This window comes from Salvelinus namaycush, chromosome 33 (assembly GCF_016432855.1).
Source record: "Salvelinus namaycush isolate Seneca chromosome 33, SaNama_1.0, whole genome shotgun sequence".
NCBI classification, from domain to species: Eukaryota; Metazoa; Chordata; class Actinopteri; order Salmoniformes; family Salmonidae; genus Salvelinus; species Salvelinus namaycush.
The window spans coordinates 3,415,182-3,487,056 of NC_052339.1; the positions used below are offsets into that span (position 1 = coordinate 3,415,182).

General features: G+C 45.6%; 3 protein-coding genes across 3 annotated transcripts; 2 read left to right on the top strand and 1 right to left on the bottom strand.

Annotated features, from left to right (window-relative positions):
* Window positions 1-242: 242 nt before the first annotated feature.
* Window positions 243-17,800, bottom strand: LOC120028088 (very-long-chain (3R)-3-hydroxyacyl-CoA dehydratase 1-like). Its single transcript, XM_038973250.1, has 7 exons — window positions 17,682-17,800; window positions 11,808-11,925; window positions 11,583-11,601; window positions 10,928-11,016; window positions 10,500-10,621; window positions 1,495-1,673; window positions 243-1,142 (listed from the first exon to the last, which is right to left on the bottom strand). Exons 1-7 carry the CDS (start codon window positions 17,798-17,800, stop codon window positions 1,060-1,062), a joined length of 729 nt encoding a protein of 242 aa, XP_038829178.1. The 3' UTR covers window positions 243-1,059.
* Window positions 17,801-23,436: 5,636 nt separating this feature from the next.
* Window positions 23,437-28,048, top strand: LOC120027641 (transmembrane protein 236-like). The gene is made up of 4 exons (XM_038972638.1): window positions 23,437-23,708; window positions 24,204-24,276; window positions 26,616-26,739; window positions 27,276-28,048. The coding sequence occupies exons 1-4, from the start codon at window positions 23,437-23,439 to the stop codon at window positions 28,046-28,048; spliced, it is 1,242 nt and encodes a 413-aa protein (XP_038828566.1).
* A 21,285-nt stretch (window positions 28,049-49,333) lies between these two features.
* On the top strand, window positions 49,334-50,166 carry LOC120028016 (zinc transporter ZIP12-like). Its single transcript, XM_038973131.1, has 3 exons — window positions 49,334-49,466; window positions 49,670-49,845; window positions 50,038-50,166. The coding sequence occupies exons 1-3, from the start codon at window positions 49,334-49,336 to the stop codon at window positions 50,164-50,166; spliced, it is 438 nt and encodes a 145-aa protein (XP_038829059.1).
* Window positions 50,167-71,875: the final 21,709 nt, after the last annotated feature.

A 71,875-nucleotide genomic window follows, 5' to 3' on the forward strand; every position in this document is an offset into this window, starting at 1 on the left:
TGGAGAGAACATTAGAGCTGAGCAAAGCAACACATATTTTTTTTGTTTAGTCTAAGCTACACCTAAAGTACTAATAACATTCAATGCAAGTGTTTTACTGTTCAAAACCATAGAATTGCCAACCATGTGATATGTGAATAAATGAAGTCATTCTTCAAATGATCCGATCTGTGCATAAAATAACCTACTAACGGTGGCGTTTCACATTTCATTGTTTACAAAATAAAGTACAACACACATACTCCGAGGAAGCAGCATATTTATTGTCGAGGTATAATACGTCTAATGCAGAACTTTTTCTCTTTTTTGAGCTTCCGTCTAGTCATTGTTGCAACATGCTTACTTATGTATAAAATCACTGTGGTGGAAAACACTTAAAAAATGTATTTCCAATTTAAAAGAAGAGACAAAAACCAGCTCAGGGGCCTCAACCCTCCTTTCATACATATCACCCGTCCCTGGTTCCCTCGAACTCCCTGTATGTTGCACTGATGGGGGGTTCAGTATGTATCTGCTGTGTGGTTGACCCAATGCACAGCAAGCGCCTTCCAATATTGTACTGTTGCAGCTGAGAGCAGGTAATCAGTGCAGTATGCTATCAGGTTGCAGAGGTTTAGGACAACATGATGTGGCCATGCTGGCTAGTGGATTCAGTGCTCTCTCTCTCTCTCTCTGGGGATCTAGCTATCTGCACTGGCACAGTGTTCCAGTTTTGAGATGATGATGATGATTATTCAAGCTATAGATTGTACTTATTCCTTTTTCCACATGAATGACTATTCCGCTGACTACTCCTGTTCTGTGATGATTCTTCTGGTTGACTGATGTCTGTTCGTGATGATTCCGATGAAGGTTATTCCTGTTGGGTAATGATTCGTCTTGTATTTAATCCAGTTGGGTTATTGTGGTGAATGTCATAATCCTGTTTCCCTGATTATTACTTGGTTAATCCCGTGATGTCGGTAGTGGTCTGACTCGCCCGGTCGCTTGCGTTGCAGTGTGGAGAACTTGGGCTCGCTGTTCCAAAACGAACGCCAGGTGCTGGACGGTGAGGCGGCTCTACTCGTCCTTCTCCACTATGATCTCCCCAAGAAGAACCTTTCTCCTCTGACGGAGCATGTGGAAAAAGAGCTGTGGGAACACTAGGAGAGAGACAGAGATTTTACCCACCAATCTAAACAATTATCCAGTCCAGATCAATATTTGAACAAAAAGCCTTCAAAGAGTGAAAGGCACTTAACCATCAAACACTGGGTCCTACTAATTATCCAAAACAACCCAAACCAACCCAAACCATCCCCAAAATACTCCAAACAACCCAAATTAACAACAGCTATCACAAACTACCCCCAAAACCCCAAATTAACAACAGCCATCACAAACTACTGAACTCCTGAACAATTCTACTTGTCAAAACAAGACAACCAACACCCATGAGTAACTAACATCCACCTATAGGCTGAACATCCAAATGCGCTGTGCGTAGCTGCTTACATGGGATGTAGGAGAGCATAACGATGATGAGGAAGTAATAGTAGTCGAAGGAGACGTTATACTTGTTGGGGAGCCTCATGGACAACATTCCGGTTTTGCGAACGAACGGCAGAGCAGCGTAAATAGTCAGGAGTTCTCCGGCCACTCCGAGAGGGTACATGATGATAAACATATTGTATCTGACAGGGAGAGGATAGTCATCAATAACACAAACACACAGAGGCATGCACACGCGCACACACACTTCAGCTTAAGGGCCGTGCAGCAAAGAACGACAAAAAAACTCAACTTCACACTACGTTGGAATGCATACCCTGCAAAATGAAGGGGGGAAATGTATGCCATCTTGAAAAAGTGTCTTGTAGCATTTGCCAATGAATTAGGCCACTAAATGGCTGATTACCATAGTGACGGCTGACATGTTTTTAGTATCTATTCTTGTTCTGAGAAATGAAGGCTATTCCATGCGAGAAATTGTCAAGAAACTGAAGATTTCGTACAACACTGTGTACTACTTCCTTCACAGAACAGCGCAAACTGGCTCTAACCAGAATAGAAAGAAGAGTGGGAGGCCCCGGGTGCACATCTGTTCAAGAGGACAAGTACATTAGAGTGTCTAGCTTGAGAAACGGACGCCTCACAAGTCCTCAACTGGCAGCTTCATTAAATAGTACCCGTAAAACACCAGTCTCAACGTCAACAGTGAAGAGGCAAATCCGGGATGCTGGCCTTCTAGGCAGAGTTGCAAAGACAAAGCCATATCTCAGACTGGCCAATAAAAAGAAAATATTAAGAGGGGCAAAAGAACACAGACACTGGACAGAGGAACTCTGCCTAGAAGGCCAGCATCCCAGTCGCCTCTTCACTGTTTACGTTGAGACTGGTGTTTTGCGGGTACTATTTAATGAAGCTGCCAGTTGAGGACTTGTGAGGCATCTGTTTCTCAAACTATACACTCTAATGTACTTGTCCACTTACTCAGTTGTGCACCAGGGCCTCTCACTCCTCTTTCTATTCTGGTTAGAGACAGTTTGCGCTGTTCTGTGAAGGGAGTAGTACACAGCGTTGTACGAGATCATCAGTTTCTTGGCAATTTCTCGCATGGAATAGCCTTAATTTCTCAGAACAAGAATAGACTAACGAGTTTCAGAAGAAAGTTCTTTGTTTCTGGCCATTTTGAGCGTGTCATCGAACCCACAAATGCTGATGCTCCAGATATTCAACTAGTTTGAAGAAGGCCAGTTTTATTGCTTCTTTAAACAGGACAACAGTTTTCAGCTGTGCTAACATAATTGCAAAAGGGTTTTCTAATGATCAATTAGCCTTTTAAAATGATAAACTTGGATTAGCTAACACAACGTGCCATTGGAACACAGGAGTGATGGTTGCTGATTATAGTCCTCTGTACACCTATGTAGATATTCCATAAAAAATCTGCCGTTTCCAGCTACAATAGTCATTTACAACATTAGCAATGTCTACTTTGTATTTCTGATCAATTTTATGTTATTTTAATGGACAGAAAATTGCTTTTCTTTCAAAAACAAGGACATTTCTAAGTGACCCCAAACGTTTGAACAGTAGTGTATAACAAATCAAATCAAGCTTTATTTATACAGCACATTTCAGACATGGAATGCAACGCAATGTGCTTTACAGGAAAAAAACAAATAAAATAATGAAAATAAAAGCTGAAAATGTACTACACAACAAACATAAGATAAAAAAAACTAAAGAATGAAACAAACTTAACAACTAAAAAGCACCCTGAGGAAAAGCAAAGCTAAAAAGATGTTTTAACATCTCTTTTAAACATGTCCACCGTTTCGGCCCCCCTCAGGTTCTCTGGCAGGCTATTCCAGAGGACGAGGGCATTATAACTAAAGGCTGCCTCTCCATGCCTCTTGGTCCTAGGCTTTGGGGTAGTTAAAAGGCCAGTAACCAGAGGACCTGAGGGACCTACTGTGTACATAACTTAAAAGCATCTGACATGTATTGGGGTGCACAATCGTGGATTGATTTAAAAACAAATAGAATAATCTTTCAATTAATTCAAAAACTCACAGGCAGCTAGTGAAGAGACCTTAAACCCGGTGTAATGTGTGCTCTCTGTCTGGTCTTGGTCAGTACCCGTGCTGCAGCATTCTGTATGTTTGGCAGTTGACATATGGCTTTCTTGGGTAGACCAGATAGGAGAGCATTACAGAAGTCAAACCTTGTAATAAAAGCATGGATAAGTCTCTCTGTATCAGCCTGAGAGAGAAACGCCCCACCATGGCAATGTTCCTCAGGTGGTAAAAAGCTATTTTGGTCACATTCCTAATGTGTGATTCGAAGTGGAGTTAAGAATCTAAAATAACACTTAGGGTTTTTACCTGGTGTTTTATCTTTATTGCCTGTGAATTAAAATGTGTGGCTAGATTCACTCTCTGTGCTTTGGCTCCAACAATAAGTACCTCGGTGTCACGTTCCTGACCTGTTTTCTGTTGTTTTGTATGTGTTTAGTTGGTCAGGGCGTGAGTTGGGGTGGGTATTCTATGTTGTGTGTCTAGTTCGTCTGTTTCTGTGTTCAGCCTAATATGGTTCTCAATCAGAGACAGCTGTCAATCGTTGTCCCTGATTGAGAATCATATAAAGGTGGCTTGTTTTGTGTTGGGGATTGTGGGTGGTTGTTTCCTGTATCTGTGTTTGTGTTCTGCACCAGATAGGACTGTCTCGGCTTTCACGTTTGTTATTTTTGTTATTTGTTAATGTTCATTGTTTATTGGTTAATTAAACATGTTGAACACTAACGGCGCTGCATTTTGGTCCTCTCCTTCATCCCAGGAAGAAAGCCGTTACAGAACCACCCACCAAACAAGGATCAAGCAGCGTGGCAACGGGCAGCAGCGACAGCAGCAGCGGTACCAGGAGGAATGGTCATGGGAGCAAATATTTAACGGAGAAGGACCCTGGGCTAAGGTTGGAGAAGATCGCCGCTCTCGGGAAGAGATGGAGGCAGCTAAAGCCCAGGAGCGGTGGTCTGAGGAGGCAGCACGGAAGCGGGGCTGGAAGCCCGTGAAGAAACCCAAAAAATGTATTTGTTGGGGGGGGCTAAAGGGTAGTGTGGCGAGGGCAGGTAGGAAACCTGCGCTCACTTCCCATGCTTACCGTGGAGAGCAGGAGTACGGGCAGACACCGTGTTATGCGGAAGAGCGCACGGTGTCTCCTGTACGGGTGCATAGCCCGGTGCGGGTTATTCCACCTCCCCGCACTGGGCGGGCTAGAGTGAGCATTGAGCCAAGTGCCATGAAGCCGGCTCTACATATCTGGCCTCCAGTACGTCTCCTCGGGCCGGTGTACATGGCACCAGCCTTACGCATGGTGTCCCCGGTTCGCCAACACAGCCCAGTGCGGGTTATTCCACCTCCCCGCACTGGACGGGCTACGGGGAGCATGCAACCAGGTAAGGTTGGGCAGGCTCAGTGCTCAAGGGAGCCAGTACGCCTGCACGGTCCGGTATATCCGGCGCTACCTTCCCGCCTCAGCCCAGTACCACCAGTGCCTACACCACGCACCAGGCTTCCAGTGCGTCTCCAGAGCCCTGTTCCTCCTCCACGCACTCTCCCTGTGGTGCGTGTCTCCAGCCCAGTACCACCAGTTCCGGCACCACGCACCAAGCCTCCTGTGCGTCTCCAGAGCCCTGTACGCACTGTGCCTTCTCCCCGCACTCGCCCTGAGGTGCGTGCCCTCAGCCCGGTACCACCAGTGCCGGTACCACGCACCAGGCCTATAGTGCGCATCGAGAGTCCAGTGTGCCCTGTTCCTGCTCCCCGCACTAGCCTTGAGGTGCGTGTCTCCAGTCCGGTACCACCAGTTCCGGCACCACGCACCAGGCCTACTGTGCGCCTCAGCGGGTCAGAGTCGGCCGTCTGCCCAACGCCGCCTGCACTGCTCGTCTGTCCAGCGCCGTCTGAACTGCCTGCACTGCTCGTCTGCTCAACGCCGCCTGCACTGCTCGTCTGTCCAGCGCCGTCTGAGCTGCCTGCCTGCCCAGCGCCGTCTGAACTGCCTGCACTGCTCGTCTGCTCAACGCCGCCTGCACTGCCTGCCTGCCCAGCGCCGTCTGAGCTGCCTGCCTGCCCAGCGCCGTCTGAGTCATCCGTCTGCCCAGCGCCGTCTGAGTCATCCGTCTGCCCAGCGCCGTCTGAGCCATCCGTCTGCCCAGCGCCGTCTGAGCCATCCGTCTGCCCAGCGCCGTCTGAGCCATCCGTCTGCCCAGCGCCATCTGAGCCATCCGTCTGCCCAGCGCCATCTGAGCCATCCGTCTGCCCAGCGCCATCTGAGCCATCCGTCTGCCCAGCGCCGTCTGAGCCATCCGTCTGCCCAGCGCCGTCTGAGCCATCTGTCTGCCTAGCGCCGTCTGAGCCATCTGTCTGCCTAGCGCCATCTGAGTCATCCGTCTGCCACGAGCCATTAGAGCCGCCCGTCTGTCCCGAGCCATTAGAGCCGTCCGTCAGTCAGGAGCCGCTAGAGCCGTCCGTCAGTCAGGAGCCGCCAGAGCCGCCAGCCAGTCAGGAGCTGCCAGAGCCGCCAGCCAGTCAGGAGCTGCCAGAGCCGCCAGCCAGTCAGGAGCTGCCAGAGCCGCCAGCCAGTCAGGAGCTGCCAGAGCCGCCAGCCAGTCAGGAGCTGCCAGAGCCGCCAGCCAGTCAGGAGCTGCCAGAGCCGCCAGCCAGTCAGGAGCTGCCAGAGCCGCCAGCCAGTCAGGAGCTGCCAGAGCCGCCAGCCAGTCAGGAGCTGCCAGAGACGCCAGCCAGTCATGAGCTGCCCTCCAGTCATGAGCTGCCCTCCAGTCATGAGCTGCCCTCCAGTCATGAGCTGCCCTCCAGTCATGAGCTGCCCTCCAGTCCGGAGCTGCCACTCAGTCCGGAGCTGCCACTCAGTCCGGAGCTGCCACTCAGTCCGGAGCTGCCACTCAGTCCGGAGCTGCCATTCAGTCCGGAGCTGCCACTCAGTCCGGAGCTACCTCTCTGTCCGGAGCTACCTCTCTGTCCGGAGCTACCTCTCTGTCCGGAGCTACCTCTCTGTCCGGAGCTACCTCTCTGTCCTGAGCTACCTCTCTGTCCTGAGCTACCTCTTTGTCCTGAGCTACTTCTCTGTCCTGAGTTGTCTCCTCTATTTAGGAGGGGTCTTAGTGAAGGTTCCTGGACCATGGTCGGGGGCGAGGGTCGCCACCCAAAGGACGCTAAGGAGGGGGACAAAGACAGTGGTGGAGTGGTGTCCTCGTCCACCGCCGGAGCCGCCACCGCGGACAGATGCCCACCCAGACCCTCCCCTTGAGTTTTAGGGGTGCGCCCGGAGTTCGCACCTTGAGGGGGGGGTTCTGTCACGTTCCTGACCTGTTTTCTGTTTTGTATGTGTTTAGTTGGTCAGGGCGTGAGTTGGGGTGGGTATTCTATGTTGTGTGTCTAGTTTGTCTGTTTCTGTGTTCAGCCTAATATGGTTCTCAATCAGAGACAGCTGTCAATCGTTGTCCCTGATTGAGAATCATATAAAGGTGGCTTGTTTTGTGTTGGGGATTGTGGGTGGTTGTTTCCTGTATCTGTGTTTGTGTTCTGCACCTAATAGGACTGTCTCGGCTTTCACGTTTGTTATTTTTGTTATTTGTTAATGTTCATTGTTTATTGGTTAATTAAACATGTTGAACACTAACGGCGCTGCATTTTGGTCCTCTCCTTCATCCCAGGAAGAAAGCCGTTACACTCGGTCTTGTCTTGATTTAGCCAGAGGAAGTTGTGAGCATTCCAAGTATTTAAATACTAATACAGTGTCACGTTCCTGACCTGTTTTCTGTTAGTTTTGTATGTGTTAGTTGGTCAGGACGTGAGTTTGGGTGGGCAGTCTATGTTTTCTGTTTCTATGTTGGTTTAAAGGGTGACCTGATATGGCTCTCAATTAGAGGCAGGTGGTTTTCATTTCCTCTGATTGAGAGTCATATTAAGGTAGGTGTTTTCACACTGTTTGTTGTGGGTGGTTGTCTCCTGTGTCAGTGTCTGTGTTATGTTATGCCACATGGGACTGTTTCGGTTTTGTTTGTTCGTTCGTTTTATGTAGGCAGTTTTCCTGTTCATGCGTTCTTCGTGTTTCATGTGAGTTCGTCGTTCAGGTCTGTCTACATCGTTTATTTGTTTTGTTAATTATTCAAGTGTAGTTCGTTTTTTCGTCTTGTTTAAATAAATCATGTCATTTCACAACGCTGCGTTTTGGTCGAATCCCTGCTCCTCCTCTTCGGATGAAGAGGAGGAGGAAAGCCGTTACATACAGTCTACTAATTTATCCAAGGAGCTAAAATCCTCTGATGACATAGAGATGTAAAGTTGTGTATCGTCTGCATAGCAGCTACTGTGCTTTCTGATAACGCTGCCGAGGGGTAACACATATAAGTTGATCAGTACCAGACCCAAAATTGAAACTTGTGGAACGCCACATGTGATATGTATTATCTCTGAGTTATGTTCACCAAGGGTGACAAAAAAAACTCTCGACCGGTTAAATAGATCCTAAACCAATTTAGAACTGTACCGGAGAGGCCAACCCAACTCTCCAGTCTGTCCAGAAGGAAATCATGGTCAACAGTGTTGACTGCAGCACTTAAATCTAAGAGTACAAGGACAGAGAGCTGTTTGGCATCTGTGTTGGCTCTAAGATAATTTATCACTCCAACTAAGGCTGTCTCTGTGCTGTGGTGGGCACTAAAACCAGATTGGAAGTTTTCAAAAATACAGTTGGCACTTAAAAAACGATTTAGCTGTTTGAACACCAACAGGTCTGAATGCCAACCAAATGATCAGCTTAATTAACAATTTTCTAAGTGTTTTAACATTACTGGATTTCTGCACATCATTATTCAAAATGTACAGGGGGCTGTTTCCCGGACAAAGGTTATGCCTAGCCCTGGACTAAAAAGCACTTTCAATGGAGATTCTCCACTGAGCTTGGTTTTCAGTCCAGAACTAGGCTTAATACGTGTCCAGGAAACCGTGCCACAGTGTTAAATATTGGTTAATAAACAACCCAGAAAGGAAGGATTAATATACGGGTAATTACACTACTGTATTCCATTTCAAAAGTGAACAAAAATGTATGGGGGATTAAAACGAGTCGGTTATCAAAGGAGAGGGATCTATATATGTGGTGATGTTGGTGCGTAAGAATCCCTGATTTACTCAAGAACGTGGTGGCGGCTCGGGGGAGCATCTTGGCGGATGTGAGTGAAATGTTGGGCGAGCATTCCATTCCCAAAACAGATGGTCTTAGAAACAGGAGCAGCTGAACATGAGCCCCTCTTCCCGCCCACGGGGGGACCTGGCTGCTCCCCTCCCCTCCCCTCCCCTCCCCTCCCCTCCCTGCTTAAAGGAACCCTTGAGATCACTCAGAGGGGGACGGGGAATGGGGGTGGACGAGAGCGGAGGAGAACAGGGGTTACACTGACCGATCAAGACCGGTGAAGCAAACCCGCAAACCCAAGAGATTTATCCTACATGTAAACAAACATATGGAATGTGCAGTACTGTGGTGACAGGAACAAGATCGGACTTGCTGAAGTCATTGGAAAAACTGGAGTCTCATTGTCACTCACTGTCACCCAAACTCATAGCCAAAAAATGGGGTCGGTCGCTAATCTGATTTCTAGACATTCTGATTTTGAACGGAAAGCAGCAAGCTCTTAGCCATAGGACCCCAGGACTCTAGGTCGGTCAGATTGCTCCCCATGTGTGTAGTAGGCATTCTTCACCAGTGCTCACATTTAATCTGAGGGCCTTCATATTCTCATAGTCTCACCAGTGTTCCTGATAGTCCCACGTTATGTCACCGGTGTGCTGACAGCGGTGGTAAATAGAGTGTTGTGTATAATGATGAGCGTTGTGTATAATGACATACACATAAGAAATAGGTCTTTTTACTACAGTACTGCTTAGCTGTTGGACTGGGAGGTAACACCGACACCTAACCCCCTGTCACCGTCAGCTAATGCCATGTGTTACAGTAGTTGTGCATGTCTGAGATTGTGAATTGCAGACCTGGGTTCAAATAGTATTTGAAACCGTTAAAATACTTGTGGCGTTTGCTTAAGCTTGCTTCGCGTGCCAGATAGGTGGGGTTTGCACCTTTGGGACTATTCCATTGGAAGTCAGGGAAGCTTAATCAAGCACAGATAAAGTCTTTGAAATTATTTAAAATAGTATTTGAACCCAGGTCTGGTGCAGTGTGTGAAAGACTCAAAATCAGTGGCGCTATGGTCCACACAAGCATCAAAGAGGCGTGAAGGAATGTTGAAAGTAGGAGAGAAAAGATGACACCATCCTTACGTCATCCACATCTGGAAAGACAATAACAGCTTGACTCAGAGCTGAATATGAGGGGAAACCTTATTATCTCAGAGTATGAATGTTGATCTAGGATCACGTCCCCTGTCCATGTATTCTTATTCATTGTTGTTCTTATTCATCACTCCTACTCTGAGATGCTTCATCCATATGGCCCGAGAATAAATCCCAATCCCTGCACTGATGGTGTCGCCACCTTTTCTCCAATCTCTGATCTGTATGCTTATCGATGCCTGATCGCCTAGCATGTAATCCATTGGTTACCCACAACTGTCTTAGCCCATAAATCAAAGTGATAATGCCAGAGTACTAAGTGTTAGCAGTTAGGTCAGCCAACATCCATATTGAACGGGCTAATCAATAAACACAACACACTCATGCTGATCACATGCTGCCTGGCTATGAGCCAAGAGATACCTTATGCATGGCTATAGGCGAATACTGGGAAGCATACCAGGGGAAACGCCAATCAAACCAAACCGGCATGCACAGAACTATAAGAGCACCGCAAACCCTAGCTCTTGTCCAGGGCGTTTACGTGCAGCTTTCTGATGCTGAGAAGGCTCTGCATCAGCAAGCCGCATGTAAACACACTGAACCAGAGCTACCCAAACCCGGCCCTCCCATCCCCATCTCCACCTGGCCCATTTGATGAAGTACGGCAGGTGGTTGAGCAGATTGAATGTATAGTATGAATATCTGGTAATCTCTGTCAACGTCCAAACGACCAGGAAGAGGATTACACTTTCTTCGTTCTGGATCTTCCAGAAAGTCAACAGGGATAGGGACAAAACAAGGGAGGAGAAGCTAGTTAACAGTTAATGGGGTCCATGTTGTATAGTAGGATATTACTACAGTTGCGCTCCGGGGTGAAGTTTCCCCTACGTACAGATTTAGGATCAGCTTCCCGTCCCCCAATCCTAAATTTAACAATTGGTGGGGAAAATGCTAAACTGATCCAAGATCAGTGTCTAGGGGCAACTTAACCTCACCCACTCCAAGGCATCTTAATGTAGATGGTAACCTGAGCTACAAAACACCTATTTGGTGATAAATGTGATAGTCACCTGTTTGATGCTGTTGGTGATGAACCACACCATGAAGATTCGTGAACACACTTGAACCCCGGTCACAATTACAGAGGTCCTCACAATTCCTAGAGGGTCAGAACCGGGGAAATAAACATTGCTGTCAGAGCTAAGAGATACTCACATTATATGTTTGTTTGTTTTTGGTACTTTTACCCATTTTTCTCCCCAATTTCGTGATATCCAATTGGTGGTTACAGTCTTGTCCCATCGCTGCAACTCCCCTATGGACTCGGGAGAGGCGAAGGTCGAGAGCCGTGTGTCCTCCGAAACACGACCCTGCCAAGCCGCACTGCTTCTTGACACACTGCTCGCTTAACCCGGAAGCCAGCCGCACCAACGTGTCAGAGGAAACACCGTCCATCTGGCGACTGAGGTCAGCTTGTGGGCGCCCGGTCCGCCACAAGGAGTAGCTAGAGCGTGATGGGACAAGAAAATACCAGCCGGCCAAACCCTCCCCTAACCCGGACGACGCTGGGCCAATTGTGCGCCGCCTCATGGGTCTCCCAGTCACGGCCGGCTGTGACACAGCCTGGGATCGAACCCGAGTCTGTAGTGACGCCTCAAGCCTTAGACCGCTGCGCCACTTGGGAGGCCCTCACATTACATGGTTGTTATTCAAGACAATACGTACCGATTGCACAGTGCCCCACCTGAAAGAAGATAACAAATCAGAATGAGTGAATCGCCTCTCCTCACTTCTTCTCTGCATCAAAGCTCTCAGCGTCAAAGTATTTAAAGCACACAGAGGGATCTTACCAGTAATTTCAACATTTGCCTATTTTCCCAACTGTCTTCGTTGAATACTTTGTTTGAATACGGCTGTATAGAGAACTATGCCAATATTCCAGAAACTCACCTCAACTAACGCAACTGTCTGGAAAAACTTGAGTGTCCTTGCTATACTTTTGTACAGACCCTTGTGTGTGCCTTTCTGGATGTAAAAGCGCATCATTGCCATAGCCAAAACCAGCCACCTGGAAAAGAAGATCAAATATTTATAACATCTGAATAACTGTATTTTACATTAGAGTGTGCACGAGAAGGACATAGATTACCGAATAGATACCACTTTGGAGTTACTGTATAAAAGTACACAGTTCAATCACTGTTTCCATAGTTATGCTTTTAGCTTCTTCAGTCTCGTCTTTTTGACTTAGCCTACTTCCTTTACAGGAAAATGTGAAACCATGTGAAATCATTTGCTTTCGGGAACACTTCACACGTGATCATATTTCACATGAAGTGCCACATGGATTTTCACATGTGATCACATAACCTTTTACGTGGATCACATTTTTCCACATGTGAATATTATTCACATGCGATTTCACACGTGATGCCCTGCAAACAAAAATGATTAGTTAGGATACACAAACAACCAGGGCTTTTAACATACAGTGTTTTCAATTGACATATTTGACACACTTTGAAATACATGATTAAAATGTGTGTGTTTATTTATACAGTAATTATTATTTCACATTTGAACTAACAACCTCTTGGTTCACAGCATTCCGATCTTCCTGCTACGCCACCATGTCTGTGTCAATGACTGATTTCACCTGTATTCCTACTCTTTGGACTTAAGTAAAGTAAATCTCAGCTTTGTTAAAAATACACTCAAGATAAACTATTATATTTATCATATTGAGGAGTAATGGTAATGAACGTGCAGAGGAATACTACAGACTGCGGCGCAACAGAAAGATCAGCCTACCCCAAATTCTGAGGTTATGAGTTCAAATCCCAAGTGGTCATGTCAAATGTGATCATACCGTCATTGATTAAAGATTTTTTTACACTGTTTTAGCTGAACATCTTACCATTTACATTAAAACCCCCATATCATTTCATTCCCTTACAAAAAAACGTGACATTTTCATTAAATATGTTGACATGTATTAAATGTAGAGTTCACATGTTAACACCACCTTTTCACAGAGAACTCAGTGAAGAATAACATGTTTTCACCTCACATGTGAATTACAGATTCACATGTAGGTCTGGGCGATATGGACAAAATATCCTATCATAGTACTTTAATTAGACGGTATGACGGTATTTTGAATAATATAAGTAAAACATTTGCTTTATGAGTAGTGCGTGACCCTAGGGCGGCAACATATACATTTTATGTGATTTCAATGGGTCTTTCTCCATTCCGATTGTTTTATACTGTTCAATTCAACTTGAAACTCTAAATCTAAACATATGGAATTGCGTTAATATGTGAAAAACGGTTGACATTTATTTCACGAGATCGTGTTTTCACATGCTCAAATTTGTCGTTTATTTTTCCTGTAAGGCTTTTACAGTACTATCGTAAGCAAAAGCAGAATGGACGCCAACTAAACTTGTATGCCTTCTCATCACCCACTATAAGTCCCAAATGGCTCCCTATTCCACACATAGTGCACTACTTTTGACCAGGGCTCTAGTTAAAAGTAGTGTACTATGTAGGGAAAAGGGTGCTATTTGGAACACATCACCGCGTCAGTTGGTGAAACAGGGAGCACCAAGTTCTTTCTACAGAGGAGATAATTGTCTCTAGCCTGGTACTGCACACACTAATCTGGCTATACATCAGTCACTACAGCAGAGCTATATGCCAGACAGAATGTAAACACAGAATTGTGGGAAAAGCTGTTCAGCTTGTCATCTCGCTGAACTAGCAGCAACCCCGCTACTGCCAAAACTACATTCAGGAGGAACTGAAGATGTTTTTATTTTTTATCAAGCAAATCCCTGAACCATCACGTGCAGACACCATTTGTAGAGCACTATACTAATACAATACAATCTTTATTGGTCCATTACACACAGGATACAACAAAAATATGTACGTTTTTGCTATCACAGTAATATGCCTAATTGGGCCTTGTGACCTTTATATGTTTGAATTAAAATCAATACTACATGTTTTACTATTTAATTGAAGATCCATTTTGAGGACCATTTAAAGCTAATTCTCTGTGGCTTTAGTCAAGGATAAAGATCAGGGTAAACAACAGAAAGGTGTGAGAGTTCTTGTACAGAACTTACACAGAAGATCGGGGGCCGTATGGATCAAGAGTCTCAGAGTAGGAGTGCTGATCTAGGATCAGGTCCTCCCTGTCCATGTAATCTTATTCAATGTGATCTAAAAGGCAAAACTGAACCTAAAATCGGCACTCCTTTACTCTGAGACGCTTGATAAATACCGCCCCTGTTTTTCACCATTTGCTTTTTAAACTACGCATGACCTGAGGGAAATGGTCTGTGGTGTCTTTACATTCACACGTCTACTAGGTCAGCAGTGTTATGGATCTCTGTCAAGGTGTGTCTGTGAAGGTTTATTTGTGGGTGTTGGCATACAGCTGTTCTCTTTTTCTCTAAAATGTGTAACTTTACAAAAATGTTTGTCATAGGATCACAATTCCGTACAGTATTAGTAATGAGGCAAGCCAAAGTTGCATAGTTTCCTCAACCATATTCCATATTCCACTAAATTGAGATAACTATTATTTTACAGACATTTTAAAAACCCCATTAGATCACACTTGGTCCCTTGATTCAGTATTCATGGCTAAATGGGCTCATAGCAGGAATAGTCCCTGGACATTACACCGACATCCTCTAAGTGCCCGTGAGATACAGTACCAGTCAAAAGTTTGGACACATCTACTCATTCTAGGGTTTTTCTTTCTTTTTTCTATTTTCTACATTTTAGAATAATAGTGAAGACATCAAAACTGTGAAATCACACACCCTGGAATCATGTAGGAACCAAAAAAATGTTAAACAAATCAAAATGTATTTTCTATTTGAGATTCTTCAAAGTAGACACCCTTTGTCTTGATGACAGCTTTGAACACTCTTGGCATTCTCTCAACCATCTTCATGAGGTAGTCACCTGGAAAGCATTTAAATGAACAGGTGTGCCTTGTTAAAAGTTAATTTCTGGAATTTATTTTCTTCTTAATGCGTTTGAGCCAATCAGTTGTGTTGTGACAAGGTAGGGGTGGTATACAGAAGATAGCCCTATTTGGTAAAAGACCAAGTCCATATTATGGAAAGAACAGCTCAAATAAGCAAAAAGAAACAACAGTCCATCATTACTTTAAGACATGAAGGTCAGTCAAAGCGGAACATTTCCAGAACTTTGAAAGTTTATTCAATTGCAGTCGCAAAAACCATCAAGCGCTATGATGAAACTGGCATGAGGACCGCCACAGGAAAGGAAGACCCAGAGTTACATCTGCTGCAGAGGAAAAGTTCATTAGAGTTAACTGCACCTCATATTGCAGCCCAAATAAATGCTTCACAGAGTTCAAGTAACACACACATCTCAACATCAACTGTTTAGAGGAGACTGTGTGAATCAGGCCTTCATGGTCAAATTGCTGCAAAGAAACCACTACTAAAGGACACCAATAAGAAGAAGAGACTTGCTTGGGCCAAGAAACACAAGCAATGGACATTAGACCGGTGAAAATTTGTCCTTTCGTCTGATGAGTCCAAATTTTAGATTTTTGGTTTTGACTGCCATGTCTTTGTGAGCCGCAAAGTAGGTGAACGGATGATCTCCCCATGTGTGCTTCCCACCGTGAAGCATGGAGGAGAAGGTGTGATGGTGTGGTGGTGCTTTGCTGGTGACACTGTCATGATTTATTTAAAATTCAAGGCACACCTCACCAGCATGGCTACCAGAGCATTCTGCAGCAATATGCCATCCCATCTGGTTTGCGTTTAGTGGGACTATCATTTGTTTTTCAACAGGACAATGACCCAAAAGACACCTCCAGGCTGTGTAAGGGCTATTTGACCAAGGAGAGTGATGGAGTGCTGCATCAGATGACCTGGCCTCCACAATCACCCAACCTCAACCCAATTGAGATGGTTTGGGATGAGTTGGACCGCAGAGTCAAGGAAAAGCAGCCAACAAGTGCTCAGCATTTGTGGGAACTCCTTCAACACTTGGAAAAGCATTCCTCATGAAGCTGGTTGAAAGAATGCCAAGAGTGTGCAAAGCTGTCATCGAGGCAAAGGGTGGCTACTTTGAAGAATATAAAATATATTTTGATTTGTTTAACACTTTTTGGGTTACTACATGATTCCGTTTGTGTTATTTCACAGTTTGGATGTCTTCACTATTATTCTACAATGTAGATAAATAAACAACAAAGAAAAACCCTTGAATGAGTAGGTGAGTCCAAACTTTTGACTGGTACTGTATGTTACTTGTAAATCACAGTTTATGTGACATTTTATAGTGTACCTTGAGGTTAACTCAAACCTTGTCAGGGATAGGTGAGAGATACACTACTGCTACAGTCTGTTATACAGGAACGGTACTGTTAAACCAGGTTGACCTGGTACTGTTGTAGCTACCGTTGTAGCCTAATGGCTACCATTATAGCCTAGTGGTAGCCTAGTGGCTACCGTTCACCGTTTGACCTCAGGTGGTTGGTCGGTCAGGTGCACAAGCTGTGGACAAGTGTTTGCCTATATTGCAAAGGTTTGCCTAACTCTTATTTGATTACATGGAAAACTCTACATTATCTGCTTCCAACCACAAGCCGCTTTAAAAAGAAACAGCGGTTTACCAGGGCAGAGGTGCATTACTTGGGAGTCTATTCCTATTTTATTGTAAATATATTTTCTCTCAGTCTCAGCACAATAATTTATTCGGGTTTGTTTGACGCTAATTACATTAACTGGGTTTAGGACTTGCAAAACGGTTCAGTTACTAACAGTTACTATCATATAAGGATTGTTGAATAATGTGGGTGTAGGTTGGTGCTATCATACGGAGAGAAGGGACAAAAAAAGAACCGTTTGAATGCAATAGTCAATATTTTAACAGCTCTTTGAATGTTTGAATCAAAAGTTTGGTATCTGTTTACTCTGTATGAGGGAGATCAGGTACAGGGGCTTATAACCAACCACCTCTTGGTCATTGTGAACAAAAGTCTAGACAACTGAACTTAGTTTTCACACCTTCATGTAATTCCAAAATACCCATTATGCGTAGAACAGACAATAAACTACATTGAGTGGAAGTGGAGATCACTGAGTGAAAGTGGATCCAATATATCCTTAAAATGCGCATTTTATGCATATCTCCAAAAAGGAGAATTCCTCGTTAAAGTGGCTCATCAGACCAATGCAGATTAATTTAAGACACCATCAACAGATTAATAAATGATTGAAAACTTGGCAACCAATAAAGTAAGTTCGTTTAGTGAGTTCACTAAAATAACTAAGAACACTAGAGTAAAATAATTGCGTAGTCGCGCCCGCGCGGTTTAAAACGCATACAATTGCAGTTATAAAAATATGCCAATTGCGCATTTCATTCTCCGAGATCGGAGCTCCAGTGTCAGCGCTCCGGCTATACTTATCACTGCAACACTGCAAGGTAAGGCTGGGTATGACGCTGACATCGTGTAATCGACCGTATTTGGACAGACTGAACTCCCGCCTGGTGCCGCACTTCCACCGCCGTTATTTAAAATTTAAAAAAAGATAGTCATATTGATTATTTGAGAATTGTCTTCTTGGAACCTTTTCATTTCAAGTCCCTTACTTTTATTTTGCTGACTGCAACTGAATGAGACACTTGCAGTGTCAGAGACACCACGGACCTATAAACAGCAACACACGCTTGCTCACAGCGCTCTGGTGCATAGCGAAGTTTTCAGGGAGTGGCTACTTCATAATCAGCTATAGGGTAGAATTATCCACATACCCGGCCGTCATGGCGATGTTGTAAAATGTAAGCCATGCGACAGCGATTGCACTTTTCGTTCTCTTCTTGTTGTTGTTATCCTTCTCCTCAACCGAGCCGTCCTCCTCCATGGACGCCATGGTACCGGGGACAGAGTGGGAAAGTCAGAAACGGTGCACGAGCGCAGCTGACAGCTGGGACTGGGAGCAGCAGGGTCATCCGTCAATGTACCCACGGCACCCCTCTCGCGGGACTATTGCTGCAACAAGTGCGTGGTGGCATGTCCCTAAGAAAAGTCCCGCTGTCAATGAGTCATTCAATCAAGCATTTGCCCCGGTAGTGGCACTGCCTTCATTAGTTAAATTTTATTTAACTGTAACGGTTCATGAATTCTTGACTATAATCATTTCACTTGGATATTAGGGTAATAATAGTTATACAAGTAGTGTTGTACCCTGATGAACAATGGTGGTCTACATTGATAACCATACATATGATGTCATCCTAATCCTCTATGCCTTTAATATTCGGGTGCTCTAAACTATAAATACTCACCATTTAAATAGCTCCAGCTTATTTTAAGTGTGCATAAATAGGAAATAGATAGCCATCTTGGGCATTCAACATCTCTAAGGCCTCAACGTCACTAACCAGTGCTTGACTTGGGCAGGAAAAATCCGTACTGTCGCCTAAAATGTTCTACTGCTTGAGCTCCTGTTCCTCTAATAGAATATTAGCTCAAAAGTATTGTGGAGCTCCTGCACCTAAATATAAACAGTACCGACACCTATTTCAGTCCAAGTCACTAACCCAAATGGTCTCCACTTGATGTTTAATTGTATTTCAGAGCTCTTTCCAATTCCTTTGATCTCTTTCAGATTTACAGTAGGGTACTGCCCTCTGCCTGCAGGGGCTGGAAGGAGTTGCATTCAAAACCGCAAAGCTTTGACTATCCTGTTTTGAAAGGTGTTTGGACTGGGTTAAAAGGGTGGCGTTGTCCCAAGTTAAAGGGACAGTGTTGACCGGGGTTAAAGGGCCAGGGTTAGACTGGGTTAAAAGAACAACGTAGTTCTGGGTTAGTGGGACAGTGTTGGACTTTCTTAAAGAGGCAGTGTTGTAAGGTTAGTTAGGGGGTTGGTAGTTAGCGGGGTGGTGGTGGGCTAGATTAGGTGGGGAGTGTTGGCCTGGGTTGGGGTGGCAGTGTTGTGCTGGCCTGGGTTAGGGGGTAGTGTTGGTCTGGGTAAGGGGGCAGTGTTGTGCTGGGCTGGGTTAGGGGGTAGTGTTGGGCTGGGTAAGGGGGCAGTGTGTGGCTGGGTAAGGGGGCAGGGCTGGGTAAGGGGGCAGTGTTGTGTTGGTCTGGGTAAGGGGGCAGTGTTGGGCTGGGTAAAGGGGCAGTGTTGGGCTGGGTAAAGGGGCAGTGTTGTGTTGGGTAAGGGGGCAGTGTTGGGCTGGGTAAGGGGGCCGTGTTGGGCTGGGTAAGGGGGCAGTGTTGGGCTGGGTAAGGGGGCAGTGTTGGGCTGGGTAAGGGGGCAGTGTTGTGTTGGCTAAGGGGGCAGTGTTGGGCTGGGTAAGGGGGCAGTGTTGGGCTGGGTAAGGTGGCAGTGTTGGGCTGGGTAAGGTGGCAGTGTTGGGCTGGGTAAGGTGGCAGTGTTGGGCTGGGTAAGGTGGCAGTGTTGGGCTGGGTAAGGGGGCAGTGTTGGGCTGGGTAAGGGGGCAGTGTTGGGCTGGGTAAGGTGGCAGTGTTGGGCTGGGTAAGGTGGCAGTGTTGGGCTGGGTAAGGTGGCAGTGTTGGGCTGGGTAAGGTGGCAGTGTTGGGCTGGGTAAGGGGGCAGTGTTGAGCTGAGTAAGGTGGAAGTGTTGTGTTGGGTAAGGGGGCAGTGTTGGGCTGGGTAAGGGGGCAGTGTTGTGCTGGGCTGGGTAAGGGGCAGTTTTGTGTTGGGTTGGGCTGGGTAAGGGGGCTGTGTTGTGTTGGGCTGGGTAAGGGGGCAGTGTTGAGCTGGGTAAGGTGGCAGTGTTGTGTTGGGTAAGGGGGCAGTGTTGGGCTGGGTAAGGGGGCCGTGTTGGGCTGGGTAAAGGGGCAGTGTTGGGCTGGGTAAGGGGGCAGTGTTGGGCTGGGTAAGGGGGAAGTGTTGGGCTGGGTAAGGGGGCAGTGTTGGGCTGGGTAAGGGGGCAGTGTTGGGCTGGGTAAGGGGGAAGTGTTGAGCTGGGTAAGGGGGCAGTGTTTGGACTACAGCCCTGCACTCAGTATTGGAGGCACAGCTTGAGAAAGTGCATCACTGTAGGATCTAAAATTAGCTCCTCTCGTAGTCCCCAGCAGAAATGTGTGTAAACTAAAGACACCACCAAATATAGTGCAGGCCTCCTAATCCTAATCCAGTTACAAGTATTCAAATTGCTGTGTCTCAGGGTCGGACTCAACAATGACGACCTGAGAGAGGGTTACGGTGTGTGTCTGCGTGTGCACACGTGAGTGTGTGTTCATGTCGCGATCCTTTCTATACTATTCTCTGTGTCTGAACAATGTGGCGATCGTGGGCACCATTCACACGTCAGTGTTTGAATCACACGCATCTCATCCCCTTAGAGTAATCTGTTGCCAAGTGTGTCCTCATGCTCAAAGAATGCATCTGACCTGATGAGGAGGGGAGGCTAGCGTCAACATCTGAAACTAATAGCCAGCATGCATGCTCAGCAGAATATAACCAGTGGGGTAATTCACTTTTGATTCATACAGTGTATTTGTGTTTTAGCTGTAGTGATTTGGCAGGAGGAACATAGTGACATGCTTATTATTCCGAGCGGTGTATCTTCACACAGCTAGCGAATACCTCACATACAGTAAAGGGTCACTGGAGAGTAACCCGATGCATGTAAATGCAATTGGGACCCGGGCCATAATTGCCAATGTTTGTGTTAAAGTCTGCCCAGTGCATGTCTCATTATAAACTCAGCAAAACAAATCAAATCAAATGTATTTATATATAGCCCTTCTTACATCAGCTGATATCTCAAAGTGCTGTACAGAAACCCAGCCTAAAACCCCAAACAGCAAGCAATGCAGGTGTAGAAGTACGGTGGCTAGGAAAAACTCCCTAGAAAGGCCAAAACCTAGGAAGAAACCTAGAGAGGAACCAGGCTATGAGGGGTGGCCAGTCCTCTTCTGGCTGTGCCGGGTGGAGATTATAACAGAACATGGCCAAGATGTTCAAATGTTCATAAATGACCAGCATGGTCAAATAATAATAATCACAGTAGTTGTAGAGGGTGCAACAGGTCAGCACTTCAGGAGTAAATGTCAGTTGGCTTTTCATAGCCGATCATTGAGAGTATCTCTACCGCTCCTGCTGTCTCTAGAGAGTTGAAAACAGCAGGTCTGGGACAGGTAGCACGTCCGGTGAACAGGTCAGGGTTCCATAGCCGCAAGCAGAACAGTTAACTGGAGCAGCAGCACGGCCAGAAGAAACGTCCTCTCACTGTCAACTGCGTTTATTTTCAGCAAACAATACATGTGTAAATATTTGTATGAACATAACAAGATTCAACAACTGAGACATAAACTGAACAAGTTCCACAGACATGTGACTAACAGAAATGGAATAATGTGTCCCTGAACAAAGGGGGGGTCAAATCAAAAATAACAGTCAGTATCTGGTGTGGCCACCAACTGTATTAAGTACTGCAGTGCATCTCCTCCTCATGGATTGCACCAGATTTGCCAGTTCTTGCTGTGAGATGTTACACCACTCTTCCACCAAGGCACCTGCAAGTTCCCGGACATTTCTGGGGGGAATGGCCCCACCCCTCATCCTCCCATCCAACAGGTCCCAGACGTGCTCAATAGGATTGAGATCCGGACTCTTCTGTCTTGCAGGAATTCACGCACAGAACGAGCAGTATGGCTGGTGGCATTGTCCTGCTGGAGGGTCATGTCAGGGTGAGCCTGCAGGAAGGGTACCACATGAAGGATGAGGATGTCTTCCCTGTAACGCACAGCGTTGAGATTGCCTACAATGACAACAAGCTCAGTCCGATGATGCTGTGACACACTGCACCAGACCATGACGGACCCTCCACCTCCAAATCGATCCCGCTCCAGAGTACAGGCCTCAGTGTAACCATCACCCCTGGTGACACAAGACCACGACTCGTCAGTGAAGAGCACTTTTTGCCAGTCCCGTCTGGTCCAGCGACGGTGCGTTTGTGCCCATAGGCGATGTTGTTGCCGGTGATGTCTGATGAGGACCTGCCTTACAACAGGCCTACAAGCCCTCAGTCCAGCCTCTCTCAGCCTATTGCGGACAGTCTGAGCACTGATATAGGGATTGTGCGTACCTCGTGTCACTCGGGAAGTTGTTGTTGCCATCCTGTACCTGTCCCGCAGGTGTGATGTTTGGATGTACCGATCCTGTGCAGGTGTTGTTACACGTGGTCTGCCACTGCTAGGACGATCAGCTGTCCGTCCTGTCTCCCTGTAGCATTGTCTTAGGTGTCTCACAGTATGGACATTGCAATTTATTGCCCTGGCCACATCTGCAGTCCTCATGCCTCCTTGCAGCATGCCTAAGGCACATTCACGCAGATGAGCAGGGACCCTGGGCATCTTTCTTTTGGTGTTTTTCAGAGTCAGTAGAACGGCCTCTTTAGTGTCGTAAGTTTTCATAACTGTGAGCTTTATTGCATACCGTCTGTAAACTGTTAGTGTCTTAAAGACCGTTCCACGGGTGCATGTTCATTCATTGTTTGTGGTTCATTGAACAAGCATGGGAAACAGTGTTTAAACCCTTTACAATGAAGATCTGTGAAGTTATTAGGATTTTTACGAATTATCTTTGAAATACAGGGTCTTGAAAAAGGGACGTTTCTTTTTTTGCTGAGTTTAGTAGGTTAATTTGCATGGTTAGGTTCACGACTCCAGATTGCCTGTCGGATTATCTCTCTCATAACGTCTTCTGAGTCAGATAAGAGTTACTCTTTATTATCATTTTATTTGAAATTTAATCATCTGCATTCATTAATAATATAACTCCATTTCTCATCAGTAACACTTGATTGAGCTTGTCTTAAAAGTGTATTTTCTCTCCTCTCTCTTCTCCCAGGCTTTCTATTCCTCCCTCCTTCCCTTGTTCTTCTCTTCCTGTCTCCCCTACACTCATTTCTGTCTGGAAGGGGATACATAATCTCTACATCTGCTTTATGGCTTTTGGTTGCAGTCCAACACTGTTGTGCCACATTGCTGGCAGAGTGTTGCAGAGTACCACTAGATGGGGATGTGTAGTCATGGCAGAATGAACATGCAACTCACAGGACAGCCAAATGATAAAAAAGAGTGTGCTCTCTCACTGCTCCTTTAAATAACATGGGACTGCAAGTGTTTGGCGTGGTCCTTGACGATTCTGCTCCATAGGTATATTTTCCTCTAGGTTTCACATCTCTTCCCAGGCGTCACACTCTTTCTGAAATATAGTACCCTTGAAGGGCCAGAGAGAGAGAGAGACAAAATGTTTGCAACATTCATATATAAAGAGGTTAGCGGGGCAGTCACATCACACCGTCATGACTGCGGCGATAAAGGTACACAATGCCTAGTGCAGTGTAAGCAAACGGCAGAACAGCGAGCGGGAGCTGTGGCGTGTGGAAAATGCTAGTGGACACAGACAATGCAACAGGCTCAGGCCTGACTAGCCCTCAGAGGGACAGGGGTCGCCTCACTGCGGACAACAGCCCCCTCTCTCCCTCCCTCCCTCTGAGGGCTAGCCAGCGCAGGGGCTGCCACAGCATGGCCTCGGGGAGGACGCTGAAGTTCGCCCTGTGCGAGGTGCTGCAGTTTGTAGGCCTGTGCGTGCCGCTCTTCATCGTCATGCAAAGGTTCGCCCTCATCGTGGCGCGGGTCAAGAGCATGGCGCAGCCTCCTGGCGACGCCAGCACCGCCTACTGGCTCATCGTGGCCTCCTCCATCGCCTATGTCACCTCCACAGCCCTGCTGGTCTGGGTGCCCATGAAGTACATGGTGTTCACAAATAAGAAGTTTCTTGTCGGCAGGAAGAAGTGGTGAGTGTCTTTCTGGTCTATCTGGTCTGTTTGTTCTGCGACCTAGCTGGAAATCTATGTTAGGAGCTGTGTCTGAGCTGTAGCTGTATTTTTTGTAAGCATTTCACTGTAAGGTAACGTATACATTTCCCAAATTGACCTTCTCCTGTAACATACAGTATATATATGTAACACATGTAAGCCCTTTACTATTGCCTGTAAGGTAACCTGTTGTATTCGGGTATGTGACAAATAAAATCTGATTTGATTTTTAATATAACAGCAATGATAATGGTTGTCTGGTCTGTGTGGCATGAACCTGACCGATAGCTGTGCTGTGTCTGACTCGACTGGCATGCAATTGGTTCGGCTGTAGCTGGGCCACGTCTATCATGCCAACATTGAGCATTTCCAAATGCATTGATATTTTCCTTTTTCATAACGTCTAGCGTATAACTATCACTCCTTTCTCTCTTTCCTTCTCTCTCTCTCTCTCTCTCTGTCTCTCTCTATCAGGAGGCCAGTGGCCCTGGTCTATGTGATCCTCTCCACATTACCCTGCTTTGCCTTTCTCATCGCCAGCTCAGAGGTAAACCATGTGACCCTGGTGTTACGCATCATTTGTTTATGCTCGTCTCAGTGTGTCTATGTTTCCGTGACCTTTGACTTAGATTCACCGTTGTAGGTGACATTTGACACTCAACCTGTTGGTTACATCTGAGATGAGAGTGACACTTACAGAGAGATATTCTAACTCAGAGGTATTCACATCCAGGCCTTGAGGTCTACATTATTGCTTGTTTCCTGGTACCCCTGGTAGTTCATTAATAGATTAATTATTCTTTTGATTAGTTCCAGAGTCCACTCACCTGATGTACCAGGTCCGAATCAGTCTAGATGATTCCATGCATATCGAACCCTACTGAGCACGATGCAGACTATCCTCTACACTCTTAGAATTAAGGGTACAATATTGTACCCTGGAGTATAAGTAAATCGAAATACACATAATGTACCTTCAGAGGTACACATACAGTATGATCTTACAAGGTAATGTACGGTACCTTTTAGGGTACTGTGTGATAAAGAGTATAATGGTACATTTTTGTACCCAATATTTTGAACATAAATATACAGTCATGACACTCTTACTCTCAACGTACGGTGAAGGTGCATTTCTGTTTCCCAGGTTACAAACGTATTTTGTGTACCCTTAACTCTTGATGGCACTGATCTGTACCTTTGCTTACCATAAAAGCAATGTATTGAAGAAAAGTACATATTTGTACCCACCATGTGGCATGTAAACTATGAGGTTCACACCACTGTATAAGGGTCAAATTAGTTTAATTTTAATGATAACATTGATCTAGGAACTCACTTGGTGAAGGTCACAGGACTAAAAATGAATGAATTGAACAATCATGTCTCTGTTACTAACAAATACAGTCATGAGTGGTAACTCTACTAGGCAAGGCACACCAGTAAATGATATTGGAGGCATGGCTTAGTGGGGGCGTGGTTTTCAGTTAGTTATTTTTTGGCCACCCGTGAGTGGAAGTGTTGTACCAGTTTAAGTGGTCTATGGTAGAGGTACATCTGTGCTACTTTAAAAGAACAATTGGCTTTGTCACTGTGGTGGTTCCCGATAAAGGCACATTTTTCATTTTCTAAAAGCATGCTTTTGTACCTGTGGACTGTACGTAAGAAAGGTATGAACTGGGGTACAATTATGTATCTATAACTAAAGGTACAAAGGGCGTACTACAGGGTACAAGCATTTCTATAAGAAAAATATAGAAAAAATCTATAAGAAAAAAACCTGAGTGTACCATCATGACACAACCACGAGATAGTGAAGTTATTTGAAGTGTGGTGTCCTAGCGGGGGTCTTATGAGAGATGAGGGGGTCAAGTTGATGAGTTGAGACTAGTGATCGTATGCTTGATCCCGGAGCTCCGAGGCATACGCCGAAATTGCTAAGCGATGTACTTCGAAGCAGTGTGCCGATTCCTGTATTACTTTATCAGGAGCACGTGATTAATGACGTCTGGAGCATCGTTTCATCGAACAACCATTGGTTTGGTAGAAGACAAAAAAGGCTATGCTGCGTACAGGCTACACAGGGTGTGGGACGTCATCTATAGTAATTTGGCTGCTCTAAATTATTTTTACCAGCAGGTGCCACTAGTGTACACTGTGTTGATCAAAGCCTAGGGTAATGAACCTATTTTCGACACTATTGGCTGGAAAACCTAGTTGAGAGGAACATGCAGGTTCTCAGGTGAGCAATCTATAGCCCTATGGCCAAGGGGCTAGTGATACGCAGCTGAGTTCCTCTTCCTGTCCCAGCCGCCCTGGTCACATCAGCTGTCCATCTGGCACTTTCCCACTTCCTGTCTATGAAGAGTCCACCTCCTATGAGCCCACTTTCTAGAGGTTCCTGAAGATCCAGGGGTGACCTCAGGACCTTGGCTTATCTACTCTCTTTCACATAAGAGAAGCCATAAATTAGGCTCAGATGACTCCCAGTCTCTTTTGTTCTGTGTCCTGTAGGCAAGTAGTCCTGGGTTAAGCACACACGAGAGCTAAGTGATTAGCCCACTTACCCAGTATCACAGAGGGTATATAGCACTCATAGGGTGCCATGTAGTATTTGGAGAAGGTTTGGAGGGGAAGCCAAGCTGGCACAGGACTGTCACACCACCGGCACATGACCGTTTCATTAGATCACAATCAGGGCTAGAAATTGTAATGATAGCTACTTTAATGAGGAAGAATTTTCTTACTATGACTGATGTGGTTGTCCCACCTAGCTATTGTAAGATAAATGCACTAACTGTAAATTGCTCTGGATAAGAGTCTGCTAAAATGTCAACGTCATCTGATTCAAATCACAGATTGGTTTTGATCATTGTCTTCTCTCAGGTGCAGATCAATAACAGTATAAGACAGGACACGTTCGCAGAGCTCCCCGTGTCGCTGATGCTCTTCTCCCTCATCTGCATCGATATCCTGGAGAGGATCCGCCACTGTCGACTCACTGGACACGGTGAGAATGCAAAGCTCTGTGTTCCGCACACACGTTTCACTGAACACTAGCTAGCTACTGTAGTCTGAATACTACCTGATCCTCTGCCAACTCACTGAGCGCGACCTCTGTCACAAGCAGCTGGACCTAGTGTCATTTCATTACGACAACAATAGTGTACACTATCGGGGGATATGTTCTATCAAGAGATACAGTATGTATCGCAGGAAATGAACAGGAAATTCTCTGTACGACCCCCCAATTTATTTGGCATGTTCTAAGGACGGAACCATGACATGTTCTAAGGACGGCTGTCACTTTCTTGGAATCCCTTTATTCGAGGAAATAACCAGATCCTGTCCTTTTCCACTGATCAGAAATGCTATTGTATTATGGTAAAATATAGTGCCTATAGAGCCGAGAGACAATCGCTGTGTTGTCCTGTGTTCTACACTGTTGGGCTGTGTGGTGTGCATGTTTGTGCCATAATGAGATGTTCTGATCTGCGTTATTCAGTCACGGCTAACATACTCATGCGCTGTTGTCTTTCCGTCCAGCTAATGAATTGGACCGAGATGCTGAGATCCCTTCCACTGTCCTCACACACGTGGAGCACCTACGCGGAACCCCAGTGACACCAGTAAACCCAGCAAACCCTGCATCACCCGTAACGCCAGCTGTGCCCGGGCAACCTGCACAACCAGGGCAACCTGGTGGTCCAAATGGGCAGGACCAGAACGGGGCGGGCTCTCGACCAGAGGCCAATGGGACTTTCCAGGGGATGTCAGGGGGGATGTCAGGTGGGATGTCAGGTAACCAGATACCAGGGAGACAGTTTAGCATCTCAGGCCTGAGCTCACGCTCGGCACGCTCGGCACGTTCTGCACGCTCGGCACACTCTGCCAGCACGTCGGTGGACCGTGGCGTCTCACCATACGCCTACACAGGGCCGCTGCACTTCCTGTGTGCCAGCGATGCCCGAGCCGAGGTATTTGTGGACAGCTTTCTGTTCTGGATGGACACAGTGGAGATGGTGAGGGTGGCTGGGCACCCAGCCGTCTACTACTCGGGCTGGGTGTTCCCTATCTACATCTTCAGCTACCTGTCATGCTTGCGGCTGGTGGTCATGCCCCACAGTCCCCTGCTGTCATCACTAGGTGTGGCCTTGCAGGATCTGCCCTTCCTGTTTGTGCGTATCGGCCTCATCGCCTTCTTCGGCTTCGTCACGCCCCTCCTCTACCTGATGAAGAACCTGCTCGTCTGCCTGGCCTTCATCTACTTCAACTTCATGACCAAGCTGAGGGTCTTCAACACCGAGAGGATGTTCTGATCTGAGTCGCCAGCCAAGGATGAGAATAAACAATGGACTACAACCCACTGGGCAAAAACTGGTTTCCACATCATTTCAACCCTCCCCCCAAAAATGTGATGACGTTGTCATCAACGTAAGGGAATTTATTTATTTGTTTTTACAATTTCTTTTTAACCTAAATCCAATGTCATGGTGATCTTTTTTGTTGATTTCACATTGAATTAACAACTCAATCAAAAGTCAATCAAAACTAGACGTTGAAGTTACGTCTGTGCCCAGTGGAAATGGACTTCATAACAGAGACACCAAAACCAAAACAACAACTGACTCACACGGCGATGAGAAGAATTGGAGCGGATTCCTGTGTTCGGCACAGCAAAGAGAGATTGATCCATTTAATAACGATGATTCTGATTAAAGGAGGGACAGGATGACATTGTGGTGCTTTTTGCAGGCTAAAAGGGAACTCTTTGGCAATTTGTTCCCGTAAAGGGGATGGAGGACATTGACTGTCAGAGGACTATGTGTTGTCTTAGTGTTATCTTATTTCCTATTTGTTCACCGTTGTTTTTTTACCCCCCAACTCCCCTTGCCCCTTGTCCCCAACCTGAACCATGGCACTTTGAGAATGTAATGAACCTGTCATGTCACTTACAGATTTGATAACAGATAATATATGATGTTTCTATTCTATTACCATAAAGTGCAGTGAATTGTGTAAGAATATACATCAATGTTGTTATACAGCCCAGATTTTTTCCCTTGCTAGGTTATCATATCCACAAATTTAAAACAAAGCGTGAGTTTGTACAAATGAAACATATATTTGGGTGTAAAAATTTATAAAGAAAAATAGAAAACCTGAGAAAAAAAGACATCTGTTTTATGATATGATTTCACGTGAGCATGAACTGTGTATGACTCCATTTATATGCGTGTGTTACCGGCCTCAGTCTGTAGGTGGCCTGTAATAGTATAGTTTACGTAAACACAAGTTTACGCTTGCAAAGATCTGCCGCTTTCTCTATTCTGAAGATTTTTAAAAATCTTCTTCAATTGTCTATTTTCTTGTACGTACACTACTGGTCAAAAGTTTTAGAATACCTACTCATTCAAGTTTTTTTTTAAATTATTCTCTGCATTGTAGAATAATAGTGAACACATCAAACTATGAAATAACACATATGGTATCATATAGCAACCAAAAAAAGTGTTAAACAAATCAAAATGTATTTTATATTTGAGATTCTTCAAATAGCCACCCTTTGCCTTGATTTCAGCTTTGAACACTTTTGGCATTCTCTCAACCAGCTTCACCTGGAATGCTTTTCCAACAGTCTTGAAGGAGTTCCCACATATGCTGTGCAATTGTTGTCTGCTTTTCCTTCACTCTGCGGTCCGACTCATCTCAAACCATCTCAATTTGGTTAATGTCGGGGGATTGTGGAGGCCTGGTCATCTGATGCAGCACTCCATCACTCTTCTTCTTGGTCAAATAGCCCTTACACAGCCTGGAGGTGTGTTGGGTCATTGTTCTGTTGAAAAACAAATGATAGTCCCACAAAGCACAAACCAGATGGGATGGCGTATCGCTGCAGAATGCTGTGGTAGCCATGCTGGTTAAGTGTGGCTTGAATTCTAAATAAATCACTGACAGTGTTGCCAGCAAAGCACCCCCACACCATCACACCTCCTCCTACATGATTCCATATGTGTTATTTCATAGTTTTGATGTCTTCACTATTATTCTACAATGTAGAAAATAGTAAAAATAAAGAAAAATCCTGGAATGAGCAGGTGTGTCCAAACCTTTGACTGGTACTGTATATACAGTGGCAAAAAAAAGTATGTGAACCCTTTGGAATTACCTGGATTTCTGCTTAAATTGGTCATAACAATAGACAACCACAGTCTGCTTAAACTAATAACTCACAAACAATTATACGTTTTCATGTCTTTATTGAACACACCGTGTAAACATTCACAGTGCAGGGTGGGAAAAGTATGTAAACCCTTGGTTTTAATAACGGGTTGACCCTCCATTGGAAGCAATAACCTCAACCAAAGATTTTCTGTAGTTGCGGATCAGACCTGCACAACGGTCAGGAGGAATTTTGGACCATTCCTCTTTACAAAACTGTTTCAGTTCAGCAATATTCTTGTGATGTCTGGTGTGAACCGCTCACTTGAGGTCATGCCACTGCATCTCAATCGAGTTGAGGTCAGGACTGGGCCACTGCAGAAGGCATATTTTCTTCTGTTGAAGCCATTCTCCTGTTGATTTACTTCTGTGTTTTGGTTCATTGTCCTGTTGCATCACCCAACTTCTGTTGACCTTCAATTGGCGGACAGATAGTCTTACATTCTCCTGCAAAAGCCTTGATAAACTTGGGAATTAATTTTTCCGTCGATGATAGCAAGCTGTCCAGGTCCTGAGGCAGCATAGCAGCCCCAAACCATGATGCTCCCTCCACCATACTTTACAGTTGGGATGAGGTTTTGATGTTGGTGTGCAATGCCTTTTTCTCCACACATACTGTCGTGTTATGTGTTCCTTCCAAACAACTCAACTTAGGTTTAATCTGTCCACAGAATATGTTGCCAGTAGCGCTGTGAAACATCTAGGTGCACTTTTGCAAACTTCAGACGTGCAGAAATGTTTTTTTTGGACAGCAATGGCTTATTTTGTGGTGTCCTCCCATGTACACCATTCTTGTTTAGTGTTTTACGTATCGTAGACTCATCAACAGAGATGTTAGCATGTTCCAGGATTTCTATAAGTCTTTAGCTGACACTCTAGGATTCTTCTTAACCTCATTGAGCATTATGTGCTGTGCTCTTGCAGTCATCTTTGCAGGACGGCCAGTCCTAGGGAGAGTAGCAACAGTGCTGAACTTTCTCCAATTATAGACAATTTGTCTTACCATGGACTGATAAACATCAAGGCTTTTAGAGATACTTTTGTAACCCTTCCCAGCTTTATGCAAGTCAACAATTCTTAATCTTAGGTCTTCTGAGATCTCTTTTGTTTGAGACATGATTCACATCAGGCAATGCTTCTTGTGAATAGCAAACATTTTGTGAGTGTTTTTTATAGGGCAGGGCAACTCTAACCAACATCTCCAATCTCATCTCATTGATTGGACTCCAGGTTAGCCAACTCCTGAGTCCAATGAGCTTTTGGAGAAGTCATTAGCCTAGGGATTCACATACTTTTTCCAACCTACACTGTGAATTTCTTTATTATGTATTCAATATGGACGAAACAAATACAATAATTTGTGTGTTATTAGTTTTAGCACACTGTGTGTGTATATTGTTGTGACTTAGATGAAGGTCATACTTTTTCTTACCACTGTATATGTATATATATATATATATACACAGTTGAAGTCGGAAGTTTACATACACCTTAGACAAATACATTTAATCCTAGTAAAGATTCCCTGTCTTAGGTCAGTTAGGATCACCACTTTATTTTAAGAATGTGAAATGCCAGAATAATAGTAGAGAGAATGATTTATTTCAGCTTTTGTTTATTTGGTGTAACTGAGTCATGCTTTTTCTGTCACGATCGTGTGTTGAATTAATGGACCAAGGCGCAGCATGCATAAAGTTCCACATGTTTATTAGATGAAACTCACACAAAACAATAAAGCGCAAAACGAAATGTGACGCTAATGTAGTGCTCGCAGGCAATTAGACATAGATAAGATCCCACAAAAACCCAGTGGGAAAAGGCTGCCTAAATATGATCCCCAATCAGAGACAACGATAGACAGCTGCCTCTGATTGGGAACCATACCAGGCCAACATAGAAATGAAAAAACTAGACTACCCACCCTAGTCACACCCTGACCTAACCAAAATAGATAATAAAAAGGATCTCTAAGGTCAGGGCGTGATAGTAACCCCCCCCCCCCCCCCCCCAGAGGTGTGGACTCCGGCCGCAAAACCTGACTCTATAGGGGAGGGTCGGGGTGGGCATCTAGCCTCGGTGGCGGCTCCGGTGCAGGACGTAGACCCCGCTCCGCAATCTTCGGTGGCGACTCTGGTGCGAGGATCGTCGCCGGAAGCTCCGGACCGTGGATCGTCGCCGGAGGAACCGGACCGTGGATCGTCGCCGGAAGCTCCAGGCCGTGGATCGTCGCCGGAGGAACCGGACCGTGGATCGTCGCCGGAAGCTCCGGACCGTGAATCGTCGCCGGAAGCTCCTTTCCGTGGGTCGTCGGAGGAGGAACCAGACCGTGGGATCGTTGCCGGAAGCTCCGGACCGTGGATCGTCGCCGGAGGATCCGGACCGTGGATCGTCACCGGAGGAACCGGACCGTGGATTGTCGCCGGAAGCTCCGGACCGTGGATCGTCGCCGGAAGCTCCGGACCGTGGGTCGTCGCCGGAGGAACCGGACCGTGGGTCGTCACCGGATTGAACCAGACCGTGGATGGTCGCCGGAGGAACCGGACCGTGGATCGTCGCCGAAGGAACCGGACCGTAGATCGTTGCCCGGGGACTCCGGACCGTAGATCGTCGCCGGAAGCTCCGGACCGTAGATCTTTGCCGGAAGCTCCGGACTGTGGATCGTTGCCGGGGACTCCGGACCGTAGATCGTCGCGGGAAGCTCCGGACCGTGGGTCGTCGCCGGAGGAACCGGACCGGGAAACTTCGCCGGAGGCTCTGGACTGCGAACCCTCGCTGTAGGCTCTGGACTGCGAATCCTCGCAGGAAGCTCCGGACTGGGAACCGTCGCTGGAGGCTCCGGACTGGGAACCGTTGCTGGAGGCTCCGGACTGGGAACCGTCGCTGGAGGCTCCGGACTGGGAACCGTCGCTGTAGGCTCTGGGCTGCGAACCCTCGCTGGAGGCTCTGGACTGGGAACCCTCGCTGGAGGCTCTGGACTGGACACTCTCGCTGGAGGCTCTGGACTGGAAACCCTCGCTGGAGGCTCTGGACTGGGAACCCTCGTTGGAGGCTCCGGACTCGGAACCGTCGCTGGAGGCTCCGGACTGGGAACCGTTGCTGGAGGCTTAGGACTAGGAACCGTCGCAGGAGGCTCCGGACTGCGAACCGTCGCTGGAGGCTCCGGACTGCGAACCCTCGCTGGAGGCTCCGGACTGGGAACCCTCGCTGGAGGCTCCGGACTGGGAACCCTCGTTGGAGGCTCCGGACTGGGAACCGTCGCTGGAGGCTCCGGACTGGGAACCGTCGCTGGAGGCTCTGGACTGCAGACCGTCGCTGGAGGCCTGGTGCGTGGAGCCGGCACAGGACGTACCGGGCTGGGGAGACGCACAGGAGGCCTGGAGCGTGGAGCCGGCACAGGACGTACCGGGCTGGGGAGACACACAGGAGGCCTGGTGCGTAGAGCTGGCACAACGTGTCCTGGACAGATGACAACCTTCGCATGGCAAGTGCGGGGAGCTGGCACAGGATGCACTGGGCTGTGGAGGCACACTGGAGACACTGAGCGTAGACCGGCACACATTGTACCGGAACGGTGACACACACCTCAGGGCGAGTGCGTGGAGGAGACACAGGACGTACCGGACTGGGGACGCGCACTGGAGGCCAGATGCGTGAACCTGGTGCATATAACACCGGAATGGTGTCACGCTCCTCAGCCCGCCCGCTCTGCAGCGCTCTCAACGCCAACACCTCTCCGGAATCTTTCGTCGAGTTCCTCACTCGACTCCCTGACTGGCTCTGGTTTACCCCTCGGCTCCGCCGACCACTCCGTGTTCCCCCCCCAAAAAACATTTGGGCTGTCTTTTGCGCTTGCGTCCTGGCCGCGAACCCTGGCGTCGTGGTTGTTCCTTCTTCGCTGCTTCTGCCTGTTTCCATGGCAGGCTTTTGTCTCCAGACATTATTTCCTCCCAAGTCCAGGATGTCCTCCACTCCTGGCTTTCCTCCCAGGCCCAGGATCCCTGCTCCTCCTGGGCACGCTGCTTGGTCCGTTGGTGTTGGGATCTTCTGTCATGATCGTGTGTTGAATTAATGGACCAAGGCGCAGCGTGCATAGAGTTCCACATGTTTTTTAGATGAAACTCACAGAAAACAATAAAGCGCGAAACGTGACGCTAATGTAGTGCTCGCAGGCAACTAGTCATAGACAAGATCCCACAAAAACCCAGTGGGAAAAAGCTGCCAAAATATGATCACCAATCAGAGACAACGATAGCCTCTGATTGGGAACCCTACCAGGCCAACATAGAAATGAAAAAACTAGACTACCCACCCTAGTCACACCCTGACCTAACCAAAATAGAGAATAAAAAGGATCTCTAAGGTCAGGGCGTGACATTTTCAGTTCTGCCCACAAATTTTCTATAGGATTGAGGTCAGGGCTTTGTGATGGCCACTCCAATAGCTTGACTTTGTTGTCCTTTTCAATGCATTGAAAGTATAGAAAGTGTTACTTTCTTCAGCGCGACTGGCGCTTAGAGGTTACACACCTATTTTTTTACCACTACATCACAGGATGAAGACTGCCATGACCACTGTAATACCTTGACTTTGTTGTCTTTAAGCCATTTTGCCATAACTTTGGAAGTATCCTTGGGGTCATTTTCAATTTGGAAGACCCATTTGCGACCAAGCTTTAACTTCCTGACTGATGTCTTGAGATGTTGCTTCAATATATCCACATAATTTTCCTGCCTCATGATGCCATCTATTTTGTGAAGTGCACCAGTCCCTCCTGCAGCAAAGCACCCCAACAACACGATGCTGCCACCCCCGTTCTTCACGGTTGGGATGTTGTTCTTCGGGTTGCAAGCCTCCCCCTTTTTCCTCCGAACATAACGAGGGTCATTATGGTCAAACAATTCTATTTTTGTTTCATCAGACCAGAGGAGATTTCTCCAAAAATTTGTCCCCATGTGCAGTTACAAACCGTAGTCTGGCTTTTTATATGGCGGTTTTGGAGCAGTGGCTTCTTCCTTGCTAAGCGACCTTTCAGGTTATGTCGATATAGGAGTCGTTTTACTGTGGATATAGATACTTTTGTACCTGTTTCCTCCAGCATCTTCACAAGGTCCTTTGCTGTTGTTCTTGGATTGATTTGCACTTTTCACACAAGTACGTTCATCTCTGGGAGACAGAACGCATCTCTTTCCTGAGCGGTATGACGGTTGCATGATCCCAAGGTATTTATACTTACGTACTATTGTTTGTACAGATGAACGTGGTACCTGTAGATGTTTGGAAATTGCTCCCAAGTATGAACCAGACTTGTGGAGGTCTACAAATATTTTTCTGAGGTCTTGGCTGATTTATTTTGATTTTCCCATGATATCAAGCAAAGCGGCACTGAGTTTGAAGGTAGGCCTTGAAATACATCCACTGGTACACCTCCAATTGACTCCAATGATGCAATTAGCCGATCAGAAGCTTCTAAAGCCATGACATAATTTTCTGGAATTTTCCAAGCTGTTTAAAGGCACAGTCAACTTAGTGTATGTAAACTTCTGACCCACTGGGATTGTGATACAGTGAATTACAAGTGAAATAATCTCTCTGTAAACAATTGTTGGAAAAATGACTTGTGTCATGCACAAAGTAGATGTCCTAACTGACTTCCCAAAACTATAGTTTGTTAACAAGAAATTTGTGGAGTGGTTGAAAAATGAGTTTTAATGACTCCAACCTAAGTGTACGTACACTTCCGACTTCAACTGTGTGTATATATATATATATATATTACATTTACATATTACATTTTATGTACATTAAAGTTGGTTTTAACCAAATCAAGTTGAGGTTTTGTATTGAAGTCAATGCACCCAGAGGGAGGACGGAAACTAGCTGTCCTCCAACTACACGATGGTGCTACTGAGTGCTGTTGAGGCTACTGGTAGACCTTCATTGCAAAACAATGTGTTTTAATCAATTATTTGGTGACGTGAATATATTTATAGTTGTATCTAAAAATGATAACTTTATTAATGTTTCACTATTAAATTGTTCTGAAATTCACAGTGGAGGAGGGTCCTCCCCTTACTTCTCTGAGGAGCCTCCACTGTTTGACCCGTTGTTCTTGTCTCAGGTGACTGGGTGTGGATTGACAACAGTGTGGTGGACTATACTGTACCATCTGCAAAACAGCCAAAGGTGAGTCGGACTCAGCAGATAGAGTCCGGTATTTAAAATGGGATGATATCAGAGTATTATTCAAATGATTCTGTGTTAATGTTTGCTTTGAATTGTCTTGCATTTATGTTGTCTGAACATCTTTATCTCTTTCTTTTGCAGTCACCACACCAAAAGAGAAGCAACAAGTTGCTGGTGAGTAGCAGATATAATTGGCTAGAGTAAAGCGTGACAAATTCTATAGTAGTGACAATCAAATCAATCATTTTCTGGCTCTTGGGTACAGAGCCCTCCCCATTATTGGGGAAAATGCTAAACTAACCCAAGATCAACATCTAGGGGCAATTTCACCCTATTCCGTTTTTCTGTACATTATAAATAAACCAATCCCACCAACAATTCACCCAATAACACTGGGATTTTCTGACTGTCCTCTAGCTCCCCTAGTGGAGAAAGCTCCCCATGGTTATGAGAGCATCGCTGTGGCCGTCGTCTTGGTGATAATCATCGTGGTAGGACTCGGTGCCGTCCTACCGTTCTAAAATGTAGAATTGACGACATTACAATATAAAACCAACCATTTCGGTAATTTAGTTTAGTTTCATTGAGTCCTGTACAGATCGGTTTGGTGTGTAAAACTGAAGATCAAAATACTATCAATGTAATTTGCTTTGTTTTTGCAAAATTATATTGTAAATCGGTGCCCAAAAAGAGAGAGAAATAAAGTTTTGAATTATACTTTTACTCACACTTCTGACTTACAGTGCATGCTAAATCAATACATACTGAATCAACAGGTTTTTAGGGGGTTAATGTAAATAAAATGGTCAGATAGGCGTTTAATATGACACACAGTATTAAGAACTATATAATTGGACCTCAACTATAATGAAACACAGCTCCATCACTACACAAAAAAGGGTTCTATCTTGAACAAAAAATGGTCCTCCTATGGGGACAGCCGAAGAACCCTTTTGGAACCCTTTTTTCTAAGCGTGTATGAGGCGGATTAAAGAGGCTACTACACATACTGCATTGACTAGAACAGGAAGAGATGGAGAAGGGTCAAATGAATGTTACCATGACCACCACAAAGAGTCTCAGAAAGAAGAGCAGTGTGGAATTAAATGTGGGCCCTTTAGGCTGTCTAAGGAGTGCAGTGTGGAATGCAAGCTGTCCAAGCCTGCCAACCCTGTCCAACACCATAAAGGAAACACGGTGCCTCAAAACCCACTCAGTCATTACTGTCAGCAGGTCCTAAACTACACACCAGTTATGGTCACAACCTTTGAGAATATGAACAAACTTTATATCAAACACAGTCAATCAGTCTGTCATTCAATCAATCAGTCACTGGCTCACTTACTCAGTCAGTCTATCTGTCTGTCAGTCAATCAGTCAGTCACTTAGTCGGTCACTCAGTCACTCACTCAGTTACATTCAGTTACATGCAACGCAAGTTAATCTGCAAATAAAATGTATTACTGCTTTACATAAAGAGCAGACAACTGTATATGTAACCGATGTGAAATGGCTAGCTAGTTAGCGGTGGTGCGCGCTAATAGCGTTTCAATTGGCGACGTCACTCACTCTGAGACCTTGAAGTAGTTGTTCCCCTTGCTCTGCAAGGGCCGTGACTTTTGTGGCGCGATGGGTAACGATGCTTCGAGGGTGGCTGTTGTCGATGTGTGCTGAGGGTCCCTGGTTCGAGCCCAGGTAGGGGCGAGGAGAGGGACGGAAGCTATACTGTTACATATATTCAGAGTGTGCCTACTGATTGCTCTGTGGCTCAGAGGGGGGATCCAGCTTGCAGGAATGAGCAGTTCTCAGAACAGTGCTCTCTCAGGTGTCAATCATTCAACCAGATCACCTCCACTCTCCTCTGCCTACCCCTCCTTCAACCCTCTCCTTCTCCCTCTCTCTCGTGTGCTGCTCCCAGTGCCCTCATATTTGAAAGGAGGCAAGTTTCTCCATGGCAACCGGAGCCATTTAAGGCAGTGGCACTGGCAGCTAATCCTCAAGATATTACCCAATTCTTACTTCTTCTCAGTAAGAGGGTTTTACCAATGCCCAAGAATTCTCCCCCAAACAACATAAACCCTTCCTCTCCATCCACCGGAGGAGGAAAACAACAACAGGTCTAGATACTACAGCTGCTGAAAGTTGGAGAGGGAACAACAGTAGGTAGGTCTCTTCATGTTTCATGATTTTTTTTGTTCCATTTATTTCCAATTGTAGTTTTGTACAGGTATACAGTTTTATATCATTTGAGTTTTAAAGAAGTGTGTATTGTTCAGGTTTGTCTGGCATGCATGGTACATGGTGCGTGGGAGGACGTTGGAGAGATATTGGAGTCTTGTGCAAGTGTTCAGAGGTAGCGTTGGCGTGCATGCACTTGTGCGTTTCATCTGTGGTGACTCAGGGATCATACAGCATAAATACTTTGTATGTTGATGTCTGGGGAGCTGCTACAGGCATCTGGGACTGTTACACAGCATGCGGCTTCCTGTATTAGAATTCCTCCTATGCTCATGTTGTGGGATTCATCTGTAGCTTTTCTGTAGCTATTATTATTGTTTAGATGTTTAATGATAATGTGACTCGTTGGTGAGATTTTTATTTTTTTAATTTACTTGAACTTCAATTTCTATACAGTGAGAGTGCATGCAACTCGGGCTCCCGAGTGGAGCAGCAGTCTGAGGCACTGCATCTCAGTGCTAGAGGCATCACTATAGACACCCTGGTTCGATTCCAGGCTGTATCACAACCAGCTGTTTTTGGGAGTCCCAAAGGGCGGCGCACAATTGGCCTACCGTCGTCCGGGTTTGGCTGGTGTAGGCCGTAATTGTAAATAAGGATTTGTTCTTAACTGACTTGCCTAGTTAAATAATGGTTAAATAATAATAAAAGGAGTTATAGCCTCTGTGCTCCTATAATATGGCTTAACTCTCTAATCTGCAACATTCTCTGTAGCCCTCTGAGGAATGTTGTTGCTCAGATGTGAAGCCAGAAGTTTCGAAAATCTGTCTGTCTGATCCTCAGTTAATAGCTCACACAGAGGGACGCTTTCCCCAAAATATTACACAAGTTACTGCTTTGGGTATACACTCTGTCGAGTTTCTCTGGCCATTTTGCACTTGTATCATTACCAACATACTCTAGCAGGCTCTGTCCATATGGACCAATTACTGTATTTAAACTCAAAGCCCTTCCCTCCATGCTCTCTCCCCTGTCCCCCTCTCACCCCCAATTCCTGTCCCCAGTTCTCTCTCACTTGCTTGCGCTAATTCCTTTGTTGTGGAGGACTGGGGGGCCAGAGCTCTAGGCTGACTGGTCATCCCTGTGTGGTGGTGACTAATTCGGGTGAAGGGTGCCCTGGCAGCCAATTTTCTGACCTCAAACTGTTACTCTCTATCTGTTAAGGGTTTATATGCATAACCTACTAATTAGTGAAAATATGTAATAAGTAACAGCATAACTTCTCTAATTCTTTAAAATAACAAATTGATTTGCACTTTCAGGTGCCTTAAACAAAGCTGTCACGCCCTGGCCTTAGTATTCTTTGTTTTCTTTATTATTTTAGTTAGGTCAGGGTGTGACATGGGGAATGTTTGTGTTTTGTCTCGTCTTGGGTGGTTATATGGTAAAGGGGGTGTTGGGTTTAGTGTATGGGGTTGTGTATAGTGAATGTGTCTAGGTATGTCTATGGTTGCCTGAGTGGTTCTCAATCAGAGACAGCTGTCTTTCATTTGTCTCTGATTGGGAGCCATATTTAAGGCAGCCATAGGCATTATGCGTTTGTGGGTAATTGTCTATGTAGAACGTTTGTAGCGTTTGTATTGCACTTACGTTTGTAGCTTCACGGTCGTTTGTTGTTTTGTTTTGTTTTGTTATAAGTGTTCGTTTCGTGTTTCTCTCGTCTCTAAATAAAAGAGAATGTATTTTTCACACGCTGTGCCTTGGTCTCCTCACTACGACGATCGTGACAAAAGCTTGGAAAAGAGACCCATTCCACTGAATAGCAGGCTAGTGATCGCTCTGCAATGCAGTTAGCCACTGATTCCTTCTAAAACCACTCATTGTTGAATTTGCGATTTCCAACTTGTGTAATATTTATGTCCAATGGCCGATGAGCACCGATACGTTTTATCTATTATTTATCTTCATATGACAAGGATTAAAAAGGATTTGCCAGTAGATTGTCGACTTGATTCTTGATGATGTCTGTAGCTACGATTTTGAAAATATGATGTTGACATGATCAATAACTCTATGGCAGCACCCAAGGGGCTTGAATTTTTTTAGCTCTACCCTTAGAGTTGGCAGTGATGTAGTGTCCCCATGAGTGACAGAACACTGAGACAATCATGGCGCAACTAAAGAACATTACCAACCCCTACACACTGTATTTTCCGCTGGTTACCCCACTACCACAGAAAGCACTGAGCTAGGCTGAAACACCTGCATTTTGGAGCTGCCTTACTCAAGAAAGCAAAAAAGAGATCATGTTTTTATGGAGGCTTTATTAACTCAATGATTTTTAATATATTTTTTACATTGTTTGCAAACTGATATGTGACACGTATTAATGCCAAAATAACATGCAAAACAGGCTGTTTTAAGGCTGGTTGTATTGTTGCTAGCTAGGTACCCCAGAAGTTGCGGTCGAACGAATAATGCCTTATTACCAACGAGGTATTGTAAACACATCGTTAGTGGCCAGTGTGTGCTTGTTTGAAGACTTTTTGTACAGTTTTGACAGTGCTACTGATAGCAGTGGTGGCACTTGGCTTGCACGTGCACATTCATCCCACACAACATTCTATAATAGAATTGTGTTATTTGACGTGTCAAATTATAAGCTTATTTAACGCGTCAAATAGTGTTATTTGACGCGTCAGATAGTGTTATTTGATGTGTATCTTTTTTGACACTTTTTTCAATGTTTGAACTCGAACTGGCTAAATATTGTAAGATCCCTGCTAAATAATCAAGCAAACTAGCTAACCCCCCAAAAAGATACCAACAATCAACAATATTATTGTGTACAGTATTTTCTGGGCCAAAAATAATAATGACAGATCACCAAATAAGGAAGCAGTGGTCAGACACCAGTCCTGTTTCAGAGTAATGGAGGACATAACCACCATTGAAAATGTAATCAGTGCTGTTTGTGTCTTGTATGTTGTAAGGAGATTCCCCCCATCTATGGACTACTTCTGGGCCAGGGTGAGTAATGACAAACAGTCAGTGCTATGCTGGAACATATCCCTTGTGAATTAGCTGTGATTCATAATCTCTGATTGACTACGTTGAACCATGTATTTTTGTTGGCTTCCATGACTGTATGGTGACAGTCTTTCTCTGTCTCCCTCTCTTTTTCTGTGATTGGAGCTGGGTTGGAGCCGTATGTCAGGCTCCTTCGTGACCAGTATCCGTGACGAGGGGGGCTTGGAGCTGATCTACCATCGCTGGCGAACACCTGAGAAGGGTGATAGCTAATAAGACAGGACATCACAGGTGTTTAGTAATATCAGAATCAGAATCAAATTTTTTCGCCAAATACATTTGCATGTACAGGAATTTGACTTGTTGAAATAGTCCTGCCACAATAAACAGATTTTACAGACAGACAATAAAATGCATATATGGACACGATAACATCATCCTTTCAATACATGTGTCACTCATCAACTTGATCGAATTTTTCTACCGATGGAGGACAGGAGAGAGGCTTTCAGTCCTCTGACTGAAAGACAGGTTGACACCGATGTCTGAATTTGGAAAGACCTTGTACTGAGCATTAAAACTATACAAGACACATCCCTTTTGTTATTGTTGAATAGAATGGTACTATCAAAGGGGGGGGGGGGGTGTATGGGGCACCATACAGGAAGGTATGACATCTGACATGTTTGGCAAGGTAGCCCCAGCGCCACCAGAAAAAATGTTGATAGGTACAGTATCTATCGGTTGTGAATGAAAATAAAATATGAAAGACAAGTGTAATATTTGCATATTGTTATATTAGCAGAACACTGCGACAGTATTATGTGAAATATGGTTTATTCTACATGGAACTGTTACACTTGAAAGTTATCAAAACACTTTCTTTAGGGGCCTCCCGGGTGGCGCAGTGGTCTAGGGCACTGCATCGCAGTGCTAACTGCGCCACCAGAGTCTCTGGGTGCCCAGGCTCTGTCGCAGCCGGCCGCGACCGGGAGGTCCGTGGGGCGACGCACAATTGGGCTAGCGTCGTCCGGGTTAGGGTGGGTTTGGCCGGTAGGGATATCCTTGTCTCATCGCGCTCCAGCGACTCCTGTGGCGGGCCGGGCGCAGTGCGCGCTAACCAAGGGGGCCAGGTACACGGTGTTTCCTCCGACACATTGGTGCGGCTTCCGGGTTGGAGGCGCGCTGTGTTAAGAAGCAGTGCGGCTTGGTTGGGTTGTGCTTCGGAGGACGCATGGCTTTCGACCTTCGTCTCTCCCGAGCCCGTACGGGAGTTGTAGCGATGAGACAAGATAGTAATTACTAGCGATTGGATACCACAAAAAGGGGGGAGAAAATGGGATAAAATTAATAAAAAAAATAAAAAAAATAAAAATAAAAAACAAACACTTTCTTTAAAATATCTACATACGTTAAGCAATTACATTCTTCTCATATTACTCTATAGGTCAGGGGTCTCCAACAGGTAGATCACGAGCTACACACAGCTCTCAGCCCACCTATGAGTAGCTCTCAGCCCACCTATGAGTAGCTCTCAGCCCACCTATGAGTAGCTCTCAGCCCACCTATGAGTAGCTCTCAGCCTACCTATGAGTAGCTCGCCAAACTATTCTGAAAGAGCATACACTTTCCATGGGTTCCATCGAAAACTGTCATGAACACATCTCACAAATATCTGCCACTGCAAGCTCCCTGCTGCTGTCCAATCAAAGTCACATTGACACAATCCTACCCCTGGTTAGACACACTATCGGCTTAAAAAGACAAACATAACAATGTATCTGTCAATAAATACATTTACAGCAATATCGCCCCTGACTGTCAGTGTTGGCTTAATGGCAACTGTCTTGTGGGTAGACAGAATTGCTTTCCCCAGAATCTTCTCAATAAAATGTTAACTACAAAGTAGGCCTACCTGACAGAATGATAGCATGCTTATTTGTATCGATCCAGTTCACATTTGTTTTGCAAACTCTGCCATGATGATGTGCAGTAGAGAAATATTGCAAGCCAAATACTATCACAACTCAAGGATATGACCCAGATGCAGACCCAGGAGGTGGATAGTTTGGTTCTCCGAATATTTATTATAAACAAAGGGGCAGGCAAAGGGCAGATTGAGGGCAGGCAGAGGTTCGTAATCCAAGGTAGAGTCAATCAGGGACAGAACGGCAGGCAGACTCAGGGTCAGGACAGGCAGAAAGGTCAAATCCAGGAAGACTCGAAAACAAGAACTAGAGAACTGGGAAACACGCTGGTAAGACCTGACAAAACAAGACGAACTGGCAAAAGACAAACAGAAAACCCAGGTATAAATACACAGGGGATAATGGGGAAAAATGGGAGACACCATGTGGGGGTGGAGACAAGCACAAGACAGGTGAAACTGATCAGTGTGTGACAAATCAGTCAAAACAACTCAAAAGAAGACATGAGCTGTGTTCGAATATTCAAACTAATTACACTAACTGTACAATTTGTGACTAAATTGAGTATGTAGTATGCTTATTGGTCATAGTATGGATATAGTTAGTATGCCAAAAGTTCCCGGATGTCGTACTACATTTGCCAAAATCCAAAGTATACAAGCAGTGGACACGATTTCCCGTGCTTTTAGGGCCCATAATGCAATTCTTCATAAAATGGGCGTGGTTTCACAACATTTTCAGATTTTAAGAAAAGGGCGGAAAATATGCTGCCGTAGTCCGACGAGCGCGGATAAAAATTAATTGCTTTAACTAATTATGACAAATGTTAAGAAAATGTTGAGCAATGTAATAAATTAATGACCTTTCAAATAAGTTACGTCACACGTTATGTTGGCTGACAAATTTGTTAACTATGCTAGCCTTACGAACCGCGTAGCATATCATTACATTAGTTGCTTTTATGTACCATTAGTTGGCTACGTATACATCGAACTTGCCAGTATATTAACTATATGCTATCTAACTAACTACCCAACGTTTATTGACTTGGTTACGCTTAGCTAAGTGGTACAGTCGTTGTGCGTTCTTTGTTAATGAAGTCGTACGATGTCTAGCTAGTAATTTGTTAGCTATGCTAGCAAGAAGTTGCATAGCAACAGCATCAACTTCCGGTAGATGCGCTAGTACACTCAACTGAAAGGATACCGTTTGTTTACAGTATACTAAAATAAACTATTAGTATGTAGTGTATACTCATTAAGTATGTAGTATACAGTATGTTAGTATGGGTATTTCGAACACAGCTATGGTGCCAAGCACAAGATCAAAACAAGGCGAGTCAGTCAGGAGGGGAGAAGTCCTCAACTTCAAAACGTTTTTCTCTCCTTAGCAAAGCTAGCTTAGCTTACCTCGCTGTACTCACTACTGCACTTGTTTGTTGTGATTGAATGGCAAAGACACAGACATCAAACCACATCCCCAAGACAACTCTTGTTTGCCTTCAGTCATGGCCGCTAGTATTTCTTAATGAGGATTGATGAAAAATTAGGCCAAATCAGGAAGTGCAGTCACCCTTTAAGGGCTTGACCCCTATGGCTTTAGAGGTCAGTCAATTTGACAGATTGCTCTCTGAAGTTTTTCGGGATAACAGTGTGTGTGTAAGAAGCACAGAATGAAGCTATCAGTTGCACAGGGGATTTAGAAATTAGGAAAGCAACGAATTCATTGAAAACAGACTCTTATGACCCTGAAACATTTTGGTTTTGTTCACCATTGAATTGTGCATTGAAAATATTTGCAAGGGTTAGTGCTTCGCCCACTCTCGCCCCTGTGGACTTTTGTGTGTTTTTTGCGTGTGTCTGGCCAGGGCTGTATTCACACTAACACAAAGCCCCTAAATGGGTAAAAGAGGCCTATTAGCAGATGATGAAGGGACGGAAAGAGAAAAAAATATATGTGAATTTAATTGCATTTCACAGGGGGACAGCACATTAGAGTACCTCTTAATTGATATCACCTCACAACAGAAACAATTATGTGACAAAGAACATGCCTTGGATATTTAGCACAAACTGCTTTTGGTCCTTTAATAAATGTCACTAAATGTAATGGAACATGTGGTGTACGTAATCCCCAAAAGGGGGGGGGGGGGATTCTAAACTGACACATGGAATTGTTTTAAACATTTTAAGATGGTCATACTATGGATCATTTAGCTATTTGATTTTGCTTTAGCTCTGCCACCTGCGAACATCGGTGGATGCAGTGGATTGAGACGCATCCAATGCAGAAAAAAATCTCTAGCTTAAACTGTCAAACTTTGATGGGGATTTATTTTATTATGTTACTTAGATTGACGCACATCAATCAACTACATTTTTTATATTTTTATCTGACCTTTCTAGTAAAAATAGTTATACATTGCTGAGGTGTAGTCACTTTTGAGGACACAAGCTCAAGTACACAGTATAAGTATGATACAAATATGAATATATGAAATATTTCCTATTCAACAAAACAGTATGAATAAGGCTTGAAATTACTTATATCAGGGTTCCCCACTTGGTGGGTGATTTTATTGGCAACTAAATGTTTTATTGATTTATTCTTGGACATAAAAGACTGTAAAAAAAAACAGCAAATCATTTGAATTTGGGAAATCTGTTCCAAAGTATTCCTATGAATAATAGTGATATACGTGATCGTATACAAGGTTTAAAATTATTATTATGTTTTAGTCAACTATATCTGTTTGGGCTTGTTGCGGTCAATTTGCAATCTACAAATTATTTGTAATTATGTTCTGGCCCCCTGACGATCCGCTCCAGAAAATTTGGCCCACTGCTGAATTAGGTTGATGATCCCTGACACATATGCTTCCAAATATAGCATAATCCAATTATAAAACGGCTAACTATAAGATTTCACCTTCCTTATAACAGTAAAGTACATATTTGTATGTTTAGTGTTAGAGAAAATGTGCATATTTTCTTAAGGTCTTTTTCTAAAGGTAAATTTTTTTACCCCCTTTTCGTGGTATCCAATTGTTAGTAGTTATTATCTTGTCTCATCGCTACAACTCCTGTACAGGCTCGGGAGAGACGAAGGTCGAAAGCCATGCGTCCTCCGAAACACAACCCAACCAAGCTGCACTGCTTCTTAACACAGCGCGCATCCAACCCGGAAGCCAGCCGCACCAATGTGTCGGAGCACCGTGCACCTGGCGACCTGGTTAGCGCGCACTGCGCCACCCGGGAGGCCCCTAAAAGTCTTTCTTGATCAAAACGTCTGCCCCCATCGCTGTGAACATCCCCCAGAGCTTCCTGAACTCGCCTTTCATCTCATATTAATATTGTCTGTCTATGACAAACAGAGAGTATTTTTCTTTAAACTATGAATTATTTTAGATTATTGGCTATAAATTGATCTCTGAATGTGCTACCGTGATGATACCACTCTCTCCTGCTGCGCTACTATGTAATGATTGCGGGTATGTGCTTTGTCAGTGGCTGTGATGTAGGGTTCAGCCAGGAGTTGATGGACAGTCAGAAGAGCGAATGAAATGGTAGGAGGGACATCCCAGCTTCAAGTGGTGTCAGATTCCACATCCTATATCACACAGGCTCAGAAAAAAATACTCCTGTGTCCTTGGGAACCAGGGCTATTGCTCAATTCAAGCCATTTCGACCTACGGTATCCACAGATAGATTTATAATAGTAAATGTCTGTCCGAACCAGTACCAGAACCAAAATTAAGACACCTTTACTGATTTCTTATTAATCACTATATCCATATTAGCGTATGACTGATCAGTTTAATCTGGATTAAAATTAGTCTCAGTAAATCCACTTGGGAAAGTCAATTGTACTGTAGTCATATCTGCCTGACTCATTTTGCAAGTTTCCAGAAGGTTTTACAGTGACATGAAAAAGTATGTGAACCCTTTTGAATTACCTGGATTTCTGCATGAATTAGTCATAAAATGTGATCTGATCTTTATCTTAGTCACAACAATAGACAAACACAGTGTGCTTAAACTAATAACGCATACATTAATGTATTTATCTTGTCTATATTGAATACATCATTTAAACACTCACAGTGTAGGTTGGGAAAAGTATGTGAACCTCTAGGCTAATGACTTTTCCAAAAGCTAATAATAGTCCAATCTATGAGACGAGATTGGAGATGTTGGTTATAGCTGCCCTGCCCTATAAAAAACACTCACAAAATGTGAGTTTGCTATTCACAAGAAGCATTGCCTGATGTGAACCATGCCTCGAACAAAAGAGATCTCAGAAGACCTAAGATTAAGAATTGTTGACTTGCGTAAAGCTAGAAAGGGTTACAAAAGTATCTCTAAAAGCCTTGATGTTCATCAGTCCACGGTAAGACAAATTCCACATCCTGTGGTAACTCAACAAAACACAAGAGGTAATAACTCATTATAACAATAACTGTTTCACTCTTCAGCATAAACAGCATGTCTATGTCTGAACGTTTGCTCTGGAAATCCATCTGAGTCATTCATTACAGTTTGTCATGATGGTGCTTATCTGTGGGTTCCCATTGGCTCTGGCTGAACCCGGACTAAATTTGCATCGCAAATGGCACCCTATTCCATACTTAGTGCACTACTTTTGAGCAGAGCCCAATGGGCCCCGGTCAAACTTAGTGCACTATATAGGGAATAGGTTACCATTTGGGACACATGCTGAGCTGACTGTGCAGGTGGCTGATGGCTCATTGCCACAGAGTGACTGGAGACTGAGTCTCTTTTTCTCCGGCAGGGTCACGGGGGCCTGGGCCATTCCCATGACCTCCCCCTGGAGCACAACTGCAATGGCCACTCACAAAGGGGCAAGTCCGTCTCCACCATGCATCTGGTGAGTCTGTTTGTCTCTATCTGGCACCCATACTCTACTCCAAAAGTGTAATTGGCAGCTCTTTAAAAAAAAATGATGTTCAGTGACTGCATCAATGGAGGGCAGAAGCTATACGGTATTAACCCTATTTCACTTCCTCAAATGAAAGCAGATAAATAGATAACTCAATTGAAGGTGCATCCTCACGCAAATGTCTCTTTGTCGGCTTGTTTGGAATTGTGAAAGGCAAACAGTGTTTTAAAAAAAAAAAAGCTTTTGAGGTTTGTGCTTTGAAGATGGCAGACTGCAGTGGTATGACTGTGTTCCTGTTCACATGATTAAAATGAGAGATTATAAATAAAAAAGAAACCCACCTGGTTAAACACAATTGTTGTTACAAAATGTTTCAAAATGTGTCATACTAACCAGCCCTCACTGTCAAGGACAAGACAAACCTGGAGGAGGTTTGGAGTGGGAGTAGCAGTCTTGATCTGACAATGTGCTGTCATCACTGTGTGGGGGTGGGAGGCTAATATAAAAGCACAGGAATTCAAAAGAGGTAGGCCTACAGGATTCACAATTATTTTGGCAATATTCTGAACAGTTTGAGCTTTGATGTAGACATCTACAGAGTGTTGCATTGCAGGGAAAGTGAAGAGTGGTGTGGGTGGGAGTAAATGTGCAGGAGACCTTGATGATGCTGCTGAATCATTCAGGCCTTATGCAGATGGTGTAGGAGGAGATAGAGAAAATGAACGGTTTTGGTGAACTTCCTCTAGACTGTTTTTTAGTATAGGCAGGGGGAACTGTGGCCACTGGTTTGCTGATTTTGGTATGGATGGGAGTAATTACGTGTAATTGTAATGATGTGTATTGAAAGGGGAAAATCCTATTAGTTGTCGCTCCCCTACAGGGAACTGTGGAGGACTTAGATGGCACAGAAATCCCATCAGAGGAGCCTGAACCAAGAACCCTTACACATCAGACAACTAAGTAAGGTATTTCCTCATCCTCCTTTCTCATTCATCTTCACTCATCGTCCCACAGTTCTCTCCCTGTTTAATTTGATCCTGTTCTGTTTAGTTCTGTCCATTGTGCTGTGTGTAATTACTGGGCTAGGAAGTGTAGTGGATGAGCCGCCACACGAACAGGCTTTCTTTGTGTTCCCAGGACAGGGTATTTCCTATACTGGCTGTGATGGTTATCGTGGGAGACAGCCTCCATAACTTTGCTGATGGCCTAGTGGTGGGGGCGGCCTTCTCCTCATCCGCCGAGACGGGCATGGCGACCACCGTAGCCATCCTCTGCCACGAAATCCCTCATGAAATGGGTGAGCGGTCACAAGTCACAGAGCAGCGGCTCAAAGGTCAAAGGTTGTTGGTTTGGGGTGGCAGCGTTGTTGTTCTTCTCTTGGTCCCTTTGTCAAACCAAACCAGACACGACTTGAGTAATTTGTGTCCCAGTTGCGAAGAACTGAAAACGCTGGTCCCAAATGACCTTAAATAGCATCTTCTTCTTCTTTCTCTATCTCAGGTGACTTTGTGGTGTTGCTCAGCTCAGGTCTCTCTGTGAGGAATGCAGTGATGATGAACTTACTCAGTGCTCTGACGGCCTTCGTCGGCCTCTTCGTCTCCTCAGAACCAGAGATCCAGCAGTGGATCTTTACGGTTACCGCAGGGATCTTCCTCTATCTGTCACTGGTAGAGATGGTGAGACTGGGCTACTGCTGTTCTTAGTAAACCACAGTGATAGGTAGGGGCTGGAGTTTGACCAGACCGTGTGTCCCCCTGATCAGTCAGCTCACACAGTCAAGAAAATCTTCTGGCCCTGTTGATAGGTAATAGATTACTCAAACTCCCAAACCCTAATTTCTCTCTATTCGTCCCCTTTCTCTCTTTCAGCTTTCAGAGATGAGTCGTGTGAAGAGCAACAGACCCTGTCTCATGTTCCTTCTGCAGAAACTTGGCCTCCTAATGGGCTGGGTCTGCCTCCTGCTCCTCACCCTGTTTGAGCACAAACTCAAGTTTTGATGACAGGACACACTCGCAGGCACATCCTACTATGGTATCTGCCATACAATATATGTAATTGATGGCAATGTTGACGGTACTTTCTGGTCTTGCTTTTTATCATTTAGACATCTTGTGGGTTACTATATTATTTACTGCTACTTGTCATAATTGTGTAAGTATTTCACTAGAGGAAGGCATCGAACTGCCTATTTGAAATGCCACAAGGCATTTTATGCAAGTGATAGTGCTAATAAAGTAAGGTGAATAATAGCAGTGACAATCAAATGTCATTTTTGATCCAGTAGTGACGCATGTGTGTTAGAGCTGGATGAATCCACTTTCGTTGAAATCAGATGCCTGCATGTGAGTTTTAGGACATGCACACATTTTCTATGTGATGATTTATTTTGTATGATGTACTGTGTAACATAGGGCACATAGCTAGCTTACACTATGTCTGGCACACCTACAGTCAGGTCCATAATTGTCATCCTTGATAAAAATGAGCAAAAGATACTGTATAAAATAAAACATACAAATACTGAGATATATTGTATTAAAAAATAAAGGAAATTAACTTATTTTATACTAATACAATTGCTCCCTGAAAGGGAGTTTGTTTAACAAGTAATACATTTGTCACGCTTTACAAAAATCGGACCCAGAAGCAGACCAGGACAAGGTGAGTATGAAGATGGTGAGAATTTATTTAAATGATGAGAACGTGGAGGTAGATAGTTCCGGGTGGCGGAGCGGGCAGCGGAGGTGGGTTGATGGGAGTGGATGAGCAGATCCAAAGGATAGAAAAAAAAAAACACTAGCGACGAGCAGACAGGGATGGGTGATGGGTTCCGGGGAAATGACTGTAGATAGAACAAAACGGAGGTCAGTTAAAGGCAAGCAGATGTACAAAACAATAAAACAAAACAAAACAAACTCTATAACTTGGAGACTGGTTCGTGGGCAAAACATACTGGTCATGGCTAACGATCCGGCAGGGAATGGATGTCAGGTCCGAGCTTATGAAGTGAAGAGGTGATGATCAGGACCAGGTGTGCAGATAGCTGATGGGATACAGGTGCGGGTACTCAGAGATCCCAACTGGCTACATTGCCCGGCAACCAGACAGGGTGCGTTCCAGGACGCCGAAAACAACACTCCAGGAACGAACACAGGCAAAAACAGACTCAGGAAACGGGATTCGTGACAGTACCCCCCCTCCGACGAACGCCACCGGGCGGACTACCCGGAGCGCCAGGGTGGAGGCGGTAAAAGTCACGAAGCAGGTCGTCATCAAGAATCTGACGCCGAGGAATCCAACTCCTCTCCTCTGGACCATATCCTTCCCAATCCACGAGATACTGGAACCCTCGACCCCGCCGTCTGGAGTCCATGATGCGGCGCACCGTGTAGACAGGCCCACCTCCGATCATCCGAGGAGGAGGAGGACGAGGAGGAGGAGGCAACAGAGGACTGAGGAGAACCGGCTTGAGGCAGGAGACATGAAAGGTGGGGTGTACTCTAAGCGTTGCCGGCAATTTGAGTCGGACCACAACAGGGTTAATGATCCTCTCCACCACAAATGGACCAATGAACTTTGGTGACAGTTTCTTCGACTCAGTCCGTAGAGGAAGATCCCGTGTAGCCAACCAAACCTTATCTCCGACGGTATAAGCGGGAGCAGGAATACGGCGACGATTCGCCTGGATCTGATACCGGTCCGAAACTCTAAGCAGAGCCTTCCTGGCCCGATGCCAGGTCCGGTGGCAACGACGAATGTGGGCCTGGACAGAGGGAACCGAGAGATCCCTCTCTTGAGAAGGAAACAAGGGAGGTTGTTAACCATACAGGCACTGGAAGGGAGACATCCCAGTTGCAGATGAAGGAAGAGTATTATGGGCATACTCGACCCAGGGTAATTGAGATGACCAAGAGGTGGGATCAGAGGAGACAAGACAACGCAGCGTGGACTCCATCTTCTGGTTGGCTCTCTTCGCCTGACCATTAGATTGTGGGTGAAATCCAGAAGTGAGACTGACTGTAGCTCCAATGGCCAAACAGAAGGATTTCCAGACAGCAGAGGTAAACTGAGGACCACGGTCAGAAACAATGTCACTGGGCAATCCGTGGACCCTGAAAACCTCCCTAACAAGGATCTCGGACGTCTCCGTGGCAGATGGAAGCTTGGAGAGAGGAACAAAATGAGCAAACTTGCTGAATCTGTCCACAATGGTCAGAATGACCGTGTTCCCAACAGAAGGGGGCAATCCCGTGACAAAATCCAGGGCCAGATGCGACCAAGGTCGTCGAGGAATAGGTAGGGGGTGAAGAAGCCCAGAGCTGGGCCGATTGGTACCCTTGTTCTGAGCACAAACAGGACATGCGGCAACAAACCTCCGGGTATCTTCTCCCATGGCAGGCCACCAAAATCGTCTGCGCAGTAGCGCCATAGTCCGAGCAACGCCAGGGTGACAAGCTATCTTGCTGGCGTGGGACCACTGCAGAACAGCAGAACGGACCGACTCAGGCACGAACAACCGACCGGGTGGACCATTACCGGGGCCGGGCTGCGTCCGAAGGGCCGCCATCACATCCTCCTCAATCATCCATGTAACGGCTCCCACGACAAGGTTCTGGGGAAGAATCGTCTCAGTCTTGACCCCACTCTCATCCGTCTTGGAGAACATCCGGGACAAGGCGTCCGCTTTGCCATTCTTCGACCCAGGTCGGAACGTCAGGGAAAAATTGAAGCGTCCAAAAAACAAGGCCCACCTGGCCTGACGGGAGTTGAGACGTTTAGCCGATTGCACGTAAGCCAGATTCTTGTGGTCAGTCCAGACCACAAACGGTTGCTCCGCTCCCTCCAACCAGTGACGCCACTCCTCCAAGGCAAGCTTCACAGCGAGAAGCTCCCGGTTACCCACATCGTAGTTACTCTCAGCTGGTGAAAGACGACAAGAATAGAAGGCGCAGGGATGGAGTTTACCGTCAGTGGAGCTACGCTGGGACAGGATGGCGCCCACCCCCACATCAGATGCGTCCACCTCAACCACAAACTGACGGGAAGTGTCAGGTTGAGAGAGAATCGGGGCGTTGGTGAATCGGCTCTTCAAGTTCAGAAATGCTCGGTCTGCCTCAGGAGTCCAACAGAAAATTCTGGTGCAAGACGTCAGAGCAGTTAAAGGGGCGGCCACCCGGCTGTAATCACGGATAAACCTCCGATAGAAGTTCGCAAATCCCAGGAATCTCTGGAGCTGCAATCTCGTACCGGGCCGGGCCCAATCCCGAACCGCCCGAACCTTCTCTTGGTCCATCTTGATCTCACCCCTGGAGATGATGTACCCGAGGAAGGATGTAGTGTGGGCGTGAAAATCACACTTCTCTGCCTTCACAAACAGACGGTTCTCCAATAACCGCTGCAGGACCTGCTTAACATGCTGGATGTGGCTGGAAAGCTCCTTGGAGAAAATCAGGATGTCATCCAAGTAAACGAACACAAACAGACCGATCATATCCCTCAGCACGTCATTCACCAAACCTTGGAACACTGCTGGAGCGTTGGAAAGTCCAAACGGCATCACCTGGTACTCGAAATGTCCCATAGGTGTATTGAATCCAGTCAACCACTCGTCCCCCTCTTTGATCCGAACCAGATGATACGCATTGCGTAGATCAAGCTTCGTAAACACAGTAGCACCCTGTAATGAATCGAAAGCGGAGCTCATCAAGGGCAAGGGGTACTTGTTCTTGACCGTAATATCATTCAACCCCCGATAATCAATACATGGTCGAAGAGAGCCATCCTTCTTACTCACAAAAAAAAATCCAGCTCCCAGGGGTGATGACGAAGGACGAATGAGACCTGCAGCAAGAGACTCCTTTATGTAGGTCTCCAGGGCTTCCCGCTCAGGTCGAGAGATACTGTATAACCGTCCCTTGGGAAAAGCAGCTCCAGGGAACAGTTTAATCGTACAATCATAAGGTCGGTGGGGAGGAAGTGACTGAGCCTTCTGCTTACTGAACACCTCACCCAACTCGTGATATGTTTCAGGAACCAGGGACAAATCAGGAGGAGCAGACTCACTGACCCGACTGGGGACAGCAGGAGAACAGGCAGTCCTGAGGCAGTTAGCATGGCACTCAATGCTCCAACTAGTTACCTTCCCCGTCACCCAATCGAACGAGGGATTGTGTTCTCTTAACCAGGGGTATCCAAGAACTAGAGGAACATGGGGGGAAGGCAAAATGAAAAAAGAAATAACCTCTGAATGATTCCCCGACAACAACATCTTAACCGGTTCAGTCCTCATAGTGATCCGTGCCAGACTACTGCCATTCAGAGTGGTTGCTTCAATGGCTTCCGGTAATTGCTCCTTGGAAAGCCCCAGCTGTTCCACCAAGTCGGCATCAATGAAGCTGTCATCGGCACCTGAATCGATGAAAGCGTTAATCGCTAAACTCTGATTCTTATTTATGAGGGTAGCAGGAAAACGAGGTCTGACAGGGCTCTTGAGAGGTTGAAACTGGCTCGCTAACAAACCTCCCAAACTTAACGAGCCGAGCAGTTTAACGGGCGCTGGGGACAAATGGAGATGTAATGTCCTGAACTACCACAGTATAGGCAGCTGTTGGTCTCACGTCTACGTTGGCGCTCGTCCTTAGTTAACCCGTGCCGACCCACTTGCATAGGTTCTGGATCGAGCGGCAGGACTCCTTCACTAATCCCGTGTGAGGAAACCTGATTAACACCTTCTGGTTCCCCTCCTGACCCGAATGGTAACCGAGTAGCTGATTGATTGGACCGGACCCACTGCTTCTCCCTCCTTCTCTCTCGAACTCTGTTATCCACCCTAATGGATAATGCGACCAAACTGTCCAGGTCACAAGGCTCCGGATAGGAAATCAGCTCATCCTTGAGTTGCTCCGACAACCCCTGGTAAAAAGCCGCTTGTAGTGCCTCCTCATTCCACCCACTCTCCACAGCCAATGTTCGGAACTCAATCACAAAGTCTGCCACATAACGAGCTCCTTGGCGAAGAGAAAACAACCGCTTAGCTGCGTCCTTACCTCGGACTGGATGGTCAAAAAGCTTTCTCATTTCTGCCGTGAACTCCTGGTATGATGCCATGCAGGTGTCCTGTTGTTCCCAAACAGCTGAAGCCCATTCCAAAGCTCTACCATGCAACAGTTCAATAACAAAAGCTATCCTAGCCTTGTCTGTGGCGTAAGAGTGGGGCTGCAGCTCAAATACTAACCCACACTGCATAATAAATGAACGGCATCCTCCCAAATCCCCTTCATATTTATCCGGCGTCGGTACCTTGGGCTCACGGAAGGAAACCGCTCCAGAAGCGGCAGGTGAGAGGGGTGAAACAGGTGGTGGAGAATCCGCCGGCAAACTGAGCTGATCCTGGATTCTCGCCAAGCTGGCAGAGAAGTTCTGGACTGAACTCGCTATCTCCTGTAGCGCTGTGCTGTGTTGACCCAATATCATCCCCTGATGGGTAATGGCATGTCGAACGGAGTCCAGGTCCGCTGGGTCCATACTTGTCCGGATCGTTCTGTCACGCTTTACAAAAATCGGACCCAGAAGCAGACCAGGACAAGGTGAGTATGAAGATGGTGAGAATTTATTTAAATGATGAGAACGTGGAGGTAGATAGTTCCGGGTGGCGGAGCGGGCAGCGGAGGTGGGTTGATGGGAGTGGATGAGCAGATCCAAAGGATAGAAAAAAAAAACACTAGCGACGAGCAGACAGGGATGGGTGATGGGTTCCGGGGAAATGACTGTAGATAGAACAAAACGGAGGTCAGTTAAAGGCAAGCAGATGTACAAAACAATAAAACAAAACAAAACAAACTCTATAACTTGGAGACTGGTTCGTGGGCAAAACATACTGGTCATGGCAAACGATCCGGCAGGGAATGGATGTCAGGTCCGAGCTTATGAAGTGAAGAGGTGATGATCAGGACCAGGTGTGCAGATAGCTGATGGGATACAGGTGCGGGTACTCAGAGATCCCAACTGGCTACATTGCCCGGCAACCAGACAGGGTGCGTTCCAGGACGCCGAAAACAACACTCCAGGAACGAACACAGGCAAAAACAGACTCAGGAAACGGGATTCGTGACAACATTTTTTTTTTTTTTTTATAAAAACAGCAAAATTATTGGCACCCCTGTTTTCAATACTCTAGCACCCTCCCCTTGCGAGGTTAACAACACTGAGCCTTTTTCTAAAACGTTTTGTGAGATTGGAGAACACATTGGGAGGGATCTTAGACCATTCCTTCATACAGAATCTTTCCAGATCCTTGATATCCTTCATCTGCTCTTATGGACTGCCCTCTTCATTTCAAACCACAAACCACATGTTTTTAATGGGGTTCAAGTCTGGAGTCTGAAACTTATGGACTGCCCGCTTCATTTCAAACCACATGTTTTTAATGGGGTTCAAGTCTGGAGTCTGAAACTTATGGACTGCCCTCTTCATTTCAAACCACATGTTTTTAATGGGGTTCAAGTCTGGAGTCTGAAACTTATGGACTGCCCTCTTCATTTCAAACCACATGTTTTTAATGGGGTTCAAGTCTGGAGTCTGAGACTTATGGACTGCCCTCTTCATTTCAAACCACATGTTTTTAATGGGGTCCGAAGACTGAGAGGACCATTGTAAAATGTTGATTTTTATGTCAATTAGCCATTTATTTATGGATTTTTATTAGTGCTTGGGGTTATTGTCTTGCTGGAAGATCCACTTTTCGGCCAAGTGTCAGCCTACTGGCGGAGGCAACTAGCTTTTTGGCTAAAATGTCCTGGTACTTGGTCAAGTTCATGATGCCGTTGGCCTTAACAGGGGCCCCAGGACCAGTGGAAGCAAAATAGCCCCATAACATCAAAGATGCACTACCATATTTTACCGTAGGTATGGGGTACTTTCTGCATATGCTTCCACTGGTGTGTGTGGCCAAAGAGCTCTATTTTTAGACAAAACCTTTATAACAGGTACATTTTATGTATGTACAGGTAACTTGCCAATATAATGTAAATGAGGGATACAAAGTATATTAAAAAAAGGCGCTTCCACACAGGTGTGGTTCCTGAGTTGATTAAGCAATTAACAACACATCATGCTTAGGGTCATGTATAAAAATGCTGGGCAGGCCATTATTTTGGCTACCATGGCTATGCCGCAGTGCATTAGTGGTCACTGAATGGTTTGATGAGCGTTAAAACGATGTAAGCCATATGCCATGGCCATCTCAGTCACCAGATCTCAACTCAATTGAACAATTATGGGAGATTCTGGAGTGGCACCTGAGACAGCGTTTTCAAACACCACCAACAAAACACCAAATGATGGAATCACTCCAATAGAGTTCCAGACACTTGTAGAATCTATCTCATGGTGCGTTGAATCTGTTCTGGCTTGTGGTGGCCCAATGCACTATTAAGACACTTTATGTTGGTGTTTCCTTTATTTTGGCAGGTAGTGCAAATCGGAAATAATTCAGACCCCTTGACTTTTTCATTTCCCCCCCCTAATCAATCTACACACAATACCCCATAATGACAAATCAAAAACAGGTTTTTAGAAATGTTTGCTAATTTATAAAAAACATATATTTTTTTTAAATATCACATTTTTGTAAGTATTCAGGCCTTTTACTCAGCACTTGGTTAAAGCACAATTGGCAGCGATTACAGCCCTGAGTCTTCTTGGGTATGACGCTACAAGCTTGGCACACCTGTATTTGGGGAGTTTCTCCCATTCTTCCTTGCAGATCCTCTCAAGCTCTGTCAGGTGGGATGGGGAGCGTTGCTGCACAGATATTTTCAGGTCTCTCCAGAGATGTTAGATCGGGTTCAAGTCCGGGCTCTGGCTGGGCCACTCAAGGACATTCAGAGACTTGTCCCGAAGCCACTCCTGCATTGTCTTGGCTATGTGCTTAGGGTCGTTGTCCTGTTGGAAGGTGAACCTTCGCCCGTCTGAGGTCCTGAGCAATCTGTAGCAGGTTTTCATCAAGGACCTCTCTGTACATATTTGGTCTGGGCTGATAAATCCACACTCAACAAGCTGGAGACTCTATAGGGATCCTGGCCACACAGTGCTGTACTGCGCTCCCTCTTTCTAAGGCCAGAGTGGGTCTAGAGAAGGAGGTGGAGGTAGAGGTATAAGAGGGGCATAAGAGGGACAAACTGTATACAACTACTGTATACAAAATAATAACTTATACTATATTAATGAGACAATTGTTGCATTTGTGATCTTGAATCTACTGTACTGTATGATGCCACAACTATGATTCAATATTATACAAGATCAAGTTTATGTACAATTCTGATGAGATGCTCTCAGGAATTCTTAGTTCTACATCATCCATTTTTGGATTTATAAATTATTGATATATACCCATTGATTCTTGAAGAATATAACTTATAAACGTCTCATGAGCTTAGTTAAACCCCATCAGGACCCAAAATACGAACTTGTTTTACTCCAATGTCTGTGAACACTATTAATGTAAACAAACACTGTATAGCTTCACAGCATGGTTAAACTATACTCATGGATGGTCAGTCCTTGCATCCATGCCCTTTCATCCAAGGACATTTCTAAGTGACCCCAAACTTTTTAACAGTAGTATATGTCTATGAATTTGAGAGTGGTTACATTTCTTAAGGCCCATCCCTCAGCTTTTTACCAAAACACAGGCGGGGACCGGCTTTGTTGTTGTTTCAATGAAGGATTCTAGCTTTAAAGAGCGACTACTTTTAAAAAGCAACAAATCCCTTTGAAAATGGCCTATGTGGCATCGATATGAGTCAGTAACAGTTATTCTCGTGCCAAAATTGACTACAAAGTGTAAATAGGATAATTATGGTCATAAAGTTGAACTTTAACTTTATTTTCTTGCTTATCGTTAAACAGTCTTTGGTGTGCTTATCAAAGCACAAGGACTTTTTTCCCCACTCCTATCAATATTATTTTGATTATTAAGTCATACAAAAGTGTTATATTGAGTGAAGTTTAAAATGCATTATGTCATTGCTAAATGTGTAATGTGAAATATTCCCAGCTAGTACAGTGGATCTGGGCCGATTCCGGCTGAGAGTTGGGGCACTCGGCTGAGTCAAACTCGGCTGACATCATGTGGCCCGAGTCTAGGCCGCCTTTGGCAGTATTACTTATGGCTAGGATGCGGGGGATTGAGCTCTGGCCGATTCCGGTGTGAGTTATCTGACCCAAATGTATTACTTTGGGCTCGGGCTGATTGGGGCTACTCTCTGGCAGATGATTGCATGGGCTGCTTTATATAATTAACATTATATAACATTATATTATTTCTCCATATTTTCTCATTGTTTCTGTGATCAAAAAATACAATTAACATTTAAATGAAATTCTGCATAGTATTATAGTATTTTCATACTTTGTGCAAGGCAATTGATAAGCACAAAAAAATGTGTGGCTGGAGCCTCCTGAGTGGCGCAGTGGTCTAAGACACTGTGTCACAGTGCAAACTGTGCTGCTACAGATGCTGGTTCGAGACCCGTGCCGGCCGTGACCGGGAGTCCCATGAGGTGACGCGCAATTGGCCCAGCATCGTCCGAGTTAGGGGAGGGTTTGGCCGGCCGGGATGTCCTTGTCCCATCGCAATGTAGCGACTCCTGTGGCGGGCCAAGCACATGCACGCTGACACGGTCACCAGGTGTATGGTGTTTCCTCTGACACAATAGTTTTTTTGTGTGGATGGGTACAATTTGTATGTATAAAATAGTAATATTTAAAATGACTAAATCGGGTAATTTTGTATACATTTATTTAAATTTGCATCGGGGGGATTCTGTTAAGATGCCGGCTGAATTCTGGTAGACGGAAACGTCCCGATGTACTTGGGCCGATTCTGGGCAGTCATTAATTTTGATTCCGGGCCGAATCTGACACCCGATTCCAGGCTGATTCAATCAGTTCTGGCCCCCTGAGAAGAGGGGTGCTTCTGGGCCGATTCCTCATTGCTAGCTGGGTTAACATTTAAAAAATTTACACAAAAAAACCCATTTTGATTAATACATTATTTAATCAGTCGCCTTCCTCAAATGAAGGGAATGATGATGCAATCTTTGCAAGAGGGAGGGAATCTGACATAATTGGTCCTCAACTTGCAGCTCAGTAATTTCATTCAGGGTAAGTGGGAGTTAGCCGTGAGTTAGCCTGCCACGGAGCAGGTTAGTTCTGAAGGATTCGTTACCATAGAAATTTACCTGGCTAAAGGGTGAGACACTTTCGTATGACCGGTTATCCCGAGTTGAACTCAACTGACCAAAGTTACCTCGCTAACTCCTCAAACCTGCTTCGTAGGATACCCCTCTGGTTTATGTTGAGTACTCGAAACAGTACAGTAACATCATTTCACAAAAGCCTGATTCACAAGCTGGAGATTATCTGCCAGTAACTTTACAATTCTGAAAATATGTTTATTCATAATAACCACAGCATAACCTCACATCTGCAAATACAGAGTGCTGAGATGGTTTAGCTTAGGGTTGGTGTCAAAGCTGTGAATATTCTAGTCATTCTACAACAATGTCTGTGCACATGCGAGTGTGTCTGTGTGCCTATGTGCGCATGTCTTGTATATAAAGATACTCTTTGACATGCTTGTGTGTGTGTGTTTGAAAGGCATCTGCTGCCAGGATAGAGAAAGGAAGGGCTTTTTATCTGGGCTGTGAATGTGAGTGCACTTCTGGATCTGCAGCAGTCCTCACTCGCTCAGCAAAGAGTCCCCAAAGCAGAGCATAGGTCAGGGGTCAGGAGGACACAGTGAGTATAGACATGAGGGGAAAAGCTAAGACAGACATACAATGGGATATGCAAGCGATGTACTCTGATGTTTTCCTGTTGGATTTGAAACCGGGGTGCTGCTCTGACGCAATACGTGTACAGTAAATGTGCCAACCGTACGTGCCTTGTAGATGTTGACGTTAGAGTCTTGTGTGTGAGGTTAGAGTCAGGTTTTGATGTGTCAAGAGTTATAGTATTGAATCAATAGTAGGGTGTCTTTTTTTGAAAGGTCCAATGCAGCTGTTTTTATCTCTATATCAAATAATTCCTTGGTAACAATTAAGTCCCTTCTGTGATTGTTTTCGATTAATATGGTCAAAAAGAAACCAAAAGAATCTCAGCAAAAGAAGAAACGTCCCTTTTTCAGGACAACGTCTTTCAAAGATAATTCATAAAAATCCAAATAACTTCACAGATCTTCATTGTAAAGGGTTTAAACACTGTTTCCCATGCACCCGTGGAATGGTCGTTAAGACACTAACAGTTTACAGACGGTAGGCAATTAAGGTCACAGTTATGAAAATTTAGGACTAAAGAGGCCTTTCTACTGACTCTGAAAAACACCAAAAGAAAGATGCCCTGGGTCTCTGCTCATCTGTGTGAACGTGCCTTAGGCATGCTGCAAGGAGACATGAGGACTGCAGATGTGGCCAGGGAAATAAATGGCATTGTCCGTACTGTGAGACGCCTAAGACAGCGCTACAGGGAGACAGGACGGACAGCTGATCATCCTTAGCGGCAGACCACGAGTAACAACACCTGCATAGGATCGGTATATCCGAACATCACACCTGCGGGACAGGTACAGGATGGCAACAACAACTGCCCGAGTTACACCAGGAACGCACAATCCCTCCATCAGTGCTCAGACTGTCCTCAATAGGCTGAGAGTAGCTGGACTGAGGGCTTGTAGGCTTGTTGTAAGGCAGGTCCTCACCAGACATCACCGGCAACAACGTCGTCTATGGGCACAAACCCATATGCGACGTTGTTGTTGGTGAAGTCTGGACCAGACGGGACTGGCAAAAAGTGCTCTTGATTGTCGGATTCGCGTTCATCGTCGAAGGAATGAGTGTTACACTGAGGCCAGTACTCTGGAGCGGGATCGATTTGGAGGTGGAGGGTCCGTCATGGTTTGGGGCAGTGTGTCACAGCATCATCGGACTGAGCTTGTTGTCATTGCAGGCAATCTCAATGCTGTGCATTACAGGGAAGACATCCTCCTCCCTTATGTGGTACCCTTCCTGCAGGCTCATCCTGACATGACCCTCCAGCATGACAATGCCACCAGCCAAACTGCTCGTTCTGTGCGTGATTTCCTGCAAGACAGGAATGTCAGTGTTCTGCCATTGCCAGCAAAGAGACTGGATCTCAATCCCATTGAGCATGTCTGGGACCTGTTGGATCGGAGGGTGAGGGCTAGGGTCATTCCCCCCAGACATGTCCGGGAACTTGCAGGTGCCTTGGTGGAAGAGTGGTGTAACATCTCACAGCAAAAACGGGCAAATCTGGTACAGTCCATGAGGAAGAGATGCACTGCAGTACTTAATGCAGCTGATGGACACACCAGATACGGAATGTTACTTTTGATTTTGACCCCCCCCCCTTTGTTCAGGGACACATTATTAAATTTCTGTTGGTCACATGTCTGTGGAACTTGTTCAGTTTATGTCTCAGTTGTTGAATCTTGATATGTTCATACAAATATTTACACATGTTAAGTTTGCTGAAAATAAACACAGTTTCTTTTCTTGCTGAATTTAGCTTCTTACCAAAAAGCAATTTCTCATGCAAAGAATTTTGCTCGGAATGTCTGGGAGTGGTTTGAGAGGGGAGGGCAAAACAGAAAATTTGCTCTTATTAACAGAGGTTTGGAACTCTTTCTTATTGGTCTATTAAAGGCCAAGTACAGTCAAAATTCAGTTTGTCCTGTGTTTTATACTGAACGAAAATTTAAACGCAACATGCAACAATTTCAAGGACTTTACTGAGTTACAATTCATATAAGGAAATCAGTCAATTTAAATCAATTCATTAAGCCCTAATATATGTATTTCACGACTGGGCAGGGGCGCAGCGATATGTGGACCTGGGAGGGCGTAGGCCCACCCATTTGGGAGCCAGGCCCACCGACTGGGGAGCCAGGCCCAGCCAATCAGAATCAGTTTTCCGCAACAAAAGGGCTTTATTACAGACATAAGTACTCCTCAGTTTCATCAGCTGTCCAGGTGGCTGTTCTCAGACGATCCGGAAGGTGAAGAAGCTGGATGTGGAGGTCCTGGGCTAGCGTGGTTACCGGTTGTGAGGCCAGATGGATGTACTGCCAAATTCTATAAAAGAACATGACATTTTCTGGCAAAAGCTCTGGTGGGCATTCCTGCAGTCAGCATGCCAATTGCACACTCCCTCAAAACTTGAGTTATCTGTGGCATGGTGTTGTGGGACAAAACTTCACATTTAGAGTCGCCTTTATTTATCACCAGTACAAGGTGCACCTGTGTAATGATCATGCTGTTCAATCAGCTTCTTGATATGCCACACCTGTCAGGTGGATGGATTATCTTGGCAAAGGAGAGCTGATGTAAATAGATTTGCGCCCCAAAGAATTTAGAAATAAGCTTTTTGTGTGTATGGAACATTTCTGGGATCAGCTCATTAAACATGGGACCAACACTTTACTTTACATTTTTTTTAACCTTTCTTTAACTAGGCAAGTCAATGACCGCCTTCCAAAAGGCAAAAAGCCTCCTACGGGGACGGGGGCTGGGATTTAAAATTAAAATAAATAAATAAAACTCAACTCCACATAAAGAGAGACCTAAGACAACAACATAGCATGGCAGCAACACATGACAACACAGCATGGTAGCAACACAACATGGCAGCAGCACAACATGGTAGCAGCACAAAACAGGGTACAAACATTCTTGGGTACAGACAACAGCACAAAGGGCAAAAAGGTAGAGACAACAATACATCACGCAAATCAGCCACAACTGATTATTTGTGAGGATAACATCAGGGGGAGTAGCCTTTTCTGTGTGTTTGGGATTGGTAATAATCTGAGAAAGATTTAGGGAGTCCCATTGCTTTAGTACTTGGTCAGGTGGTTTAAGCATGTCCCAGTTTAGGTCACCTAGCATGACAAATTCAGATTTAGTGTAAGGTGCCATGAGAGAACTTAGGGCAGGTAGGGTACAGGCCGGTGCTGATGGAGGACAATAAGACTCAGCAACAGTCAACGAAGAGCTATTTGAAAGTTTAATGCTTAAAACCAGCAAATCAAATTGTTTTAGGGACAGACTTGGTGGAGACAACTGAAGGTGATCCTTGGTAAAGATTGCAACTACCCCACCTTTGGAAGATCTGTCTTGCCGAAAAGGGTTATAACAATAAAGGTTAACATCAGTGTTCAGAACACTCTTTCTTAACCACGTCTTAGTAATGACCAACACATCTGGATTGGAGCTGTGAACCCACACTTTCAATTGATCCATTTGAGGTAATATGTTTCTAGTGTTAACGTGCAGAAAACCCAGGCTTTTACGAGAGCAGAAATCAGTGAAACAGATATCAGAGTACAAGTCAGAATTGGGGCTAGCAACTGTAGATGGGCCATGGTGTACATGCACATTTCCAGATATCATCAACAGTAATACAATCAAGGCACGGCAGAGGACAGGGGAAGCTCTGCAGTGTTGTATATTTTTGTTCAGTATATAATTCCTCTTTTATATTGTTTTTTCAGTGTCCATGGATCTCATTGGCATCGGCTAATTCGATCTTTACTTTATAGAGAAGAACAGTTACTTAGGGACAATAGAATCTACATTGTATTGTGGGGGAAGGAGTATTGACTAACTTTACGATAAGGTGGACTTGGGCATCACTATATGTAACCTAGTGTGCTTATCAGTTTTTTCCACATCTGCCTCTCCTCAGGGCACTGGGCTCTCATTCAATTGGAAATGTTTCCTGCAGCTTGCTTAGGGATTCATCAGTGCTTGTGAACTCCATTCTCTGTGTTCCCTTCCATACCCGCCAATACTGCCGGGAATCGGAGTTGAGACTTGATTCCTTTTTCCTCCAGTGACTGTCTGATCGGAATTAATTGCTGGTGTTTTTTCCTGTCTGGCAGACAGGTCCTGAACAAATCGAATGACTGGTCCTGGCCCTGGATCTCCTTTCCCCACTGTGCCCTCGGAATGTTGATTTTGCTCTGATAGTTCCATAGTTTAAAGATTACCATGCCAGGGCATCACTCCAGATCCTCTGGCGACACATCTACGCCAGGCTCCTCCGATATCAGCTTGATCACGTGGCTGGAAAGGTCCCCTTTTTCCTCGTCCTCCGGTGAGGACAACATTCTCATATTATCTTATCTCTCCCTATTTTCTAGCTGATCGAGTTCATCTTGTTAAGTTTGCACCTGTTTCCAGAAGGACAATTTTGTTGTCTTGTTCGTCCACGTTCCTGCCCTGTATATGGATATCTGACATGATAGACTCTACTTTCCTTTTGGGTAAATCTACTGTTTTTTAAATTTTTATATTTATTTATTTAAAAAATTATGTATATTATACCCCTTTGTCTCCCGAATTTTGTGGTATCATATTGATAGTTACAGTCTCGTCCCATCGCTGCAACTCCCGTACGATTCAGGAGAGGCGAAGGTCGTCAGCCGTGCGTCCTCCAAAACACAACCCAGCCAAGCCACAGTGCTTCTTGAGCGGGCCCGGCCCGCTACAGGAGTCACTAGTGCGTGATGGGACAAAAACATCCCTGCCGGCCAAACCCTCCCCTAACCCAGACGACGCTGGGCCAATTGTGCGTCACCCCAAGGGTCCCCCGGTCGCAGGAGATTGTAACAGTTTGTTTGTTGTGGTGAGCATTGAGAGAAGTTTAGCTATGTATTCCTGGATGTCCTTCAGCTGTTCGTTGCTCTCATTTACATCTGGAAGTTTTCTTTGTCTTTTCCTCTTCGGGAAGCCATGGAGTGTTGGGTTCTAGTCTCAGCATTGCTTTACTCACAGATTGGTTCGCTGTTGTGTATAACCGACCGCTCACTCTCTCCTGGTTACTTGTGGATATAATGACCTAAAGGCTTAATTAAAGGCTTAATTTAAACTATGTTGTCTGGCTTGTACATATTATCAGTTTTGACAGTACAAAACAGAGCTTCTATCTCCCTATGTTTCCCATCGGTATGAGCTTGCACATGTCATGTGTAGCTTTCTCATGTTTGATTTTAGATGTTATCACATTAACTTTAAATAAGATCACATGTGAGCATTTGAAATTCATATGTTTTTCTGTAAGGGTTAAACGTTTTTATGGATGGATATTTACCCATGTTCATTTGATCTGTTTGGAAGCCTTTGTTCATATACACTATATGACCAAAAGTATTTAGACACCTGCTTGTCGAGCATCTCATTCCAAAATCATGGGCATTAATATGGAGTTGGTCCCCCCGTTGCTGCTATAACAGCCTCCACTCTTCTAGGAAGGCTTTCCAATACATGTCGGAACATTGCTGCGGGGACTTGCTTCCATTCAGCCACAAGAACATTAGTGTGGTTGTGCACTGATGTTGGACGATTAGGTCTGGCTCGCTGTCGGCGTTCCAATTCATCCCAAAGGTGTTCGATGGAGTTGAGGTCTTGGCTCTGTGCAGGCCAGTCAAGTTCGTCCACACCGATATCGACAAACCATTTCTGTATGGACCTAGCGTTGTGCAAGGGGACATTGCCATGCTGAAACAGGAAAGGGCCTTCCCCAAACTGTTGCCACTAATTAGGAATAACAGAATTGTCTAGAATGTCATTGTATGCTGTCGCGTTAAGCCCGAACCATGAAAAACAGCCCCAGACCATTATTCTTCCTCCACCAAACTTTACAGTTGGCACTATGCATTCGGGCAGGTAGCATTCTCCTGGCATTCGGCAAACCCAGATTCATCTGTCGGACTGCAAGATGGTGAAGCGTGATTCATCACTCCAGAGAACGCGTTTCCACTGCTCCAGAGTCTAATGACGGCAAGCTTTACACCACTCTAGCCAACGCTTGGCATTGCGCATGGTGATCTTAGGCTTGTGTGCGGCTGCTCGGCTATGGAAACCCATTTCACGAAGCTCCCGACGAACAGTTCTTGTGCTGACGTTGCTTCCAGAGGCAGTTTGGAAATCGGTAGTGAGTGTTGTAACCGAGGACAGACAATTTTTACGGGTTATGCGCTTCAGCACTCGGCGGTCCCGTTCTGTGAGCTTGCGTGGCCTACCACTTCGCGGCTGAGAGGTTGTTGCTCCTAGACGTTTCCACTTCACAATAACAGCACTTACAGTTGACCGGGGCCTCCAGTATTTATGCTGCAGTAGTTTATGTGTCGGGGGGCTAGGGTCAGTCTGTTATATCTGGAGTATTTCTCCTGTGTGAATTTAAGTATGCTCTCTCTAATTCTCTCTCTTTTTCTTTCTTTCTCTCTCTCTCTCGGAGGACCTGAGCCCTAGGACCATGCCTCAGGACTACCTGGCCTGATGACTCCTTGCTGACCCCAGTCCACCTGGCCGCGCTGCTGCTCCAGTTTCAACTGTTCTGCCTGCGGCTATGGAACCCTGACCTGTTCACCGGACGTGCTACCTGTCCCAGACATGCTGTTTTCAACTCTCTAGAGACAGCAGGAGCGGTAGAGATACTCTGAATGATCGGCTATGAAAAGCCAACTGACATTTACTCCTGAGGTGCTGACCTGTTGCACCCTCGACAACTACTGTGATTATTATTATTTGACCCTGCTGGTCATCTATGAACATTTGAACATCTTGGCCATGTTCTGTTATAATTTCCACCTGGCACAGCCAGAAGAGGACTGGCCACCCCTCATAGCCTGGTTCCTCTCTAGGTTTCTTCCTAGTTTCTGGCCTTTCTAGGGAGTTTTTCCTAGCCACCGTGCTTCTACACCTGCATTGCTTGCTGTTTGGGGTTTTAGGCTGGGTTTCTGTACAGCACTTTGTGACATCAGCTGATGTAAGAAGGGCTTTATAAATAACTTTGATTTGCCCGGGGAAGCTCTAGCAGGGCGGAAATTTCTTGAACTATTTGTTGGAAAGGTGGCATCCTATGACGGTCGGTGCCACGTTGAAAGTCACGGAGCTCTTCAGTACGGCCCATTCTACTGCCAATGTTTGTCTATAGAGATTGCATGGCCGTGTGCTCGATTTTATACACCTGTCAGCAACTGGTTTCGCTGAAATAGCCAAATCCACTAATTTGAACGGGTGTCCACATACTTATGTATATATAGTGTAGATATAAGACACCAAGTATTCAGTAATATGCTGTAATATGCAAATGCCTACAACCACCCTGCTTGCTCTAATCCCTTGTAATTACAATAAAATACTGTAGAAGACAATTCTTATAGTTTAATAGTAACTCTTACTGGCATCAAGTTACTGTGAATATCTCAGTATTGTATTGGCACTATCCAGAGACAATCAGAGATATATCATAAGATTTCTTGTTGTAATTACAATTATTTTGAAGACCAATATATCCTTAACGACAACAACATTTTCAGTAACAGTAACAGAAACGTTTTACTTGCTATGACTGTCATATATGTTTTATTATCAACCTTGTTTAAATGCACTGACTAAGTTGCTAAGGACAAAAGCGCCTGCTAAATGCCCAAAATATAAGTGTGTAAATTTGAACTTGCAAAGAACACTGGGTAATATGTTGCTGCATGGGTAATTCCAGTACTGCAAATTAGATTACAGTAATATTTATGGTACCGTAAAATGGATTACCATAAAATGTATTACAGTAGCTGGACTATACAATAAATTACGGTAATTTACTGGCCAATTGCTACCAGTAAATTACTGTACATTTTACAGGAAATGTTTTAGTGTAGATTGATCACTTAGTTTAGATGTTGAAATCAAGGGGCCTACCTACAGTATCTTCAGAAAGTATTCACGCCCCTTAACTTTTTCTACAATTTGTTGTGTTACAGCCTGAATTTAAAATGGAATACATTGAGATGTTGTGTCACTGGCCTACACACAATACCCCATAATGCCAATATAATTATATTTTTAGAAATGTTTACAAATTAATAAAAAATGAAAAGCTGAAATGTCTTGAGTCAATAAGTATTCAACCCCTTTGTTATGGCAAGCGTAAATAAGTTCAGGGGTAAAAATGTGCTTAAAAGGTCACATAATAAGTTGCAGGGACTCTGTGTACAATAATAGTGTTTAACATTCTTTTTGAATGACTACCTCATCTCTGTACTGCACACGTACAATTATCCGTAAGGTCTTTCAGTCCAGCAGTTGAATCATACACAGATTCAACCACAAAGACCAGGGAGGTTTTCCAATACCTGTCACGATCGTCGTAATGAGGCAGAGTGGACCAAGGCGCAGCGTGATAGAAAGACATCTTCTTTATTATGAAGACGAAACAAACGAACAAAAACAACAAACAGACGACCGTGAAGCTATTCAAACAAATAGTGCTGACACTAAACACTACACATAGACAATTACCCACAAAAGCCTACTGCCTATGGCTGCCTTAAATATGGCTCCCAATCAGAGACAATGAATGACAGCTGTCTCTGATTGAGAACCATTCAGGCAACCATAGACTTACCTAGACACCTACACTCAACACAAACCCATACACTCTACCAAAACCCCCTATACCATACAACCACCCCAGACGAGACAACTATACACAAACATCCCCCCTGTCACACCCTGACCTAACCAAAATATTACAGAAAACAAAGCTAACTAAGGCCAGGGCGTGACAGTACCCCCCCCCCCCAAAGGTGCGGACTCCGGCCGCAAAACCTGACACAGAAGGGGAGGGTCCGGGTGGGCCGTCCTACGGCGGCGGCTCGGGTGCGGGACGTGGCCCCCACTCCACCATAGTTAATACCCGCTTTGGTGGCTCTGGCAGATCCTGTCTGGCGGACGGCTCTGGCTGCTCCTGTCTGGCGGACGGCTCTGGCTGCTCCTGTCTGGCGGACGGCTCTGGCTGCTCCTGTCTGGCGGACGGCTCTGGCGGCTCCTGTCTGACGGGCGGCTCTGACGGCTCGGGACAGACGGGCAGCTCTGACGGCTCGGGACAGACGGGCAGCTCTGACGGCTCGGGACAGACGGGCAGCTCTGACGGCTCGGGACAGACGGGCAGCTCTGACGGCTCGGGACAGACGGGCAGCTCTGACGGCTCGGGACAGACGGGCAGCTCTGACGGCTCGGGACAGACGGGCAGCTCTGACGGCTCTGGGCAGACGGACAGTGCAGGCGGCACTGGGCAGACAGCAGACTCTGGCCGGCTGAGGCGCACAGTAGGCCTGGTGCGTGGTGCCGGAACTGGAGGTACCGGGCTAAGGACACGCACCTCAAGGCTAGTGCGGGGAGCAGCAACAGGACGCACAGGACTCTGGAGACGCACAGGAGGCTTGGTGCGTGGTGCCGGAACTGGTGGTACCGGGCTGGAGAAACGCACCATAGGGCTAGTGCGTGGAGGAGGAACAGGGCTCTGGAGACACACAGGAGGCTTGGTGCGTGGTGCCGGAACTGGTGGTACCGGGCTGGAGACACGCACCATAGGGCTAGTGCGTGGAGGAGGAACAGGGCTCTGGAGACGCACAGGAAGCCTGGTGCGTGGTGTTGGCACTGGTGGTACTGGGCTGGGGCGGGGAGGTGGCGCCAGATATACCGGACCGTGCAGGCGTACTGGCTCCCTTGAGCACCGAGCCTGCCCAACCTTACCTGGTTGTATGCTCCCCGTAGCCCGACCAGTGCGGGGAGGTGGAATAACCCGCACTGGGCTGTGTTGGCGAACCGGGGACACCATGCGTAAGGCTGGTGCCATGTATGCCGGCCCGAGGAGACGCACTGGAGACCAGACGCGTTGAGCCGGCTTCATGGCACCTGGCTCAATGCCCAATCTAGCGCTGCCAGTGCGGGGAGGTGGAATAACCCGCACCGGGCTATGCACACGTACAGGAGACACCGTGCGCTCTACCGCATAACACGGTGTCTGCCCGTACTCTCGCTCTCCACGGTAAGATCGGGAAGTTGGCGCAGGTCTCCTACCTGACTTCGCCACACTACCCTTTAGCCCCCCCCCCCCCCCCCCCCCCCAATAAATTTTTGTGCTTGACTTACAGGCTTCCTACCGCGTCGTCGTGCTGCCTTCATTCGCCGGTATCCCTCCTCACACTGCTCCAGAGAATCCCAGGCGGGCTCCGGCATTCTCCCTGGGTCGATCGCCCACCTGTCGATTTCCTCCCAGATTGTATAGCCCAGATCCTTCTCCTGCTTCCGTGCTGCCTCCTCATACCGCCGCCTCTCTGCTTTCGCTGCCTCCAGCTCAGCTTTGGGGCGGCGATATTCTCCCGGTTGTGCCCAGGGTCCTCCGCTGTCCAGAATTTCCTCCCAATTCCAGTAATCCTGCGTTTGCTGCTGCTGCCTTGAATCACGCTGCTTGGTCCTTGTTTGGTGGGTAATTCTGTCACGATCGTCGTAATGAGGCAGAGTGGACCAAGGCGCAGCGTGATAGAAAGACATCTTCTTTATTATGAAGACGAAACAAACGAACAAAAACAACAAACAGACGACCGTGAAGCTATTCAAACAAATAGTGCTGACACTAAACACTACACACAGACAATTACCCACAAAAGCCTACTGCCTATGGCTGCCTTAAATATGGCTCCCAATCAGAGACAATGAATGACAGCTGTCTCTGATTGAGAACCATTCAGGCAACCATAGACTTACCTAGACACCTACACTCAACACAAACCCATACACTCTACCAAAACCCCCTATACCATACAACCACCCCAGACGA

What these genes read in the sequence shown, in the direction of transcription:
- LOC120028088 (XM_038973250.1), bottom strand. Translation starts at nt 17,800, where the DNA reads ATGGCGTCCATGGAGGAGGACGGCTCGGTTGAGGAGAAGGATAACAAC. An exon ending in AACATCGCCATGACGGCCGG is followed by an intron (nt 11,926 to 17,681) that starts GTATGTGGATAA and finishes CTTCTTTTCCAG; the next exon opens with GTGGCTGGTTTTGGCTATGG. An exon ending in TACTTCATCAAATGGGCCAG is followed by an intron (nt 1,674 to 10,499) that starts GTGGAGATGGGG and finishes TCTCCCTGTCAG; the next exon opens with ATACAATATGTTTATCATCA.
- LOC120027641 (XM_038972638.1), top strand. Translation starts at nt 23,437, where the DNA reads ATGGCCTCGGGGAGGACGCTGAAGTTCGCCCTGTGCGAGGTGCTGCAG. An exon ending in CTTGTCGGCAGGAAGAAGTG is followed by an intron (nt 23,709 to 24,203) that starts GTGAGTGTCTTT and finishes TCTCTCTATCAG; the next exon opens with GAGGCCAGTGGCCCTGGTCT. An exon ending in TTCTCATCGCCAGCTCAGAG is followed by an intron (nt 24,277 to 26,615) that starts GTAAACCATGTG and finishes GTCTTCTCTCAG; the next exon opens with GTGCAGATCAATAACAGTAT.
- LOC120028016 (XM_038973131.1), top strand. Translation starts at nt 49,334, where the DNA reads ATGGTTATCGTGGGAGACAGCCTCCATAACTTTGCTGATGGCCTAGTG. An exon ending in CGAAATCCCTCATGAAATGG is followed by an intron (nt 49,467 to 49,669) that starts GTGAGCGGTCAC and finishes TCTCTATCTCAG; the next exon opens with GTGACTTTGTGGTGTTGCTC. An exon ending in ATCTGTCACTGGTAGAGATG is followed by an intron (nt 49,846 to 50,037) that starts GTGAGACTGGGC and finishes TCTCTCTTTCAG; the next exon opens with CTTTCAGAGATGAGTCGTGT.